This window comes from Sorex fumeus, unplaced genomic scaffold (assembly GCF_029834395.1).
Source record: "Sorex fumeus unplaced genomic scaffold, SorFum_2.1 ptg000079l, whole genome shotgun sequence".
NCBI classification, from domain to species: Eukaryota; Metazoa; Chordata; class Mammalia; order Eulipotyphla; family Soricidae; genus Sorex; species Sorex fumeus.
The window spans coordinates 8,031,725-8,083,360 of record NW_026606136.1 but is presented as its reverse complement, the minus strand read 5'-3'; the positions used below and the strand labels follow the sequence as shown (position 1 = coordinate 8,083,360).

General features: G+C 57.5%; 1 protein-coding gene across 1 annotated transcript; it reads left to right on the top strand.

The window, feature by feature from the left end:
- Positions 1-25,767: 25,767 nt before the first annotated feature.
- Positions 25,768-46,373, top strand: GALM (galactose mutarotase). The gene is made up of 7 exons (XM_056130604.1): positions 25,768-25,984; positions 33,328-33,482; positions 35,744-35,950; positions 38,056-38,137; positions 45,162-45,303; positions 45,632-45,806; positions 46,193-46,373. The coding sequence occupies exons 1-7, from the start codon at positions 25,795-25,797 to the stop codon at positions 46,268-46,270; spliced, it is 1,029 nt and encodes a 342-aa protein (XP_055986579.1). The 5' UTR covers positions 25,768-25,794; the 3' UTR covers positions 46,271-46,373.
- Positions 46,374-51,636: the final 5,263 nt, after the last annotated feature.

Sequence of the window (51,636 nt, the reverse complement as noted above, 5' to 3'; positions counted from 1 at the left end):
TGTTTCTTTATATGACCGAGACTTAAACCCGAAAGCTTTGTAACTGCTCTCATGGTGATTCAATACATAAAATTATAAAAAATGAAAAAAAAAGTAAGGTGGAGTTCATGCCCAATTCAATCAGCTAATCAGAGGCTGGATAAATAGCAGTACTCCTACATAAAAACAAAACAAACAAACAAAAAAGAGAATTTACTGTGTGGGGCTGGAGCGACGGTACGGCGGGTAGGGCCCTTGCCCTTATACGTGACCAACTCGGGTTCCGGTCCTGGCCTGCCACATGGTCCCAGGCACCACCAGGACTAAGTCCTGAGCGCAGAGCCAGGAGTAACCTCAGAGCATAGTCAGGTGTAGCCTAACCACCCCCCTCCAATTTTTTTTCTTGTACGTTTGGTTTCTGCAGAACAGTTACTAAACATATTTTGACTGCCCAGTTTTATTTCTAGAATGTGTCTGGGATTACAGCATGCAGTGTGTTTGCAGAAGACAGGGCTCGTTTCTCAAGTCATGAATGTGAGGACAAGTCCATAATGAGGTCTCCCCGTCTGAGAAATGTCCTTACGTGCTTGCTGGGAAACACGCAGAACAAAGAGAGAGAAAACTACCGCTCGGCCTGTTTGACTGGGGAAGAATAAGGCCATTGTCAGCGTTTACACAGCTGGCCTGTTCCCTGCTCCACTAGAACCGGGATTGAAACGACTTGGGGAAATCTCAAGGAGATCATTCTGAAAGCCCATCTGCGGGAGCAGCAGGAAGTGGGGGTGGGGCGGGGGAGCCCCCACCACCGCGGCAAACATCCGAGTGTGGAAAAGGCATGTTTGACCCTGACTGGGCCGGTGAAGCCTGGGGAGCTTGGAGACTGAAGATGGGAAAGAGGAAAGGTGTGACACGGCGAGCGGGGCTGCTCCCTCGGCCACTCTGGGGTGCTCCTCCGGTCTCCGCTACCCTGCTCAGCCGGGATGCTCCTCTGGTTCCGGTGACAAGGCCCTGAGGGGCTAGAGGGACAGCGAGGGTAGGGCACGCTTGCATCCCACCAAGCCGGGTCTGGTCCCCGGCATTCCATATGATCCCCCAGCCCTGTCAGAAGCGATTCCTGAGTGTAGAGCCAGAAGTAACCACTGAGCACAGCCAGACGTAGCCCCCAAAACAAAATAAGTAATAAAATCCTAAACAGAAATAAAACCAGGGGCTGGAGCGATAGCACAGTGGGTAGGGCGTTTGCCTTGCACACGGCCAACCCAGGTTCGATTCCCAGCATCCCATATGGTCCCCTGAGCACAGCCAGGGGTGAATCCTGAGTGCAGAGCCAGGAGGAACCCCTGTGCGTCGCCAGGTGTGACCCAGAAAGCAAAATAAATAAATAAAAAATAAAAAAATTAGAAATAAATAAAACCAGAAGAGGAATAAGTTCAGGGCATCTACTGCACTGTCTGTTGACTCGGGGACAGCTGGGCTGGGCAAGCCCAGTACTGAACAGCAGCACCTGGGGCTGAGAGACAGACAGCAGGGAAGGTGCGGCCTTGCAGGTGGCACTCATGTTCAATCCCTGGAGTCAACCCTGAGCACTACTGGGTGTGGCCCCAAGCCAAACCAACAAACAGAAGCCCACATCTGAGACAATGAGAACACAGCACACCGTGTACTTTGTTAAACACGGTACTGCTTAATAATTCAGCAAGCAGTGGGAGACCGTGGCTCACGGGACAAAGGGAAAGGAAGCACATTGGCAGCAGCAGGTCCAGGAACAAAACTCAGACACCAAGGCCAAGTGCCATCACCTTTCTCCAGCACAAGAAAAGTCACTTGTTTCAGACATTTTGATACTTAGAAACTCACCTTCATTTCAGAGATGCGACCCCCAGACCCGCGCCTAGTCATGAGCGTTGAAATTAAACTAAGAATGAAAGACCTGGGCTGGGGCGATAGCACAGCGGGGAGGGCGTTTGCCTTGCACGCGGCTGACCCGGGTTCGATTCCCAGCATCCCATATGGTCCCCCAGCACCGCCAGGGGTCATTCCTGAGAGCAGAGCCAGGAGCAACCCCTGAGCATCGCCGGGTGTCCGCAAAAACGAAAAAAATGAAAGTCCTGCTCACTGTGGATCAATAGCATCCTCTTAGCAAGCAGAGGACAGCGCATTCTCCTTTCTATTTTTTATCTTTTTTCTCCCTTTCCCCTTCAGCCCTCTAGAGCCTTGTTTCTGGTCAAAAATAATGCTTAGGGGCTGGAGAGATAACACAGCGAGTAGGGCGTTTGCCTTGCACGCGGCTGACCCGGGTTCGATTCCCAGCATCCCATATGGTCCCCTGAGCACCGCCAGGAGTAACCCCTGTGCATCGCCAGGTGTGACCCAAAAAGCAAAAATAAATAAAAAATAAATAATGCTTAATTTTGTCCCCTCCCTGTTTCATACTTATAACAAAGACTCTGACCATTTTTCCTGCAACTTAAATTTTTGCTTCATGTATTTGGAAGGGGCTGGAGTGATAGCACAGCGGGTAGGGCCTTGCACGTGGTCAACCCGGGTTCAATTCCTCCGTCCCTCTGGGAGAGCCCGGCAAGCTACCGAGAGTATCCCGCCGCATGGCAAAGCCTGGCAAGCTACCCATGATGTATTAGATATGCCAAAAACAGTTAACAGCAAGTCTCTCGGCGGAGACGTTACTGGTGCCCGCTCGAGCAAATCGATGAGCAATGGGAGGACAGTGCTACATATTTGGAAGATCTTTCAAAGTCAAAATAATAAGCATTTACCCCCTCCCCCAATTTCAATGGCTCTGTTGGAGTGCAAAGTGCATCTGTCCTGCGAGTGGTCGAATAAGACTCGTGCTAATTGACATTAACGTTGTTCCCAATTTTTTACCGTTATGTGTTGAGTTTTGGCCACACCCTCAGCACTCTGGGCTTATACCCGGCTCTGTGCTCAGGGCTCACAGTTGGCGACGCTTCGGCGACCGTCGGGGGTGCTGGGAAACAAAGCTGAGCCAACAGCAAGCCAGGCAACACCCTTGCACAAGGCTTAGCATTCTGTTTGGAGAGAACGGCAATGAGCACTGTTCCCCAGCCTCCCGCAGGGCACTGGCTGCAGCCAGACCTCTGTCCACATACAGCCAGCACCGCCGGGCTCAGAGGGGCAGCCTGGTGCCACCGGGGCTGCCCTTCCCGCCCTGCCGCCTCCTTCCGGGAGGGACCAACCACTCCTTTCCTGAAAGCTTCATGGAACCACAACATGTCTTTATTTCAGTTTTGCCAAAATAAATTGGGAAATCTGGGGGAGAAGCAATCATTCATTTGTCGACATGAATTTTTCTCTCTGGGCACATGGAACTAAAGGATCTGACTATCTGAAGCTTCCTAACCCTTTTCCAAAGAAACTTTTTGTGGGGGAGGAGCGGCAGAGCAATAGTACCCTGGGTCGGGTGTTTGCCTTGCATTTGATTCTCAGCATCCCAGTTGGTCCCTGAGCACCACCAGGAGTGATTCCTGAGTGCAGAGCCAGGAGTGACCCCTGAGCATCGCTGGGACCATCCTCCCCCAACCATGAAGAAAAATTAGTTTGGTGTTTGGACCACACTTTTCTATGAACAGGGGTTCCTGCTGGCTCTGCACTCAGGAATTACTCCTGGTGGTGCTCAGGGGACCATATGGGATGCTGGGAATCGAACTCGGGTCGGCTACGTGTCTGTTTGTTCGAGACTCCAGGCCATGCACCTCCAGTGATGGATCCTTCCCCATCTCCCGCACTCCCTGCCCCATCTGACACCAAGTTTTCAGTTTCAAGTGAGGTTTGGGAAAGTAGGTTCCATGTATTTCCTGCTGTTATTAGGAAACTTTCCAGGGGCTGGAGCGATAGCACAGTGGGGAGGGCGTTTGCCTTGCACGTGGCCGACCGGGGTTCGATTCCCAGCATCCCATAGGATCCCCTGAGCACCACCAGGAGTAATTCCTGAGTGCAGAGCCAGGAGGAACCCCTGAGCATCGCCGGGTGTGACCCAAAAATCCAAAAAAAAAAAAAAGAGAAAGAAAGAAAGCTTTCCAGCGTGATTGCAAGCTGGCTTTTGCTGTAATCTTAAGGTGCATGTTAAGAACAACGAGGTGACACTCCCCTGGACCCCACTTTCCTGAGGACAAGGATGAGCACGCTTCCACCTGGTCAGCTCCCCCAATCCACCGTCTGTCCTGTTCTCGCCCAGCCCGCGGTGACGGGTCCCAGTGCGTTCAGTAGAGCAGAGAAACAGGGTGCAGACAGATCCCCAGACAATAACCAACAACCTTTATTCCCACTTAGACAAACCTCATATAGGAAAGGGGAACCCCAGAGAGTGGGGGTCGGGGGCAGGCTGGGAGCCCAGGCAGGGGAACCGTGGCACAAAGAAGTTTAACACAAGCACAGGGGATTGTGAGTCTCCTTGGGGACTAGACAAGACACGGAAGCATGGCGATGGGTAAGACAAAGGGTGGCAGGAAACTCAGTGAACACAACCTCCTAGTGAAGAAAAACAGGCCTAAAGCCACGCCCAACTACTTGGAATAGAGGAGCAATGATTACAGATCATGGGGAGGCGGCACCCCTTTGGGCATTGCTCTTTGCCATTCCTGGGGTGATGCCTCTGACGCTCTCTCGCCTCTGGGAGCATCCCCTGATGTTTCATCCACAGGGTGGCATCGTCCTGATGGAAGCAGTGCCCGCGGGGGACCCGGCACTGCCCTTCCCAAACATCCATGTGGATCTTCAAAACTGATCTCCAACTTGGCTTTCCCCTTCTCTCTGTGCTTTTCCTTGAGAGCTGGAGAGACTCTGGGTTGCGTCTTGCCTTACATGGGGCTCAACAAGGTCTGATGCGGCACCGGCTCCCTGAACACCCCGAGGAGTGACCCCGGAGGTTTCCCAGTGTGTCCCCCCCCCCCAACAAACAAGCAAAAAGCTAAAGAGTCTGGGCTGGAGAAACAGGACAGTGGGCAGGGCACTTGCCTTGGCCTTGGCCAACCTGGCTTCGATCCCTAGGCTGATCCCTCAGGAGAGAGCCCTGAGCACCACCAGATATGGGCCTCAAACAGGGTTTTTGGAGGTGGGGAGGGCTTTTGATTTGAAACCCAACTCAATACCCTGTAACCTCAATCTCCAGGCAATAAAATCATCCCAAATTCCCTCCCTGCAGGAATGACCACCTGGGGGGGCACAGTAGGGGCGGGGAGCCAGTGCCACCTGGCTTCCAGAGGTTTCCTAGGAGCCGGGGAGAAAGCTGCTGCCTTGCTGAAGCCAGCTGGGCAGCTGTGCCACCTGACACATGAGCCAGGTGGGTCCTGCCCCTGGACGAGCGTCTTTAGTTGAGGGCCTTGCTGGACTGGTGCTTCTTGGCTGTGGCGCTCAGCCGGGCCTGGTCACTCACCACGTCTCACACACCACCGCCTGCAGCCCTGGGTCCCCTGCCGCTCTGACACAAATGGGCAGCCCTGGGGATCAGACTCACCCTTGGGGCTGCAAAGCCATGTCCAGGGCCCTCAATAACCTTTCAAAAAGAAATTTTTTTTTAAACAGCATTGGGGGCTGGAGTGATAGCACAGCGGGCAGGGCATTTGCCTTGCACACGGCCAACCCAGGTTCAGTCCCCCAGCGTCCCACACGGTCCCCCGAGCACCGCCAGGAGTAATTCCTGAGTGCAGAGCCAGGGGCGTTTTGGGTCACACCCCTGAGCATTACTGGGTGTGACCCGAAAAGCGAAAAAGGAAAAAGAGCATCAGCCATCCGGAAAAAGTTGTAAAAAGCAAGATGAATCTCTGAGAGATTGTTGTTTTGGAGAGCCTCGTCCATAAAGTTGCTGAGTGTCCAGATACGGCAGGGTGCCCTTTTGTCTCGCTCGGTCCTGGACCCAGCGCCAAGTTCATGGGAGCCGAGCTCGGTACTAGAATCTCGGCCCTCGTTCCGAGAGTGACCTCTCTCCCAGCGTGCGGTTTTGCTAAAGTAGTGAGTCCATCAAGATAAAGATGCAGCTCGCCAGGCTGGGCGGAAGCTGTGCTTGCAATCTGCAGCCAGACAGGCAGCCAACGCGTCTGCTGACGCTGGGCCGCATCTTATTTAAGTGACATCATGGTGAAGGAAACCACAGATTCAAAGTGTAGCATCTCCTTTCTATGGAACAGTTCAGTGAAGGAGCCGTAGAAACTTACCGGAGGAAAAACTTACTGAACGTTTCCTTGAGGGGAAAGTTCCCTGTGGGGCACCAGTGACTTTCCCCTCGTAGGGGAATTCTTATAATTGTTTTTATCATAACTAGTATCATAATTTTTTTATAGACCAAACCCTTTTTTTTCTATTGAATCACTGTGAGATAGAGCATTGCAAAATTGTTCATGGTTACATTTCAGTCATACAATGTTCCAACACCCATCCTTCCACCAGTGCCAAACCCTTTTTGAACTTCCTATTTGAGGAAGAGGGAGAGATAGAGAAAGGGAGGGAAGAGACTATGTTAAATTCAAGGAAATGACAAAGAATTAAGGAGTTAAGTCACTTGCCTTGCATGCAGCTGACCCTAGTTTGATCTCTGGCACCACAGATGGTCCCCTGAATTCTGCCTCAAGGGATGACCCCTGAGCTCGAAGCCTTGGCAAGAGTGCACCGGGTACAACCCTCCCCCCCGCCCCCGTTCTGCAACCAAGAAACAAGGTTTAAAGACATTGAACTAAAAGAGGGAATGTGATAGACTTGAGAATCCTGTCTGGCGCAGACAGAGGAACAGAGATGAATGAAGTGAAGGAAGGAAGTAGAGAAGTCTATTGGGGTACACTCCTGGACAGAGTTCCATGACCCTCTGCTGAGGCTGGGGTAGAGCCGTGCCTGGAGAGAATGAGGGGGCCTTTAGGTTGGAGAAGGGAGCAGAGATCTGTGTGACCGCTGTGCTTGGCCTGGCCTGCTCTCTGCAGGGGAGGGTGTGAGGAGCACGGGATGCAGCTGGGGGCTCCCTGTCCAGGTGGCCATGGGTCCTGTCTTCCGTGCTGGAGGCAGGGCGATCCCTGGTTCCGGGAATGTCACCGGTCAGCCACCATTCGGCCCTGAGCAAACCTCACAGTACATTGGAAAGGCAAGATGGGCTTCAAGGCAGAACGCATAACCGGAAGAAGGAGGGCCTGGGGGAGAGTCTGCAGGCTTGAAAGGCGCCTGTTTTGCTCGGAGGCTGGTTAAGTTTGTACAAACTACCTGTAGGAAGTGATTCTGCAGCCATGATTCATAGCTCATTGATCATTTATTTGTCCTTTAAAAATTTCCCCTGACACTTTATGAATCTCTCATTTAATATCAATTAAAGAGAAATAGAAAGGAATGGCTTCGGAATAAGTAATTCAGAGGGCATTTTGTTTGTTTTTGGGCCACACCTGGCAGTGTTCAAAGGTTACTCCTGCCCTGCACTCAGGAATCTCTCCAGGCGGTGCTCAGGGCACCTTGTGGGGTGCCAGGGACTTAATTTAGGTCGGCTGCGTGCAAGGCAGGTGCCTTCCCTGCTGCTCTCACTCTTCGGCCCCAGTGCGGAGCTTTTTTGGTACGACTCCACTTCAAAGACACTCTTGTCTCCAACATTCCCGATTCAGAGCCCAGGAGATAGCGCTCGCCTTGCAGGGGCCCGAACCTGGTTTGATCCCTGGGGCCCCGTAGGGTCCCCTGAGCACTTCCAGGTCTGACCCCTGAACATGTGGAAGCAAGGGCATCTGAGGGCGAGCCCGCCCCGAGACGCCTTCCAGAGACGGGAGAAGCGGGGGTTGGTCCTAACGCGGTTTGGCCGTGCATGACGGAGTGTCGTCAGCAGCCCAACTGTCCCCTGTCTGGAGCCGCCGGACCCTGCGGTGGCCGTGCAGATGGGCTGCTGCCGAGCCGGGGTGGCTGAGCAGAAGCAGAAAACCACACGGGCCGGGCCGTGCTCTCTGGGGAGAGGCCTGCACGCTCGCTGCAGTTCCTGTTTCTCAGTCTCACGGGAACCTGCTCGCTCCCCAGAAGACCCAGACATTCTGCAGGACAAAGCTCCGAGGTGACGGGGGAGACCAAGCCAGGCGCCCGAAACGGAATGATGGTGAATTGCAACAGCTTCCGGCAATTACTCTGTTCTCGAGAAAAGTGTTTACCATGGTAACCCCAGCTCCAAATCGCTCTCAGAGACCGGCAGGGCACGGAACGGGGGCGAGGAGAACGCGCCTCCCAGACGCCGGTTGTGCAGCTGTGAGGCAAAGAGGGGCCGAGAACCCAAATACGCTGCACACTGCGCCCACCCACAGCCCCTCCTGACCCTTGACCTGAGGCCGGTGACCTGGGCTCCCCTTCACAGCCCGTCACCTCTTCCATTCCCTCCCTGTGACCTGTGACCTGTGACCCCCCAGCTGCCGTTTTCTGTGACAGTGTGATCCTCACACGGACCACCCGGGACCACCCGCCGTCGCCGGGCTGTGCTCAGGATGGGGGAACCTGCTCCATTCTCGCCGTCCCCGTCCCGGAAAGTTCCCAGACAGTTTGGCTGAGAAACAAAAGACCTGCGCAATGTGGGAGAGTCCCTGTGTCCCGCCTGCTGGCATGATGGTGAGTTCTGGAGTCCCCTTCACCTGCCGTCTCTCAGGCGCCTGCCAGGCTTTGATCCCCCAGGACTGAGCCCACAGGGCGGCTGAGGAAACGCAGGAGGGAGGCAGGGCAGGGCTGCCCTCAGCACTCGCCCCCTGCCCCGCACGCTCCTTGGGAGTGAGGAAGGGACAGAGTCAGGGCCTCCACCAGCAGGCGGTGCCGCCCCCAGAAGGCAGCTGCGCCTGGTGTCCAGCACTCAGGGAAGAGCAGCACTGCCCCTCGTGGGTGCTTGTGAGCGCGGGGACCGGGCGAGCACCCGCCCCCGGGAAGGCGCCAGGAGCCTCACGTCTCACCCACTCACGCCTTCACTCTCAGCGCCACTTCCAAGTGGAAACTCAAGCTCAGGAAAACCACCTCATCTGCCCAAACCGCGCAGAGCAGGAAGTGCAGCACTGCAGAGTGAGCTCCACGTCTCAGACGCAAGGCTAAATTCTCGCTGACTTCACATTTGCAGAGAGAGCTCTGACTTACAATATAGGCTGCACGTTGAAAAATGTGCTTTTGGGGCCAGAGCCGAGCCCCGCCAGGAGCAGTTCCTGAGTGCAGAGCCAGGCGGAACCCTGAGCATCGCCAGCTATGACCCAAAAAGCCAAAAACAAAACAACAACAACAAAAAAACCAACTTTGGGGACTGGATTGATAGCACAGTGGGTAGGGCGTTTGCCTTGCACACAGCCGACCCGGGTTTAATTCCCAGCATCCCATATGGTTTCCCGAGCACCGCCAGGAGTAATTCCTGAGTGAAGAGCCAGGAGTAACCCCTGTGCATCACCGGGTGTGACCCAAAAAGCAAAATAAATAGATAAATACATAAAAATTAAAAAAATAAAAAGTTGCACCAGTACTACTGAAAAACAGGATGTGACGATGGTGCGCCGGTGACAACTGTGCAGAGAAATAGGGCAGAGATTTTCCCAAGTGGGAGAGACAGCTGAGACGGAAATTCTTGGGTCTAGAAGCAGACTGAGGCCCGTTCTGGGCAGAGAACTGACTGCGTGCTGTGCCCACGGCTTTCACAGCTCTGATGCTGTCGGGCGAGTGGGAGGAAGCCTGAGCATTTGGCCAGGAGCACCGAGTGGTTCCTGGCACATACTGACAGAACTTCCTGCCACTTTTTCCTGCCCAGAAACGCTCCTGAGGGCCCGAGCCATTGTACACTGGGGAGCGGGGGTGCCCGCCTTGCAGGCCGCGGACCTGGGTTCCATTCCCAGCACCCCTTCAAGCACCACCAGGAATCATTCCTGAGCACAGAGCTAGAAGGAACCCCGGAGCACTGCTGGGTGTGGCCCCCAAATAGAAAACAGAGGGAAAAAAGCCCAGAAATGGTACTGAGGGGCCTGTAAGATAGTACATTGAGCTGGGCCCCTGCCTTGCATATGGTCCAGCAAATTTGACACCTCATATAGTTTCCCAAGCCCGCCAGGAGTAATCTCTGAGCACAGAGCCAGGAGTGAATCCTGAGCACTGTCAGGGGTGATCCAAAAAAAAAAAAAAGAAATGATACCGAATTCAACTGAGTCTTTCCAAAAACCAAAGCTGACCTGACAACTGTTGTGCCTGGTTTGAACTGAAGTTTCCAGTACGCATGCAAAGCTGACTGTTCTCAAGAGCACTGTGGCGGGGCGCCAGCCTCACATACGCCCGCACTGGTTCCATCCCTGGCACCCCATTTGATATCGTGAGCCCCGCCAAGAGTGATCTCTGAGCACAGAGCCAGGAGTAGGCCCCGAGCACTGCTGGATGTGGCCCCAACACACACACACCCACACACACCCACACACACCCACACACAAAAGCTGACTTTGTTCAAGCTTGCTTAAGAGGAAAAGAAACTTGGTCCTTTGCAGTCACACTGAATGGGTCCCATTTGGTCGGGCAATCAAATCTTCAGGGCCAAGAGCCCGACATCCTGTGCATGACGCCTTGGGCGCCTCGGCCTGGGACCCGCCGGGAGCCCCATCTAGCCATAGCTGTGGTCTGCCTCTGTGTCGCCCGTCGCTGCAGGCACACGGCAAACCAAAAGGAAGGCAGTGAGTCTGGGTCTGAGGCCACTTTCCCATCCCAGTAAAGAAATCGCAGGGGCAGCAGAGCCAAGGCTGGAATTGAATCAGAGGCGCGGCGGCAGCTCCTGGATTTTCCAGCTCCAGAGCAATTTTTGTACTTTTGTTGGTTTGGGTTTGGTTTGGGTGCAGTGGGCAGTGGGCAGGAGTGTCTGGGGAAGTGCGAGGTCCGGCCTTCCAGCGCGAGGCTGTTGGCACTGAAGACCCTTTTGTGGGACTTCCTGTTGACTTTCCCGAAGAAAATCAGGCTCTGAAATAATCTTTGCTCAGAAAGTGCACGAGAAGGCGTCCAGCTCCCAAAACTCCTCCTCCTCCCCCTCCCCCCCTCCTCCTTTCTCCTCCTCTTCCTCCTCCCCCTCCTCCTCCTCTTCCTCCTCCCTCCTCCTGCTACTCCTCCTCCTCCCGCTCCTGCTCCTGCTCCTCCTCCTCCCCCTGCTCCTCCTCCTCCTTTTGGTTTTGGGGCCACACCCAGCATTGCATGCTTTAAGTGGGTGAATTTTACGGCGTGAAAATCATTTCAATCAAACATTTTGAAATCTCTTCCTCCAAGAGGAAACTAAAACCAGAAGCATAAAGAAATTCTGCAAGTCTCAAAGCCTGAGGGACGGTACAGGGGCTCAAGTCCCTGTCGAATCCCTAGCACCACACGGGGTCCCTCACACTCTGCCGGGAGTAACCTCTGAGCTGAGTGTGACCCCAAAACTAAAAAAGTTAAGAAAGTTAAAAAAAACAGAAGTTTAAAAGTAGGTGGAGGGAAGTGGAAGAGTGTGGGAGTGGGGGTGGGGGAGGGGAAGAGGGAGGGGAAGGGGAGGAATAAGGGTGGGGGAGGGAAGGAAGGGGTGAGTGGTGGGGAAGGGAGAAGTGGTGAGGCGGGGAGGGAGGGGAGGGGGGGTGGGGGTGGAGCCTGTGGATGGTCCAGCAGTGAGCACTGAGAGCAGCATGGCCAGCACTGCCGGGGCCTGGTGGACTGGCGTGACGCTGGTGTCCTTCCATGCGTGTCCTTCCCCGCCCCATGGAGGCGGCAGCAGGGCCGCCGGGGTAGGGCTTGCTTACAGAGACCAGCTACCCTCTTAGTCTGGAGCATGAAGGGAGTCCTTGCTGAGGGCTGGCTTGGCCTGAAGGTCCCCTGAGCACTTCTAGGAGCATTCCTGAGCACCTCTGCCTGGTTCCCCAAAAAGTTTGTTTCTTGAAAGGGAGATGGAGCGAGAGAACAGCAGAGCACTCGCCTTGCATGTCACGGACCCGGGCTCCATCCCCGGCACCCCACATGGTCCCCCGACCCACCAGGAGTGATCCCTGAGCAAAGCCAGGAGGAAGCCCTGAGCACTGCCGGGTGTCGCCAAAAAGTGAAAAATAAGATAAAATAATAATAATAATACTAAGTGTTGTCACTGGGGCCGGTACGGAAGAACTGCTGAGAAGGACGGAAAGGGCCCTTTGATCAGCGCGAACTGAGAAAAATCCACGCATCTTCCCTCTCTGGGCCTTTCCAAAGACACGAAGGGAAAGGCAAGGGCAGACGCTGCTGAGACCGTAGGGCGCTCACCAGGCATACGCCGACCCGGGTTCGATCCCCCACCCTGGTGGGTCCCCTGAGCGCACCGGGAGTGCAGAGTCAGGAGGAAACTCTGAGCACCGCAGGAGGTGTGAGGAAACAGCAAACAAACGCGACCCAAGGCCTCAGTCCCCAGCTGCTGGCAGGGCCTCACACTCTGGGGGCGAGCGCAGCAGACACGGGGCTTTCCCAAGAAGCTCCTAGAAGGGCGCGGCTTTGCTCCACAGCATCCGGCTGAAGCTTTGGGGCCTTGGCAGCACCAGCATGTTGTCAGCGACCGTTTCTACGGCGCCTGCAGATGAAGGACAAGCTTCACTCACCTGCTCACTCTGAGGTAAACACCGACAACATTCCCGAATTAGAACACCCTGTGTCCCCCCCCCCCGCCCCCACCCCCGTCTCATTGTCTCTGCTGTGAAAATGGTTCTCCTGGGGCTGGAGAGATAGCACAGAGGGGAGGGCGTTTGCCTTGCACGCGGCCGACCTGGGTTCGATTCCCAGCATCCCATAGGGTCCCCTGAGCACAGCCAGAGGTGATTCCTGAGTGCAGAGCCAGGAGCAACCCCTGTATATCGCCAGGCGTGACCCCCAAAAAAGCAAAAAAAAAAGAGGTTCTCCCTCCCTCAGATGCAAGCCACATAAAAGCCTGCGTCTTTCTTCACATTTCCTAACACAGCAAACACGCCCCCATCTTAGTCCTAGCCATTTCCTGAGGTTCTGATTCCATCCTGAGGCAGAACCTCTAGGATCCTAAAGATCTCCTACAGTTCTGTCCTCTGTTATAGTTACTGTCCTTCATCAGGGGAAATGGAGCCTCTTTCTGCCCCTCCTCAGAGAAGACAGACCCCCGTCCTGGTCCTTCCTCAAGGAAGATGGAAACCTACACTCAGACTCGGGACCCTTCCTTCGGAACATGACTGAACAGGCTTCTGGAAGAGCGGAGGAGGATTGCGACTGAATGTGGTCCAGCCCCGAGAAGACTCCAGAACTTCCGGATCAAGATCAAAGCTTACTCCAAGGTTGGCATGTGAACTAAACACATGTACGACACACACTTCACTGCTCAGCCTCCTCATCGGCTGGACTCCAGGATTCTGAAAACTCCAGTGACTTGGCGAAACTCAGACTTCCAGGTCCTCCCTCGTTGACTGGGAGTCGCCTCGAACCTGTGTTCTAAGGAAGGTCCTAGAATACTGCTCTGTGCACTGATGTTTGGAATCTCGGCCTCACTGGAAGGTCCTCCTTCTTGACTCGGTTACTCCCTGAAGAGAACATAGAGCTTGACCTGGGGCTGTGGTTTAAACAGAACACTGGTCTTTGTTTCTAATTCCTGGGACAGAGCTCCTCCAACTCTGCGACCCCTCACGAGGCAAGAGTATGCAGAATGTGCCAGAAAAGGGGTCTGTGGCGGGCGCTGATTTGCAAGCCTGGGGCCACATGCCTGCGCCACCCACATGCACCGATCCAAGTCCTGCAGTTCGTCCCGGTGGCCCATGGGCATGGTTTCTGCAGCTGTGAGCATGACCTTGGGGGTGCACAGTGACCGGGAGAGCAGGACGGGCAGGACGAGAACCAAGTGTGAGTGGTCACTGCAGGAACAAGAGCAGCACAGGAAAGGACATGGGGAAAAGAACGAGACAAAGTGAATGAGGGCTGGAGCGATAGGGCAGCGGGGAGGGCACTTGCCTTGCATTTGGCCGACCTGGGTTCAATTTCCGGCACCCCAGACGGCCCCCAAGTCCCGCCAGGAGTGATCCCTGAACAAAGAACCAGGAGTCAGCCCTAAGTACTGCTGGGTGTGGTTTAAAAAATTAAAGCCACTTGTATGTGAATTTCATGACTTCATCTTTTCTAAGAGCTACATAGTACTCCATTGTGTAGATGTACCAAAGTTTCTTTAACCAGTCATATGTTCTTGGGCACTCAGGTTTCTTCCAGGTTCTGGCTATTGTAAAGAGTGCTGCAATGAACAAACAAGTGCAGATGTCACTTCGACTATACTTTTTTTGCCTCTCTGGGATATATTCCCAGGAGTGGTATTGCTGGGTCAAATGGGAGCTCAATTTCTAATTTTTTGAGAATCGTCCATACTGTTTTCCAAAAGGGCTGAACCAGTCGGCATTCCCACCAGCAGCGAAGGAGGGTCCCTTTCTCACCACATCCACGCCAGCATCGGTTGCTTTTGTTCTTGAATGTGGCCCAGTCTCTGAGGTGTGAGATGGTATCTCATTGTGGTTTTGATCTGCATCTCCCTGATGATTAATGATGTAGAGCATTTTCTCATGTGCTTTTTGCCATTCAGATTTCTTCTTTGAGAAAGTTTCTGTTCATTTCATTGCCCATTTTTGGATGGGGTTGGGTGTTTTCTTCTTGTGAAGTTCAACCAGTATTTTGTATATCCTTGATATCAACCCCTTGTCAGATGTGTATTCGGCGAATATCCTTTCCCATTCTGTAGACTGTCTTTGTATTTTGGTCACTGTTTCTTTGAAGTCATGAAATTTACATACAAGTGGTACAACATGGAAAGTATCATGCTAAGCGAAATGAGTCAGAAAGAGAGGGATAGACATAGAAAGATTGCATTCATCTGGGGGATATAAAGTAACAAAATATGAGATTAATACCCAAGAATAGCTGAGATCAGCACCAGGAGGATAGCTTAGCGGCCAGCCGGGCATTCTAGAGGAAAGGGCAGCTCAGATAGAGAAGGGAGCACCAAATAAAGGGTGTTGGGAGGATCCTCCCAGGAGGGGAGATGCATGTCGAAAGTAGACTATGGACTGAACATGTTTGCCACTCAATGCCTCTTTTGCAGACCACAACACCCAAAAGGAGAGAGAGAACACAAGGGATTGCCCTGCCACAGAGGCAGGGGGAGATGGGGGAATGGGGGTGGAAGGGATATTATCCATGGTGGTGGAAAATGGGCACTGGTGGAGGGATGGGTATTTGAGCATTGTATAATCGAAACCCAAGCACAAAAAATTGTAAATCTACAACTGTACCTCATGGTGTTTCACTAATAAAAAAAAATGCATATAGAAATTGAGATAAGACCCAGGAGGTCTGCTCCATGGCCTGAAAGCCAGGCAGCACACGCTGGGGGAAAACGCAGCTCAGATAAATAAGGGAACACCAAGTAAAGGGTGTTTGGAGGACTTGCTCAGGATGGTAGATGCATGCTGAAAGAAGACTATAGACCTAACACGATGGCCACTCAGTACCTCTATTGCAAACCACAACACCCTAAAGAAAAGAGAGAAAAAAAAGGAAATGCCCTGCCATAGAGGTGGGGCGGGATGGGGGGTTTGGGGGTGGGTGGGAGGGTAACTGGTTTCATTGGTGGTGGAGAATGGGCACTGGTGGAGGGATGGGTACTTGATCATTATATAACTGAAACCTAAGCACAAAAGTCTGTAAGTCTACTACTGTACCCCATGGTGTCTCACTAATAAAAAAAAATGGATATAGAAAAAAAAAATTAAAGCCAAAGGAAATACCTAACACCTGGGTCTGAAGTGTAGCTCAGTGGCAGAGCGTCACGGCAGGCCCTGGGAGTCACCCCCCCCCAACCAAACCCAAACAGGGTCCAGTGATGAGGCCCTCGGGCTAATACACACGCTGGAGAGCTCCTGAGTGGACAAGCCCACGAGCACCAAGCCATTAGCCGGTAAAGAACTTCCAGCCGTGGTGTAGCCTGCCTCGAGGCGAACTAATGTAGCCTCAAGGAAAATCTGAAAATCAGGGTTGGTGGACAGACAAAGGTTGGGAATATGGGGGTCAGGGAAGAGAAGGGACCCCCGCTGGGATCCCCCCCCATCCTCAGCCTCACTCCTCCCCTCATCCAGTCTCATCCCTGTAGCACCCACAAGCCTCCCCTTCCGGCTTGGCTCCGGGCTCTGCTGGGTCAAGACTTTCAAGGACCTTTGTGTCCCCGGAGAGTCTACTCTGGCTCCGTCCCCCAAGCATCACAGGGTTTTGTGGCTCCTGGAATTCACCACCGCGTGCGTGCCGCTCGCACATTCTGCGACGGACAGGAAGCCCAAGTGCCCAGACTCTGACCATCCTAGGGAACAGACACACCCAGGGGTGTCCTGGCTACCAGCTCTGGGTCCTGCTGCCTGTGAAGGAGACTGACTGGGGACACACATGCACATACACACAGACACGGACTTACACACACACAGACACCCACAAGCATAGAGACACAAAGACACACAGACACACACAGGCACACAGCGACTGCAGGGGGGACAGGGCCCTTCCACGCTTAGGTGTGAGTGTGGGGTTGGGGTGTGTAAAGCCCCGGCTTCCTCCTGACCTACATTTGCCTTGCAGGTGAGCGGAAGTGAGGCTGTGCCCCCGGCAGCCTCCCGGAGAGGACAGAGCCGCGGCTGTGGCCCCCAGGGGCCCGGACTCCCCAGCCCACGCCCCAGCCTGGTCCAGCACGGACAGGCCGGCCAGCGGGGAGGGCGGTCGGTCGCGCTGCTGGCGGCGTGGCCTTGCGCGAGACCGCCGGCAGGGGGCAGCAGGCCCGGCTGGCCGCCTCCTCTCCTGGCCTCAGGCCTGCAGCCGCAGGGTCAGGGGCTGCTCAGGCCACCTGGAAGTGCGCTCAGGGAGCAGGTGGGCCGTGCACAAGACGAACGGGTGTCGCCCCCCACCCCCACGCCCAGCTACTCACCAGCCCCGGTGAGGTTCGCCTCGCACCTCCCAGCCTCCCTTCCAGATGGGAGGGAAGTAATGCATGCGAGGGCATGATGGGGCCCAAGGTCAGCTGCCTCTTTTTCTTCCAGTTTGGGCCACACTCCCCTTGGCCGGCTGGACTCCCGCCAGAGCCCGCAGATGCCACGGAACAGCCAGTCTGAAGAGAGCCTTGGTGCCCCAGACCCCACCGGGCAGGCTGCGGGCTGGCTGGGCCCTCCAGGTGAAGAGTTTCTCCCACACCCAAAGCCTTGAGCAGCCCAGAACGAGAGCCAGCAGTCCTTGGCTGGCTTCTTGCCGTTGGAGCTCACTGGGTGAGCCGCCCTGGCCGGGGAGGGCAGACCTGAAGGGGACTCCAGGAGGCGGGCTGTTCCCCCTGGGGAGCCCGCTCCACGGCCCGTGGCCCCTCTGCCACCCCGGGGTCGGAACAGGCGCCCGGAACCTCTCTGCTGAGGGTCAGGAAAGGCTGTGACCCAGCCCCCACGGGACAGCAGCTCGTCTGCTCTGGAGGGGTGACCCCAAAGACCTGCTCCCTAGGCGCTGTCTTCAGAAGGAAAGGAACTCGCGGAGGGCCGGTGCAATAGCTCAGCAGGGAGGGCATTTGCCTCGCAGCAGCCGGCCCGGGCTCAACTCCCAGCATCCCACATGGTCCCCCCAAGTCCCGCCGGGAGTAATTCCTGAGTGCAAGAGCCAGGAATAACCCCTGAGCATCGCCAGGTGTAAGCGCCCCCCCCCCCCCCCCCGCCAAAAAAAATAAAAGCATGCAGAGCTGAAGGGGCAGTACTGCAGGGAGGTGCTTGCCTTGGAGGTGACGACGGTGGGCGGATAGATAGGGGTTGGGGCCCACCCCAAGGCAATGGCAATGGATTTCCTGGGAAATTATAATATCAACGGACCAAGCTCTGAAGTTGCAAAAGCCAACTTTGCAGAAAACAGAAACTGAGGCCCCTTAAGACTTTCACCTGGCCTCTGCAGCCGACCCAGAGAAGGCTGGCCCCCTCGGAGAGAAGCAGGAACAAAGGCCAGGAAAGAAAGCTCAAAGAGGGCCATCGGCCTCTCCCAACTCTACCCCCCCCCCTTGGCAACCTTCCTAGCAACGGACTTTCTTACCTAGGTAGAAGCCCCACCCACGTGGGGGAAGATTGGAAAAAATACCTATAAAAGCTGCCTTGAACAAAGGAAGCGCGCGCTTACTCTCATGAGCCCGTGCACTGTTCGTGCCCACATGGCCGGACACGTGTGGCACCCGAGCACATGTGTCTCCTGCAGATCCCTCTTGACATGTGCATATTTTCCTGTCTAGTGCTGGGGTGTGTGTAAGGGCTATCGCCGCCCTTGGAGAAGCCTGTGTTCTCTCTTGAGCACATTCCTCTCTCTTTCTCTGCCGCCTTCCCCTTCCGAAAAGCCTCCTCAATAAAATCTGTTTCTGTTTTACTTCTCTGCTCGTCCACGCCTGAAATTCTTTTCTGCGAAGCAAGAAGAAGCCCAGTAACCCTGGGTCTTGGGTGGCAGAGGCAGCTCAGAAGAAAGGGAGCGTCTCTCGTCTCCGCCTCACACAAGCCACCAGTGGGGGCCACCAACTTCACTGCGGCACAGATGGTCACCTGAGCCCACCAGGAATGAACCCGGAGCACAGGGCCAGGAGTAAGCCCTGGGCGCAGCCGCGTGTGGCCCAAGGGAAAGGAAGGAAGGTGAAAGTAAGAAAGAGAGAAAGGAAGGATGAAAAACAAAAGGGAATTCAAAAAAGTAAGAGAGAAGGGAGAGAAACAGAAAAAAATTCGAATCTCTTAAACCACGGTTACTGCCACCTGTTACAGAGAGTTGAGCCTAATCTGAGCTAATCCAAGAGTAATTTTTCAAAGTTCTGCTCTGGCAAAAAACAAAGCAGAAAGCAAGCTTCTTCTAGCTTGTCCAAAATTTATCGTTTATCAGCCGTCCCAAAGCAAGAAGTGAGCGTTTCAGGAAACATTTTGATGCAGGCAGGTGGATAGGGCAAGGCCTGATGCAACAAGACTTAGGTCAACAGAACATCTGGGAGGAAAATCCTAAGCCTGATCCACCCTGTGGATACCGAAAACAGACCTGATAAGACTTTCAGCAGACCCTGAGGACGTGGGACCCCTCCCCATGAAGTTCCTCAAACCCTCAGACCTTCCCTTAATCTGCTTAAACTGTGGTCCAGCCCCGAGAAGACTCCAGAACTTCCGGATCAAGACAACTCACGAAAAGCCTATGAAAGGCACCTTGACCGAAGTAAGGGCGCGGAAATGCTGCCCGAGCCCACGTGCTGCTTGTGCCCACGCGGCCGAGCACATGTGTCACCCACTTCTCTCCTCTTGAGATGTGGACTTTCACGTCTAATGCGGGAATGTGTGTAGGGGCTCTCTCCGCCCTTGGAGACGCCAGCGTCCTCTCTTGAGTACGTTTCTCTCTCTCTCTCTCACACACACTCTCTCCCCCTCCACACCTTAAAAACCCTCCAAATAAAATCTATTTAGTTTGCTACTTGTCTACTCCTGAAATTCCTTTCTGCGAGGCCAGACAAGAACCCTGTAGCCCTGGGTCCCGGGTGGCAGAGGCGAATGGGGAGAAAGTGGCTGTCTTCCCCCCTCCCCCCTTCACCTAAGTCACAAGTCACCTGTGGAGCCCACTGACAGCAATTTGACACCCGCAACAGGTTTTCATGGGTCACGTAGGAATGAAGAGCTCAGGGTGGAGGGATGGGACAGCAGGTGAGATTGATGTCGGTGGGCCCCATGGGTGACTTATAAGTGAAGCGAGGAGGAGAAAGACGGTCACTTTCTCCCCACCCGCCTCTGCCACCCGGGACCCAGGGTTACTGGGTTCTTGTCTCGCCTCGCAGAAAGGAATTTCAGGAGTAGACAAGCAGTGAAGTAAATAGATTTTATTTGGAGGATTTTTAAGGTGGGGGGGACGAAAGAGAAAGAGAGAGAGAGAGAGAGAGAGAGAGAGAGTGTTGGGATCGGGAGTTCCCTAGCCCTGGGAGGCGCGGAGAGACCAGATAGACGCAATTCCTGCAGGAGTAAAAACGGGGTTTATTTAGACCAGCATGCTGGGGCTCCGCAGCATACCCCCAAAATGGGCAGTGGCTGAGAGCCCCGAGCTTCTTCAAAGGGGATCTTATATAGGCCTTCACTGGCCGTTACAACAAAGCCCGCGCATTTCATAGCCAACAGATTTGTAACAACATATACTTTCTTAATCAATCCATTTAAAAGTACCTCACTCCTTAGCCTATAGATTCAAAGATCAGCATTTAAGTACATCAATTGTCAGCACAAGCAAGGTTATAGTCAGAATCATTAAGCCTTAAGTAATCTCCCTTGACCATCCTCGTTTTGAGTTACCCAAGTCTGCAGGGTGCTTTAGTGAGACAATACACTCCAGGAAAGGGCAATTTCCCCCAACCACCCGCATCCTGAGTTATCCTTTACCCAAATCTGCAGGGTGCTTTACTGAGACAATACATTTCAGGAACAGTAAATACACCTGAATCCTGTCACACTTGGTTTTAGAAAGAAGTTATGCCCTGTTCACTTTCCAAGTCCCCTCTCCCCCAGGTGCAAAGCAGCCAAGCAGTTTTACAGAAAGCAATGTTGCAAGTTAGCTGAAGCACGCAAAAATTTGATGCCCTAATATGGATTCTTTCAAGAGTAACGTACTCAAGAGAGAACACAGGCTTCTCCAAGGACCGAGAGCCCCTACACACATCCTGGCATTAGACATAAAAGCATGAAAGTACACATCTCAAGAGGGGAGATGCGGGCGACACATGTGCTCGGGCACCACAAGTGCTCGGCCACGTGGGCGCAAGTAGCACATGGGCTCGGGCAGCATCTGCGTGCCCTTCCTTTGTTCAAGGTGGCCTTTATAGGGTTTCTCCAACCTGCCCCCACGTGGGGCTTCTTCCCAGGTAAAAGTCCGTTGCTAAGGAGGTTGCCAGGGAGGATGGGAGTGTGATGGTCTTCTTTGAAATTCCTTTCCTGGCCTTTTGTTCCTGCAGGAGCTTCTTTGGGTCTGTGGCTGGAGCCAGGTGAGGGTCTTATCAAGCCTTAGTTCCTGTTTGCTATTTTCTGCAGGCCTGGCTTTTGTCGTTGCCTCGGGAGGGGGCTTAGGGGGCCTTCCCTGTCTACCTGCCTACATCAAGATGGTCACCTTGTGCCCGGCCCACGAGGGTTTGGTTCCCAGAACCACATCGGGACCGGGTCCCCTTGGGCCCCCAGAGTGATCTCCCTGAACGCTGCCAGGTGTGCGCACCCCCACCCGTACAGCAGAGGATGAAACAAGCACCGTGAGGATGTGGTTACCGCTCCCACCTCTGACCCACCCACCAAGGCTGCCAGTAGTGTGAGACGCGGGTACCTTGCTGTGTCAAATAGCAAAGCGCTGCCCCCAGCGCTTCCTGGGGGGCTGTTTCTACCTTCCACCTCTCCCGCGCACAGTTCTCTCGTGAAATGTGCCCCTTCTCTTGCTTCCTGTTCCCGTGTGGTGTGTGTGTGTGTGTGTGTGTGCGCGCGCGCGCGTGTGAAGCAAAAGTTTTTATTGAACAAAATTTACTTTGAAAGATGCGAGAGGACGGGAATATGCAGATGAGAGATCGAGGGCTTCTCAGAAGTGGGAAGAACAGAAAGGGACAGGTGTGTGTGTTCAAGGAGGAACTTGGGGAGAACAGCGGTGTGTGTGGTTCTGATGTCCCTTCCCTTTGCTGGTCACCTCACCGATGGCGTCAGGGTGACGGCCCTGGTACCGGCACATCTCCAGCCAGTTGCATTCCCGGGGCTGGGGCAGGGGAGGGGTTTGCACGTGTGCTCCCAGGCGCGGCTGTCTAGCCGAGGGACACAGCGCTGATGCTGGTTCAGTTTGGGTCGACGCGATGCCCTCACGTGTGCTCGCACATCTCTGCCATTGTGGCATTATCCGGAGGTCACACCCGTTTGTGGCGCTCTCACCCCTGACAGGGGGTGGCAGAGTTATGTGGGTGACACAAATCTTTTACTTTAAAAAATATATATCGGGGCCACACATGCAAGTGCTCAGGGAGTTCCTGCCTCTGCCCAGGGAGCACTCCTGGTGGGGTTTGGGTCCCCATATGGAGTGCAGGGGAATCGAACCCAGGTCTTTTGTGTGCAGTGTAAGCGCCCTCCCCTCTGCACTACTGCTCTGGCCATAAATGATTCTTCTTATTTATTTATTTATTTTGGTCACACCCGGATGCTCGGGGGTTGCTCCTGGACCACATGAATCCCGGATTGAGCCGGGATTGGCGACGTGAAGGCAAACGCCCTCCCCACTAGACTATGGCTCAGGCCCAGCAAATGCTTCCTCTTCAAGATCACCCCCTTGCTCGTAATGAAGTAGGCAGGCAGGCTGGGAAGGCCCCACAGGGAAGGCCCCTCCCAAGGCAAACTCCTGGGAAGTAATAAGATCTGAAGAGCCCTGAAGTTGCAGGAGCCAAGTGCAGCTTCACCTGATCACCTGCCGCCAGTGGCTGACCCGGAGAAGGCCGGTCCCCTACACAGGTGGCAGACTTCAGCTGAGACAAGAACAACTATGAAAGAGTAGGAGACTCACAGGAAACGTCAAAGCTGTGTCTTTGTGAAGATATCTGATCAAACCCCACCGCCAGCAGGAAACTCCAGACCAGGGCACATGCATATAAGAACCACCTGTTCAGGCCATTCAAGGCTTCTCAGTCTTTGGGCAAGTCCTCACTCTTCTGGAGGGCAGCTCTCGTTCACACGTGCGCTCTCTCTCTGTGTGTGTGTTTCTGTCTCTCTCTCTCTGTGTCTCTTCCCCTTCAAAACCTCCAAATAAAATGTTTTACTTCACTGCTTGTCTACTCCTGAAATTCTTTTCAGTGAGCGAGACAAGAATCCCAAAAACCCTGGCCCGGGCCTGGCCTGTCCTTTCCTGCAAAGAGCAAATCCTCACTCCAGCCTGAATCCGTGGCTCCCCAAGAACTCGGGCGGCGGGGATCAACTCCCATGCCTGGCAGACCAAGCAGACTTCAGGTATGGCCTCATGGCCACCTGGTGGGGCTGGCGGGGCTCAGGCCCAGGCCGAGCAGGGGATCATCGCACACTCGGCCAGTCCCAGTCTTCCCAGCGGGACCCGGGTGGTGGCAGAGGCAGATGGGGAGAAAGTGACCGTCTTTCTCCTCCCTGCCTCACAGAAGTCCCCAGCAGGGCCCACCAACATCACTAAGATCAACTCCAATCTGGGGGCGGGAAATTAGTTTCTATAGTTTTCAGGTGTGTGAGTGTGTGCGCGGCTAGGGCTGGAACTCAGGACCTCATACAGGTTGATGCAGGTAAACAGGGAAGGGCCCCTCCCAAGGCAAAGGCAAAAGCCAGCCCTGCGGGAAACTAGGAAAAACAGGAACTAAAGCCTGATACGACCCTCACCAATCTACAGCAACAGACCCAGGGGAGCTCCTGCAGAAGCAAAAGGCCGGGGAAGGAATTTCAAAGAAGACCACCACCTTTCCGAACCCCCTGGTAACCTCCTCAGCAACGGGCCCACCTGGGGGCAGGTTGGAGAAACCCTACACAGGCCACAAAGGAAGGGGCGCAGGTGCTGCCTGAGCCCATGTGCTGCTTGTGCCCACGTGGGGGAGCACATGTGTACGAGCACTTGTGGCGCCCGCATCCCCCCTCTTGGGATGTACTTTCAAGCTTTCGTGTCTAATGCTGGGATGTGTGTAGAGGCCCTCTCCGCCCTTGGACAAGCCCGAGTTCTCTCTTGAGTACGTTCCTCTCACTCTCTCCCCCTCCACACCTTAAAAAATCCTCCAAATAAAATCCATTTACTTCACTGCTTGTCTACTCCTGAAATTCCTTCCTGCGAGCGACACAAGAACCCAGGAACCCTGGGTCCCGGGTGGCAGGGGCGGTTGGGGAGAAAGTGACCGTCTTTCTCCTCCCGGCTTCACGTAAGTCACCCGTGGGGCCCACCGACATCAATGTGAGTCAAATATTATACAGATGAGTCCCAACCCCAATTGCTTCCTGATGAGGAAGCTGGAATGTTTTGTAATAAACACCAATTACCCCACACTGGCTTAGGACAGCCTCTACCATTCAGAAGAAAATGTTAACCCACCAGAACAATGAAGCAGAGATGTTCCATATCTGTCTCCCACACCGTCCCTCTGAGGGGCTAGGAGTCATCTGTACTGTGCCCAGCAGAAGCCCCCGCCCAGTGACACTGGCCCAGTCACTCAAACGCAGGTTTTACAATTTTTTTTTTTGGTTTTGGGGTCACACTCGGCGATGCTCAGGGGTTACTCCTAGCTCTGCACTCGGGATCCTATTACCCCTGGCCTGGCGGTGCTGGGGGGGGGCATATAGGATGCTGGGAATCGAACCCGGGTCGGCCGCGTGCAAGGCAAACGTCCTCCTCACTGTGCTATTGCCCCAGGTTTTATATTTTTTAACTTAGGTCTGGGGGCCACGTGCGATTTACTCCTGGCTCCTTGCCCAGGGATCATTTCTGGCAACGCTGGGGGGCCCTATGCAGTGCCTGGGATCAAACCAGCGTCGGTGGCCTGCAGGGCAAGTGCCCCAGCGGCTGTGCTCCACCCCAGGTCCTGGGTCTGCAGGGAGAGCTGCAGCTGATAGAGGAACCCCAGGACTCGCCAAACCTCTCCAAACCCGCCTTCGAGCGGCACAGCCACCAGTGAGCAGGCCTGGGAGGCTGGGGGGGTCACAGCCCAGCTGAGGGGGAGGCAAAGCCTCAGGAGATTAGTTCGGCTTATTGCTTCTCTCCTTCCCCCAAAGCCTAAGGCAAAGTCCCCTTCTTCCTTCACCTTCAGAATCCCTGCCCCGCCCCCATTCTGGTGCATTCTGGAACCGAAGCTGAGAAGCAGAGGAGGTTCCCAGAGTGCCCAGCCGGTTCCCTCCGCCCAGGGGCAACCGGATCGTTTGCCTGGGGCCCATCCTCCCTGCAGCCAGCGCTGGGGGGACAGGAGGTCCACCTTCTCATGGACCTCTGAACTTGCAGGCAGATTCCTTCTCTCTCCCGGGCACCCCACTTTTTCTCTGGGGGGGATTTGGGACCCCCAGCAATGCTGAGGCGTTCCTCCTGCTCGGCACCCAAGGACCACACAGGATGCCGGGGATCAGGTCAACTTGTGCAAGACCCCAGCCCCTGGGCCATCTTTCCAGCGGGTCCCTGTGCTGTCCCGCGCACCGTCCGCGGCGCCCCCTGACCTTCCCGAGATGGCCCAGTGCTCATGGCCTTTGCTGGCCTCCCTTGTTCCTTGCAGCTCCTAGAGATGGAGATTGGAAACCGGTTTTCCGTTTTGTTTTTTCAGGAAAGGCATGCAAGTTTGTTCCCTCCATCCAGTCTTACAGGAGTTTCGGCTGCGCGAACAACGGCCCAGAAACACGCCAAGCCACGGGGCAGCTGGGAGGGGACAACGGGGTGGGGGTGGGAAGCAGAGGAGGGTCGCGCTGACCCCCTGCCCCTCAATCTCCGGAGAGGGCTGCGGCACGGGAGGGCGCCCGGACCCCTCCGCGCCGCCCGTTCGCGACCCCCGCATCCCCGATCCGCCGGCCGGGCCGGCCACCTCGGGGGTCACCTTGAGGCCCCTGGCCCCGGGAGGCGGGGGCTGCTGCGAGTCCGGCCAGCCCAGCGGCCCCGCACCTGCCAAGCGCCACGTGGCCGAGGCCAAGGTCCGGCCGCGGCGGGGCAGCCAGGCGGCACGTCCACGTGGGCGCGCCCTGGGGCCCGCTGACCCTCGTGGCGACGGGCCGGCCGGATCCCGGGGGCGGAGCCGGGGCCGGGCACACCCCGTCCCGGGCACTTGGGCCCCGCGCCCGGCGGAGTCGGCAGAGCCCGCGCGCCCGCCCCATGGCTTCGGTGACCAGGACCGTGTTCGGGGCCCTGCCCGACGGGGCGGGGACGGTGGAGAAGTTCCAGCTGCGGACAGGCCAGCTGCGCGTGGACGTCCTCTCCTGGGGCTGCACCATCTCGGCCCTGGAGGTCCAGGACAGGCAGGGCCGCGCCGCCGACGTGGTGCTGGGCTTCGCGGAGCTGGAAGGTGGGTGGGGGCGGGCCCCGCGCCCCCCGCGCGCCCCGCGCACAGCCCCGCGCCCCGCGCACTGCCCCGCGCACTGCCCCGCGCGCCCCCTCGCCCGCGCCCGGCCGCGCCAACCCCGTCCGGCGCCCGCACTTCCCCGCGCACCCCGCCCCGGCCCCGAGCGGGAAAGCCCGGCGGCCCGGAGAGTGGCCCGATGGCCCGAGCCGGGCCCGCGCCGTCCGGAGGGGCCGCCGCGCGCTGGCCGCACCCCCGGCCCGATCTCTGCCCCGCGCGCGCGCGCGCAGGCCGGGGAGGACCGACTGTGGCCCAGCCCCTCCTCCGGCCCCGACTTCCTCTTCCACCTGCAGCTCACTCGCCCCTCCAGGCCTGACTGCCCCAAGCACTGGAAAATCCCCACCAGCCCGGGGTGGGGGGGGGGGCCCATGCCCGCGGCCCATCGGCGGGGGCTCGCCCGGGGAGTGTCCAGCCCCCCGCCGGCTGTCCCAGAGCCAGACCAGCCAGACCTTGTCTCCTGGCCAGGATGGACGTTCATGCCCTCCCTGGAATCCTGGGGCAGTCCCCGTGTTCAAACACTGTTGATTTCATTTCTTAAAAAATAGATATACTTGTTTATTCTTCAGGGGCCGGGGTCACACCCAGCCATGCTCAGGAGTTACTCCTGGAGGTGCTAGAGGGACCGTCGCGGAGGTTGGGGATCGAACCCATGCCGGTGGCGGGCAAGACAAACGCCCTACCCGCTGTACTATCGCTCCAGCTCCCAAACACCGTTAATTTCTTTTTTCTTTTCGCTTTTTGGGTCAGACCCGGCAATGCACACGGGTTACTCCTGGCTTTGCACTCAGGAATTACTCCTGGCGGTGCTCAAGGGACTGTGCTGTCCCTCCACCCCCACTGTTGGCTTTGCAGGGATCACAAGGGAAGCTGGGGACCTCCTCAGGGTCTGGGAATGGGCCAGGTTGGCTGAAAAGACAAACCCGAGCCGGAGAGCCGTGGTTTGGGGGGGGAATGGGTTGCTGGGGCCTGGCTCGGGGTGCCCGCGGAAGCTGGACAGAGGAGATGGTGGCCAGACTGCAGCGGCAGGGGCTCGAGGCGTTCTCGGGGTGTCAAGGTTCAAGGTTCTGATTCTGTGGAGTAGTGGCCTTGGGGGTTGGGGATCTGGAGGAAACCCCCCAATTCTTTGGCAGAAGGCATTTTAAGGGTGCTAAGGACGGGGGCGGGGGCATGAGCCCCTAGATAAGGCTCTGTTTGATTCTCTGCACTACAGTTGTTTGTCTTGGGAGCACACGCAGCGATGCTCAGGGACCACTCCCGGCTCTGCGCTCAGAGGTCACTCCTGATGGTTCTTGGGGGACAATATGGGATGCAAGAGGTCGAATCCCAGCCCCCACAATTTTTTTTTTACAAAGAATATTCTGGACCACAGCAATAGTACAGCAGGTAGGGCACTTGCCTTGCATGCGGCCCAGCCATGTTAAAACCCCGTTTGGTTCTCCGAACACCCGGAATAATTCCTGAGTTCAGAGCCAGAAATAACACCTGAGCACTGAGGGGCGTGACCCAAACAAAAACAAACAAGCAAAGGATATTTTGGAAGATTCCCAGGCCTGGCTCTCTGGCTATCTTTTATTTTTTCTCCCCAAAGCCCCGGGCAGCCTGGCCCGGAGGATTATGACTCAGAGGAATTTTGTTTTGTTTTGGTGTTTGTTTGTTTTGGGGCTTCACCCGGCAGGGCTCAGAGTGCTCTGGGGACCATATGGGGTGCCGGGTATTGGGCCCAACCCTCCCCCTGTACTATGAGTCTAGCCCCTGTTTTCACGCTCTGCTCAGAGGTCGCTTCTAGCAGGACTCAGGGTGCTGGGGGTCTAACCCTTGTCAGCCGTGCGCAAGGCAAGCGCCCTCCCTGCTCTACAACTGCTTTGGCCCCTCAGAGGGATTTTTTTTTCTTTTTGGGTCACACCTGGCGATGCACAGGGGTTACTCCTGGCTCTGCACTCGGGAATTACTCCTGGTGGTGCTCAGGGGACCATATGGGATGCCAGTGATCGAACCCAGGTCAGCCTCATGCAAGGCAAACGCCCTCCCCACTGTGCTGTCGCCCCAGCCCTCAGAGTTCTTTTTTTTAATTTATTTATTTTTGCTTTTTGGGTCACACCTGGCGATGCACAGGGGTTACTCCTGGCTCTGCACTCGGGAATTACTCCTGGCGGTGCTCCGGGGACCATATGGGATGCTGGGAATCGAACCCGGGTCGGCCGCGTGCAAGGCAGACGCCCTACCCGCTGTTCTATTGCTCCAGCCCCCTCCCTCAGAGTTCTTGAGGCAGTTTGAGGAGGCTCTGGTGGCCAGGTGCAGTGGTCCGGGAGATGAGCTGCAGACCGCTCCAATGTCCCGGGTGGGCTGCAGGTTTCTGCTGTGTCGGGAGGGATGCCAGCAGGAAGAGTGTGTTTTGGCTGAGCCAGTCTGCGGCCTGACCGCTTTCTCTGTAGCGTGTGGCACCCCTCCATGGGGTGCCTGCTGAGGTCTGCCCTCTGTTGGGGCTGGGGTCAGGGGTGACCTGGCTGTACTGGTCGTGGGCGTGAGGGGCTCCGCTTCCCAGCCTGGGGGTGGGGCTTGCCCGGGCTGTGACTGTGACTAGCCCAGGGCTCGACGCTTTTAGGCTGCAGACAGACCACCTACAGCCTGGCTGTAGCGGGGCTAGAAATCGCTCGTGGCTCCGGCCTCACCAACGGGTATTGAACTGGGCGTGTGTGGTGACCCCTGGATCTGAACTCTGAACCATTCGCTTGCTAGGCAGATGCGCCAACCTCTGGGCCATCTCCCCCAGTCCCCGAGCACTCCTAAGTGGGAAAGTCACAAAGAGATTGTTGGTCGTTTTGGTTCGGAATCTCTTGGACATCAGTGTTCGGGGACTGTATGCCATGTCAGGGATCGAGCCCGGGTTTGCCACTTGCGGCGCACAAGCTTAACCCCTGCACTGCCTCTGCATCCCCAGCCCCTGAGAGGTCCTTCACGGGGGTAAAGTGCCTGGTGGAGTCAAAGGAAAACTGGGGCCCTGGCCTGGGATTTTAGGTAAAAAATTAGGGCTGATAAGCTGGAGCGCCCACTTTTTTACGGGGCCACACAGCAGTGTTCAGGGGTCACTCTCTGGGCTCCACATTCAGGATGACTCCTGGAGGTGCTCAGGGGACTTTAGGAGGTGCAGGGCCTGAAACTGGGTCAGCTGCGGGCAAGGCGAGAGCCTTACTTAACCCCTGTCCTCTCTCCAGCCCCGAAGGTGCGAGGTGTGGGAGACAGTGCCCGAGAGGTCCTGATGCCTTGACTCCTGTGGGAGTTTGTGGGGAGGAAATACTGTCCCCACATGATCATTTTTATTTATTTTTTTTTTTTTACAGATTTTGTTTATTTATTTATTTTGCTTTTTGGGTCACACCCGGCAAAGCACAGGGGTTCCTCCTGGCTCTGCACTCAGGAATTACTCCTGGCGGTGCTCAGGGGACCATATGGGATGCTGGGAATCGAACCCGGGTCGGCTGCGTTCAAGGCAAACGCCCTACCCGCTGTGCTATCGCTCCAGCCCCTTTTTTTTTTTCTCTTTTGGGTCACACCGGCGATGCACAGGAGTTACTCCTGGCTCTGCACTCAGGAATCACTCCTGGCGGTGCTCGGGGGACCATATGGGATGCTGGAGCTCGAACCTGGGTTGGCTGTGTGCAAGGCAAATGTCCTACCTGCTGTGCTATTGCTCCGTGCCGTGCCCCCCCGCCCTCCCCCCCAAGGTCTAAACAGGAGAAGGAGAGGGCTGGTATGTGTCTCTGGACTGGGGACAGGTCCGGAATCTGATCCCTTCCTTCACCTTACCTCTGCGCCTCCAGCCCTGCCTCAGCGGCCGGAGCCCGGAGCCTGGAGTGCCCAGCTGTGAAGTGGCCCCTGGGGAGGAAGGGGGTCGGCCCGCCCAGGCTGGCATCTGCTTTCAGGCCATCTCCCCGCCCTGGTTTTACAGAGTGCCTAAGTGGAAGCAGAGAAATGGAGAATATTCTAGGTCCTGGATCCATCAGGCCGAGTTTGCATTCCTCTGCTCAGTGTAGTTAATGGTTGTGGCAGGACCGAGAGTGATTTCCCAGGGCTGGAATGTAGGTCAGCAGGGCGAGTGCAGAAGGTGAGGGCCCAGTCCTGATGCCACCCGGTTTGCCCCAGGACACCCCGGAGCAAACCCCAGGCACACCACCAGGGGTTACTCAGAACCCCCCCCACCCCCGCCGTGCTGTTCCGGAGGACGAAGTCAGGCATCCTAGCGAGTTCGCTATGGTTATGACAATCGTTCCTTAAGACAGTCTTCCTTTTTATTGATTTATTTGTTTTTAAAGGGTTTCCCTAAATAGTGCCATGACAAAGAAGGCTTTGGGGTCGTTCAGGAAGCGTGATTGTCCCGTTCAGAATGGAGGCACAGGCCCCTGACATTGTTCTTGCCATCAATTTCGTTCGTTATTGGCTTGGGGGCCACATGCTGCAGGGTCGGGCTCCTGCCTCTGCCCTGGGGCCACTCACGGTGCTGCTCAGACCACGTGTGGTGCTGGCGATGGAACTGGGTCAGCCTCATGCAAGGCCAGTGCCTTCACCCCTGGACCACCTCTCCATCGGATTCTGGAGTTTAACAAGCCATGTTCAGGGACCAGGCACTAGTATGGCAGGGAGGTCTCTTGCCTTGTACGTGGCTGACCCCGGTTTGATTCCCGGTGTCCCGTATGGTCCCTCTAACACCACTAAGAGTGATTGCTGAGTGCAGTCAGGAGTAAGCCCTGAGCAGAGCTGACTGTAACCCAGTCTGTGCCCCCTCCCAGCCCCTGTTCAGGCCTGGAGGCCGTGTCCAGGCCTGGAGGCTATGTTCAATAAGCCAGGTGCAGCTTTGCAAGCAGGAGGTCCCAGATTGACCTCAGCACCACTGGGGGCTGCCCCCACGGCACCCTCAGCACTGACCAGGGAGTAGCCCCCATGCCCCACTCAGGGGATGTGTGGCCCCAAACCCAAGCCCAAAGAAACCCGAGACTGGGGACTGTGTTTGTTTTGATGGATCTTAAGCAGTGCTAGGGGGTCTGGAGGTGTTGACAGTTTGAGGTTGAGGTCCCAGTACGGGACCACCAGTTCCCCACCCAGCTGTGCCCAGAGTCCATGCAGTGCCAGGGATCAAACTCAGGTCGCTGCGCCTGAAATTCCCATGCCTATGACCACTGAGCCATCTCCCTGGCCCCCACAGTGCTTGCCTTGCACTGAGTCAGGATTGTGGGTTGTTGGTTTTCAGGGACTGAAGGAAACCCAGCTTTCCTTACTTGTTCTTTTTTTTGGGGGGGTAGCAGGGGTCACACCTGGTGATGCACAGGGGTTACTCCTGGCTCTGCACTCAGGCGTTGCTCCTGGCCTGGTGGTGTTCAGGGGACCATCTGGGGTGCTGGGAATCCAGCAACCCAGGTCGGCTGCGTGCAAGGCAAACGCCCTACCCACTGTACTATAGCTCCAGCCCCATTACTTGTCCTTTTCTAATGCTTGAATAGCAGAATGCTATCAAAACAAATTACAGGCCATAGTTTGACAAGACAGCAAGATCCGAGTGCAGACAATTACAGGCAACACGAACCTTTTGTGCTGCGGTCCCATGTGAACCGGGTCCGGTTCCCAGGTTTCATAAACTCCCTGGCTCCGGGCCATGACCAGAGGTCAGAGCGTTCCTTTCTCTGGAAAGCTGAGCTTTTTCTGCCTTGGAATTCTATAGTGCTGACTCACACCATCTTCAGTTCCAGACTGGAGAGTCCTCATACTTTCTGCAAAAATGTTCTTACCTCTTTTTTTTAAGGTTTTCAACCTGCACTTAGCACCTACAGTCGCTAGCTCTGCTCTCAACCGCAGTAGACTTTGCTGCGAGGTGTAAACCATCTTCCTCCCTGTCCCCCACGAGCACCGATGCCCCCCCCCCCAGTGCTGCCGTGGCAGAACAGAAAGCGAAGAACAGTGGGGATATGAGGCCAGCAAACCTCGCCTGGTCTCAATCCTGGGTTCAATCCCTGGTACTGCGAAAAAGAAAATAGAAGTTTTCAGCTATAAAACTAAGGCTGGAGCTTCTGGAAAATCTGCCTTCCTGGGGGTAGCTCTGGTGTCCTGCCCCGCCCCCCTTTTATTTATTTATTTATTTATTTATTTATATTTTGCTCTTTGGGTCACACCCGGCGATGCACAGGGGTCACTCCTGGCTCATGCGCTCAGGAATTACCCCTGGTGGTGCTCGGGACGATATGGGATGCTGGGACTCGAACCCGGGTTGGCCGTGTGCAAGGCAAACACCCCACCCACTTTGCTATTGCTCCAGCCCCTCCCCCCACCACCACCACCCCCCCCCCCCCCGCCGCCCCTTTTAAACCCAGTCACTGGAGGACTCTGGTCCAGGCCTCAGCTTTGTTCCTTCAGGTCCCGGGACTGAGTAAATCCAAGCCTCCAAGCCGCGTCCTGCACTGTGGTTGAGGCTGACGCCATTTCCAGCTTCTTCCTTGGAACCCCTGAGGTTGTTGATTCCACTTGGAATAACCCTGTGGCACGGGAGGAGTCCAGGGCAAGTCGGGCACCAGCGGATTAAACAGAACAAGAACCCTACACTGATATCCTGGTGCCAGGAGATAAGCTCTGGGGTCAAAGGTCCCCTTCACCTGCAAGTGGAACCAAGTCCTCCCCCCGTACCCCAGCACCTCTGGGTAGAACCCTGAGCTCGGTGGCTCTGGCTGTCTTGCAGGCTCGCTGCAAGCACCCCTGAAGTCCCCTTGTGCCATGTTGTGTCAACTATAACTTAGTGTTTTAAGTCCAGGAGTGGAAATGCCCCCGAACGGCCCCCATGCACCTATTTCCGCTCCCTGGGGGTCGCAGGGAGAGGGGCTGGAGCTGAGCGGGCTTCCCTTTGGTCTGCGGTGTCTGTGTTTCATCTTGGGGGCCACACCCGAGGGTGCTCCGGGGCTACTCCTGCCTCTGTGCTCACAGGTTGCTCTTGGCGGTGCTCAGGAACCATGTGATTCTGGGGATCACACCAGGGGTTCACACGAGCAGAGCACTTGCCTGACCCCTGGAGCGAGCTCTCTGGCCCCGAACTATCTTTTTCCTGTTATTTTGGGGTCACGCCCGGCAATGCTCAGGGGTTCCTCCTGGCTGCGCACTCAGGAATTAGCCCTGGCGGTGCTCGGGGGACCTTCCGTGTGGGATGCAGGGGATTGAACCCAGGTCAGCCACATGCAAGGCAAACGCCCTCCCCACTGTGCTATCGCTCCGGCCCCTGGATGGAAGTCTTTGAGACCCCCCCCCCTTGCTTGCAGGGTACCTCCAGAAGCAGCCCTACTTCGGAGCGGTGGTGGGCAGAGTCGCCAACAGGATTGCCAAAGGCCGCTTCGAGCTGGACGGGAAGGAGTACCAGCTGCCCATCAACCGGGAGCCCAACAGCTTACACGGCGGCTTCCGGGGTTTTGACAAGGTGAGACCGCGCCTGGCCCCCCCAGTGAACCCCTCCCGCTTACCTGGGGGTGCCAGCAGATCGTGGCCCCCTTCTGTTCTGGCCTGGGAGGGGCAGAGGCCAGGGAGGGGTAAAGGGCAAGTGGATTAAAATCCATCAGGGGCTGGAGCGATAGCACAGCAGGGAGGGCATTTGCCTTGCACACGGTGGATCCGGGTTCGATTCCCAGCATCCCGTAGGGTCCCCTGAGCATCACTGGGTGTGACCACCCCCCAAAAAAAATAAATAAAGTAACATAAAATAAAATCCACTACCAGGGGCTGGAGCAGTAGCCCCACAGGTAGGGTCAATCCGGTATTGAGCCCTGGGGTTGGACCCTATAGTCCCCACCCCGAGATTTCCGCTGTGAGGTTGGAGAGAAAGTACAGGGGTCAAGGACTTGCCTCCGACAGGGAAGACCCTGGTCGGTCCCCGGTACCACAGTTGGCTGGGACCCACCAGGAGGGACCCCCGGGGGACTGGGAGTCCCCAGCACTTCTCGGGAGGAGCCCAAACGTTCCCTGGGTGCCCCAAATCTTTCCATTCTTTCCTTTTCCCGAAGGAAAGAATATTATTTCAAATATGTTTTTGCTAAACTTTTCCATTGGGGGGATTCTTCCCCCCTTGTCTTAATCGCACATATGCCAAGCTTTGTATTTTAAGTATCTTGAGAGATCAACATTTCTGGGAGATAATTAGGGTATAAAATTAATTTCTGACTAAGATCAGCGCGTTGGTTTCAAATGCCAACAGCTTTCCCTGTTGGGAAGGCCGGCACCCTGTTCTTGTCCGGGAGAGGCAGGCGGGTGGGGTGGGGTGGGGGTGGGTCGGGGGCTCAGGGGGCCCACCCCACCCACCTTCCTGTCCACTTCGCTCCTGAGCGGGCAGCAGAGACGTGAACAGAGATGTCCAAGAGAGGTGACATGGCCCGGCTGGGCCTGCGTTGGGGGGTGCTTGGCCACACCCGGTGGTGCTCGGGGGTCTTCTGGCTGTGCCCAGCGGTGCCCCTGGCGGTGTTCAGGGGACTGGCAGCAGCTGCAGAGATGAAGGCCAGTGTCTTCTCCCCAGGGCTGCGTCCAACCCCCTAGGGGGACTTTTGACAAGATTTTCCCATCATAAATAGGGAGGAAGCGGGCTGGAGGGATAGTACAGGGGGAGGGCATTTGCCTTGCACGTGACTGACCCGGGTTCGAGTCCCAGCTAGCTTCCCATATGGTCCTCTGAGCACCGCCAGGAGTAATTCCTGAGTGCAAAGCTAGGAGGAACCCCTGAGCATAGCCGGGTGTGACCCCAAAAGCAAAAAAAAAAAAAGAGGGAGGGGTTCGTGCACGTTGGCATGGGAGGGTCGCACGTGGACAGGTCCCAGCCTTTGAAAAATGGGCAGTGACATTAGCTGGCCCACGCACGACTGACTGGTCGGCAGCTACAGGAGTGACCTTGTTTGATGAAACCAAATCCTCCCCTCAGAATGATCTAGTCTTGGTATTTTCGGGGGGCTGGCTGCGGGCTCTGTGTCTGGGGGACCACGGCTGCTTGTGGAGCTACTCTGAGCCCGGCCCCTGTGTCCAGCACGTGTCCAGCACTTCACGTCGTCTCCTTGGCCCCAAGCAATGGTTTATCCAGGAGACGGCTCTCAGAGGCCACCTGCGTCGCAGTGCAGAGCCCCAAGTTCCGTCCCGCCGTGTCCTTCCCCTCTAAGGAAAGAGCCATCGGGCAGAGGGGAGGCCGCTTGCCCTGCACAGGGCCGACCCTGGTTTGATCCCAGCACCCCATATGGCACCCTGAGCACAGAGTCAGGAGTAAACCCTGAGCACTGCCAGGTGTGTCCCCAAAACAAACAAAAAATGGTGACTGAAGTGAGGATTCAGCTCAGGACGGCCCAGGACATGCGCACACACAGTCTCATGGTCACAACAGGTCCGTTGCCCAGGCATCGAGGGGGGCTGGGGTCACCCCATTCCTGATCGGGCAGGATGGGGCAGCCGCGCGGGCTCAGTGCTCCTGAGCATTGCAGGGTGTGGCCCCAAGACAAATAAAACCTTAGAAAGCTTCTCTTATGGCCGGGAGACAGACCCAAGGATGCAGGGGGCCCAGGTTTGACCCCCAATGCCGTGTACCAAGTGTCCCGCAAGCAGTGAGCCAAGAGTGGCCCCTGGGCACACCTGGGAGTGGCGGAAGGGAGGAGAAAGGGAGAGGGAGACACGTTACGCTTGGACAGCTCCCAAATCTGAAACCTCCGCCAGGTGCTCTGGTCCCCGAAGGTGCTGCCCAATGGCGTCCAGTTCTCACGGGTCAGTGCGGATGGGGAGGAAGGCTACCCCGGCGAGCTGAAGGTCTGGGTGACCTACACGGTGGATGGTGGTGAGCTCACAATCAACTACCGAGCGCAGACCAGCCGGCCCACCCCAGTCAACCTCACCAACCATTCCTACTTCAACCTGGCAGGCCAGGTAAGTGCGTGCGTGCGTGCGTGTGTGTGTGTGTGTGTGTGTGTGCGTGTCAGGGGTGAGGGGTGGGGAGGGTCCTTCCGGAATGGCAGGGCGTGCTGCCTGCCTAAGATACTCTGACATACGGAGGGTCGGGTGGCAGAGCGACCCCCAAATGCCACCCTCTGGCAGGAAGTCGTCCCTCACCGAGATGCAGAGTGCCTGAAGAGCAGCTGGTACATAGTAGGTGCTCAATAAATGACAGTTCTGGGCCAAGACGGGGGCTGACTGTCTGCCAAGTGGCTCGGTTTCCCATATGCTCGATGACTAACTCGCTATTTCCGAACTCGTCTCCCCCTGCGTCCCAGGACAGTTATGTAATGACACGATGGAGCTGGCATCTGCGCCCTGTGCCCACACTCGCCCACCCCCACCATGTCCCAGTAGACGCTTTCCAACGAGGTCTTTCTTTGGAAATGTGGACGCCCCGCCCCTTCTGGTGCTGTCACCGGTGGTCTCCGCACCTGGCGGTCTCCTCACCTGGCCGTCTCTGCGCCAGGCTCCCCGCCCCGCCTTGCCCATCACGCCCACCCCTGGGACTCAGGCCGGAGCGGCCATCTGGGAACCCCCGCATCTGAGGGTCCCGCACGAGGGCAGTGACACCAAAGGGAAGGAAGGCAGCAGAATGACGCTCCTGGAGCAGACACACCCCACAGGCTCTCGGGGAAGGAGGCCTGTTTCACACGGGAGCTGCCTGCCCGGACCACGCTGTCAGACTCGGTGGAGTGACCGACGGACACCGGAAGCTTCGCAGCCACCTGGCGCTAGATGGGCCCAAAGCAGGAGTCCCAGCAGCCCCCCGCTCCTCCCGCCTGCACGGAGGCTTCGGGCTGCGTTGGGCCCTCAGCACCGTCCGGGAGCCTCCCGGCCTGGTTTCCTACTGCCCATTGGAAGTTGTTCCTTTTGGGAGACAAGAGGGCCCCCTCTCTCCAGAAATTTCCCCAGTCTCAAAATCCTACAGAAGAAACGAGGGCCCAAGAATGCCCCAGGGCACCACATGAGCACTCCTGAAGAGCCCATTTTCATTTGCTTATTTATTTTGGTATGGGGTAGCCCTGGGGGTGCTCAGGGCTTACTCCCGGCTCTGTGCTCAGAGATCACTCCTGGCAGTGCTCCGTGAACCGTATGAGGTGCCAGGGATTGAAGCTTGGGCAAAGCAAATGCCATCCCCACCGTACTCTTGCTCTGGCCCAAGTGCTCACTTTCATAAGTAAGTTCAGGGCTGGAATCCTAAGACAGTGGGGAAGGCATTTGCTTGCCTGTGTCCGACCAGGGTTCGATCCCTGGCACCCCGTATGGTTCCCTGAGTCCTGCCAGAGGTGATTCCTGGGTGCAGAGTGGGGGGGAGTAAGTCCTGGGCACCACTGGGTGTGGCCCAATAACAGAAGAGGAAAAGAAAGGAGGAGCTGGAGAGAGCAGCGCGGGGGGCCCTTGCCTTGCTGGGGTGGTCCCGGGCCTGGTGCTGACTCCTGCAGGAGTGAGCGCCCCCCGAGCCGGGTGGTGGCCAACAGCAGAAACGTGTCTGGGGGCTTGTCGCACAGCGTCGCCTCGCACCCTTGCACCTGTCCCGGCCCAGGAGCGCGAGCAGGAAACGGAGCTGCCGAGGGGTGCCGTGTGCTTCCGCCTGGCCTTGCCACTCTGTGCGTCCACTTGGGTGCTGTGACCCCGCGGTGGCGTGTGGGCCCCGGAGCGCAGCGTTCCTGCGCCCTGGTCCTTGCTCCTGGCCGTGCTCGTAGCGGGCTGCAGCGTGAGCCCTCGTGGTGCCCAGTCGAGCCCCGCTGGCGGCCTGTCTCCATGGCCCGGTTCTACCCAGCTGGAGGCAGTGTGCGGCAGGTGGCCAGGTGGGGTGTGTCCAGTGCCCTCTCCACCCTGTACTGCTTGCAGCTCCCAGTCACATGCTGTGGGAGGCCGTCGGGACACGCCCGGGGTCTCACCTGACAGTGCACAGTTTCCTGGCTGCCGTATGGAGGTCCCACCCCCCTGCACCCACGTGAACCTCCTAACCATCTCCCTCCCCCGCGCTCCCCGGTTCCACAGTGCCTGAACGCTCCTGTCCCTCTCCCCTGCAGGGGTCCCCTGATGTATACGACCACGAAGTCACCATCGCGGCCGATGCCTTCCTGCCAGTGGACGCCAACCTGATCCCTACAGGTCGGTGAGCGGAGTGTCTGGGCAGGCGCCGTGGGGGCCTGATTCCTGGCGGGCTTTGCATCCCTGTGTCACTGTGTACATGATCTACTTTGGTTGAGCTTCTGCCGCAGAGTTGAACTTCCCAAGCAGGACAGCGTACAGTGTACTGAGGGGCAGGGCCATAGCACAGCGGGAGGGCACTGGCCTGGCCCATGGCCGACTGGGTTTGGTCACCAGCATCCTTATGGTTCCCCGAGCACTGCTAGGAGTGATACTTGAGCACAGAGCTAGGAGTATTCCCTGAGCATCGCTGGGCGTGGCCCCCCAAAACAAACGAATTCCACTGGACCCCACACAGAGGGGACAGGGACGGGGTGGTACACTTAGTGTGGAACACTACGAATTCAGCCAGGGCTGCAGGTACCAAGCCGGGCCAAATGCCACCCAGCCCACACTCCAGGATGCCTGCTGGCCAAGACTCAAGCCACCCGTCTGTGGGACACACCAGACAGGACACGTAGGGTCCGAGAGGACGGCAGGCAGAGGCCACCCCTGAGACACGTGTGTGTACGCATAGTGTGTCTGTGCTCATGGTGCGTGCCAGTGCTCGGTTGTGTGAGTGCCTATGTAGTGTGTGATGTGTTGCACATACGTGTGCATGGTGCTTACATGTGTATGTGTGTGTACATGGTTGTAGAGTGCCTGTGTATATGTGTGGGGTGTGTGCATGGTGTTGTTGTGTGTGTGTGTGTGTGTGTGTGTGTATGCACAGTTGTGTGACCACCTGGGTATATGTATCTGTGTGTGTGGTGCCGACATGCGTGTGCATGTATGTGTGTGTGATTGTGGGGTACTGGAGAGTGTGGTGCTGGCTGACTTGGCTCACAGTGGTGTGCCAGGACTTGCCTTGCTTTCACCCTCATGGCTGAGCTCAGGAAAGCCAGGTTCTCCCTCCTGGGCCCCAGCATCCCCTCCTGAGGGTGGAGAAACGGGGTTTCTTCCTCCTTTCCCGAAATGCTTATAAACCTACTGGTCACACGATTCCTTTGGCGGCGGACGATGCCCGCCAAAGCATGCCGGGACCACAGTCCCAGTGCTGCACTCTGACCAGAGCCCGGGAGCGGGTCTGAGTGTGGGGATCTGGCCATTTGGGAATGCCCCTCCCCGCAGCACTGTGGCCCCCGCTCTGCCTCCAGCCCAGAGGAAGCAGAATACAGGGTCAGGCCAGCCCCCGCTGACTCCCCCAGGCTCTGGGGTCATTTCCCCAGACTCTCGGGTTCCTGAACTGTCAACATCCGGCTGGTCAGAACTGGGCTGGACCCCAAGCCCACTTCCTGGTGGGGGTGAGGTGGACTTGAAGAGGCTGAGAGCCGCTGCTGTGGCATGAGGCCTTAGCCTGTAGTCGGTGCTCTCAGTTCCTTATCGAAGAGGAAGAATTGGAGTCACTCCCGGAAGATTCCTCAGGGAACAGGAGGTAGTGCTCTGGGGTTCAGACTTGGCTGAACGGCTGTAAACATCAGTGGCTTGGTGGGGTCTGAGGCAGAGCACAGTGGGCAGGCACTGGCCATGCAGGTGGCTGACCTGGGTTCCCCCCAACAAGTGTGTCCCTTGAGCCCCATGAGGAGTGACCCTGAGTGTGCAGGCGTGAACTGGGCCCAGCCCTGAGGAGATCTCATGCCACGGGTGCTTCTGATTGCCCCATGATTTTGAAATCATGGGGAATGAATTAAAAAACAAATTTGGGGCTGGAGTGATAGTCCAGTGGGTTGTGCATCTGTGCTGACCTGGGTTCGATCCCTGGCATCCCATAGGGTCCCCTCAGCACTGCCAGGGGTAGTTCCTGAGTGCAGAGCTAGGAGGAACCTCTGAGCACCACTGGGTGTGGCCCAGAAAGACAAAAAAATACCCCCCAAAAAAGCCCCAAATAAGGGGTAGTGGACATGCTGTGGCTCTGCCTTTCAGAAACCGTCTTTCTAGCTGCAGAGACTCCTGGCGTGGCAGGAAGGCACCCAGCACTGCTCAGGGGCTATTCTTGGCTCGAGCCAGAGTGAGGCCGAGGCATTGTCTGCAGTGCTGGGGGCCCAGCCTGGCTGGCTGCGGCTTGCTGGTGACAGCGTGTGGCCCAGGGCTCTGTCCCCCACCTGCTCTCTGTGTCTGAAGCGATAAGGATCAGCCACTGACCACAGGGCTGCGGAGGGAGGTCAAGGGGGCTGCGCTCTGCTCTGGCCAGGGGTTGCTCCTCCCTCCAGGCTCTGAGAAGCCTGAGACGTGGCTCATGGTGCTCTCACGGTGCTCCCACAGTGCTCGCTGGCTCAGCGCCCATTCCGCCCCGAGCACAGTGAAAGTAAGACGCGTTTGATTTCCTGTCTGCTGTTTCCTGCCGGAATTCCTTCCTGCCTTCTCCAGGACTCCAGTGTTGACTGTTATCCTGGCCTCCATCACTGCTTCATTTTCCGTTTCCTCCTGCCCCCGTCCCCTTAGTCATCAGGTCCTGCTGGGTTTTCACTTGAAAAACAACAACAACAAAGTCCTTTTTCGGGCGGGGACAGAGCCGCACGGCAGAGCATGTGCCTTGCCTGGGGTCAGGCTCCATCCACACACTTCCCGGGAGAAGCCCTGAGCACCTTCGGGTGTCCCCCCACAGCCCCCACTTGGGAGGCAGGCCCAGACGGGCTCCCTGCATCACCCGCCCCCATGTGCATCTGTTAGAAAGTGACTGTGTCACTTCCGCCCCACGCCCAGAGCTGACAGGAGGGTCCCTCGGCTGGCGTGTGGGACTCAGCGTGCTCCCCCCACAGCCCCTTGGGTCAGGCTGGGGGGCTCCCCTGCCTCAGGTCCTGTCCCCTGCTGAGGGTGTGACTGTTGCTGTGAGCTGTCTGCGGGACACTGACCCCAAGGCAACCCATAATCCGACTTTCTCCAAGCACAGCCCCCGTGTGTCGTGTCCAGCTGATTGTGGGCCGTGGCAGGGCTTCTCCTGCTGCGCCCCTGTCTACTGTCGACACTGGGTGGGAGGCCCGGTGTCCAGGCCCCATCCCCAGTGGACACCGGTGCTGCTCTGGGGCCTCCAGCTGACGGAGGATGAGGTGGGAGCACCCCGAAGGCCATGCTGACATGACTCCGCTCTCCCCAAGGGTGCTCCAACGTGTTCTTTATGTCTTGTTTCTAGTGAAATAAGTTCGTGTATTTTTGGCGGAGGCCATACCCAGTGCTGCTCAGGGCTTACTCCTGGCCCTGTGTCAGGGGTCACTCCTGATGGTGCTCGGGGGGCCCTGCTGTGGGATGCCGGATCGATCCCACATCCCCTGCACGCCAGGCAAGTGCCCTACCTGCTGTGCTCTCTCCAGCCCCAGCCAAATAGTTTAATCGAAGAAATTTGCTTAAAGAAAAGTGAGGAAAGGGCTGGAGGGATAATTCAGTGGGCAGGACGCTCTTCTTGCTTGTGGCCGACCCTGGCACCCATTATGGTCCCCTGAGGCCACCAGGAGTGACCCCTGACACAGCAGGGTGTGGCTTACCCCTCCCCAACCCGCTGGGTCCCCTCGCCCCAAAAGAAATGTGAGGGGACTGGAGCGATAGCACAGCCTGTATGGCGTTTGCCTTGCACGTGGCTGGCCCGGGTTCGATTCCCAGCATCCCATATGGTTCCCTGAACACCGCCAGGAGTAATTCCTAAGCACCGAACCAGGAGTAACCCCTGAGCATTGCAGGGTCTGGCCCAAAGAGGAAAAAAAAGAAATGTGAGGGAAAGAAACAGAGAGAGAGAGAGAGAAAGAGCACGGCCTCCCAGAGTGGACGGAAGCCCAGAGCTCACTTCTCAGGTGGACGTGAGTCCAGTGTCCAGGGCAGACAGTGAGCCACTAAGTCAGAGAAAGTGCACGTCTCGCTGGACGTGGCCACAGCCGCGAGTGTGACAGGAAGAGGCTCCCCAGCGCCTGGCCGGGGACTCTGCGTGCAGAAACCCTGGTGTGGGCTGGCGGGGAGGCTGGGGCTGGTGTCTGCATCTTTGCTGCCCACCCCCCGTGGTTGGGGTTCTAGGTCAGAGGGGACTTCCCAGGCTGTGAAAAAGTGGGTTTGGGGTCACCCCCCTCCTACTCCTGATCCATGCCCATTCCCCAGCTTCTCCATCTTCAGGGACCCCCAAGGCCACTCAGGGCCCAGGGCCCCGCCTGGACAGCAATGTGGGACCCACCAGACGGTGGGACTCAGACCCTGTTCTCGGAGGGGCCTCTGAGCACCCTGACGCGAGCGCCTTGGGGAGCCCTGTCGGCAGACAGCCAGAGGCCCTCCTGAGCCGACCTGTGTGCCGGTCCGGCTTCTGAGTCCCGGTGCTGAGTCCCCGAGTGCTAGGCCTCATGCAGAGTCCCTGGGTGCTGAGTCCCCAGGTGCTGAGTCCCCTGTGCGGAGTTCCTGGGTACTGAGCCCCATGCAGAGTCACCGGGTACTGAGTCCCCTGTGCTGAGTGCCTGTGTGGAGTAGGACAGGTGCCAGTCTGGTGCCTTGGAACTTGCCCAGCGTCCCTGTGCCTCTTGGTGTCCCTGACTGAGGTGGTCAAGTCTGACGACACAGAGCCCCTCAGGGCAGGGTTGCCCCCTGTGAGAATGTCGGAACACTGCAGGGGCCATCCCCAGACATGGGGGGCCAAGGCCAAGGGTGACCCAGGAGGAGGGCGTGAGTGGGCACGGCCTTCGCTCTGGCGGGCACTGGGTCCAGCGGGCGAGAGCTTGCGGCAAGGCTGGCCTGTGGGCACCAGGGGCACCCCCGGGCCACCGCTCTCCCTGCTCCCTGACACCCCGGCCCCACGCTCCTTGGGACCTGACCCCTGACCTTGGAGCATCTCCACACCACTAGGGCCCAGCTGCCCCCTGAGTGCCCTTGGCACCGTCCCCGCCCACAACCACCTTGTGCAGAGTGACCCCCTCCCCCTCCTGTTCCCAACAGCAGGTCAGGGGAGCAGAAATGCCCCCCAGGGCCCCTGTGTTCCTTGGCCTTGAGCCCACCCCCTTGGGAACACCCCCTCCCGACTGCCTGGGACCCCCAGCTGCAGGGATCTGTCCCAGGCCACTTTGGGGACACTCAGCTTTCCGGTGCCCCAGCCCAGCCCTGGGAAGCCCCTATTCTTAGTCCCTTTCCCAGTGCTGCAAACAGCAAGGTGCTCGCGGGTGTGGGTGGGGTCTGGTCTGCAGGGCGGCCTCTCCCCTAGGCTGTCTGCATCTCTGCCTCATCTGCTGCCCTGCCTAGTACTGGTGAAGGGCCTTTCTAGAGCTTTCTTTCTGACTTGGCCTCGGGAAACAGGCGCTTCACAGCTGCCCGCCCCCACCCTGGCTTGCCAACCTGGGAAACAGCTTCCTGCCAGGAGCTCCCGGCATGGGCCCTGGGCAGGCCTGAGGGTTAGGGGGCAGTGTACTCGAACTGCGTGGGAGCCGGGAGGTGTCCCAGCCCTTCAGGGTGGGGGTCAGTCTTTCCAGGGGCACGGGGGCACTTGAGAACCTTCCCCAAGTGGGCTTGGCCAGTCTGGACCGGGTCAGGGCACAGGGAGGACATTGCAGTTACACGGGAAGGAAGCAGAGATGGGGTCCCCGCGGCCCTTCCCCACCGCACCTCCCCTGGGCCTTGACTGTGGGGGAGCGTCTGGAACCTTCCTTCCCTCCGGCCTCAGTGAGCCCTCTGTGCCTCTGCACCGTCTCTCTTCCCTGGTGGGTTTGGTCTGGGGCCAACAGGCCCGGCCTGGAGCCAGATCCCACCGTCTCTCAGCTTCCTGCCCCTGCTCTGTGAGGGCCGTTTCCTGACATTCAGCCTGTTTGAATATCCCGAACATGTTAGCAGCCACTGAGCAGCAGTCCCCCAGCAGTCCCCGCTGCCCCTCGAGGCGAGCGCAGTCTTTAAAGAGGAAAACACTAATGCAAACAGTTTCCGCCTGAGGGGCTCTGGGCCCTGCCTGCAGGGACAGCCCCGACTCCTCCCTTAAAACCAATAGAAACGGGCCGGGACACAGCACAGTGCGCTGAGCACTGGCTTCGCGTGCAGGGGCCCAGGGGCGATGCCCAGCACCACCGGGTCCTCTGGGCACTGCTCCCTGTGGCCCCCAAACAAACAAAAATCAAGAAAAGTGATAATCAGGGACTGGAGCCATGGCACAGCAGGTAGGGCGTTTGCCTTGTATGTGACCGACCCGGGTTCGATTCGCAGCATCCCATGTGGTCCCCTGAGCACTGCCAGGAGTAATTCCTGAGTGAATGAGCCAGGAGTAGCCCCTGTGCATCGCCAGGTGTGACCAAAAAAGGAAAAACAGAGCATATCATTTTGAGACGGGCCAAAAAGACAATCTAGGCGTGAAGGCACTTGCCTTGCAGTCAGGAACCCCACCCAACACCCCTCAATGCCCCTAAGCACTGGGTGATCCTGAACTCAGAGCCAGGGTAGACTCTTAGCAATCCTGGCTGCGGCCCCCAAGAAATTGCTTTTAATTTTGGTAAACGGGGCCTGGAGGATGGCTAAGGGGATGAGCCCATGCTCTGCTGTGGGAACCCCAGGTTTGGTCCCGGGCACTGCTGGCCCCAGTGACAGACCCGCGTTCCAGCTGGCTGATCCAGGCTCCCTCGGGCTAACGGTTCCGCAGAATTGGCCCCACGGGGCTTGAGAATCTCCATCTAGGGGCACATTTAGGGTCTGGGGAGTAAGTCTTGGGTGTCACATGACAGCAGGTTCCAGTTCATGCGCGTGTGCATGGGGGTGGGGTGGGGAGGTTTTGGGGGCAGTGTTCCAGCTTACTCCTCAGTCTACACTCAGGGCTCCGAGAGACCGAGGGAGGTCGGCCACGGTCACCGCCCCCTCTCACCGTCCTGAGCTCCGGGTCGCCCGACACTGAAGCTGTTGGATGTTGAAGATGTTGGATGTTGGGGAGGGGCCTCCGTCCCCCACTGAGCTGGGGCGCAGTTGGGTAATTCAGAGTCTCCGGCGTCTGCAGCTCCCGGACAGTCGGGGCCAACCGGGCGGTCAGGAGACCTGGATCAGACGCTGACCCCCTCTCGCTGTCCCTCCCCAGGAGAAGTGGCCCCGGTGCAGGGCACGGCCTTCGACCTGAGGAGCCCGGTGCAGCTCGGAAAGCGCCTGCAGGAGCTCGGCCTGCCTGGCTTCGACCACAACTTCTGCCTGGACAGATCTGGACAGAGGCGGTTCTGTGCCCGGTGGGCGCCTGGGTGGGGGGTCTGGGGCAGCTCTGGGTGCTGGTGGGCACCAGGAAGGAGGGCCCTGCTCCCCTGGGACCCCCGCACTGAGCTGCCAGACTGAGCACTGCTGGGGGAGCCGCGGCCCGGCCCTGCTGGGGGGTCCCCATAAAGGCACACAGGGGGCTGCGAGCCTGGGGCATATGCCGGCCTTTCCTCCTGTGGGGACCACCGCTCAGTGCTGAGGGGGTGCCTTCCCCAGTCAGCTGCAAGACCCCAGTGGGGACACGCTCGCCGCCTCCTGTCTCCCGGCACCCGGGGACCCTCCTTTGACAAGCTCTGTCCCCAGGGTGCGCCATGCTGCCAGTGGGCGGGTGCTCGAGGTGTCCACCACCCAGCCCGGCGTCCAGTTCTACACGGGCAACTTCCTGGACGGCACGCTCCGGGGCAAGGGCGGCAGCACCTACCCCAAGCACTCTGGCCTCTGCCTCGAGACGCAAAGCTGGCCTGACGCTGTCAACCAGGTAAAGCTTGTCCTGACCCTGCGTCCAGGGAAGTCCACTGCCGGAGTCCAGCGCCCAAGAGGCACTGATGGACAGACACCCTCAGCAGCCCATGCTCCCTGGCATCGCCTGGGTTTCGGGGACCCTTCCTGTCCACGTGTCCCCCAGACTTTCTCTTCCTGGTTCAGCCCACATGCCGTGGTGCCCCTCGGGCCAGCAGGACTGTGGGCCACTCAGCCACTGGCTCAGGCTGGTCCGAGCGTGCGAGGAGGGAACCCGGGGTGGTCCTGAGCGTGGCTTAGGCAGTCCCCAGGTGGTTGAGTGTGGTGGGAGGGCGCAGGGGGTCCCCGGCCTGTCACCAGGTGGTCACACATGGCAGGGTCTTAACCAGACTGCGCCCCCCACAGCCCCACTTTCCCCCCGTGGTGCTGAGGCCCGGCGAGGAGTACAACCACACCACATGGCTCACCTTCTCCGTGGCCTGAGGAAGGAGCCGAGACCTGAGAAAGAGATTCCTGCGTGATGGCTTCCCCGCCCGGCGCTGACGCCCATTTCCTGCCCCCCAACTCTCCCCATGGAGTAAACCGGTCCCCGACCTAGCAGAGGTGTTTGCGGTCCGGTTGCTCTGTGCGTGGTTCGCTCAGGACTTGGAGTGCAGCGGCCCCTGCTGGTGGTGGTATGAACTGCAATGTGGGGTCGGCCTTGCCCAGGGAAAGGGAGGCTGGCTGGAGAAAGTTCTGGAAGAAGTGGATACAGACCTGCGTGGCCACGAACCAGCTGAGGCTCTGAGCCTCCCTTCCAGCTGCCTTCTCCCCCCACTGGCCAGGCAGGGGCAGCTGTCGGTGTGGCTGTATATTGGAAGCCCAGGGGAGGTCTCGACTACCGGGCCCAGGTCTGGAGCCACAGTGCAGCGGGGAGGGCCTTGCCCACGGCCCTCTGCCTGTGTCCATCCTCAGCACCCACTACAGTCCCCCCCCCAGCTGCCAGGAGTAAGCTCTGAGCACCGCCAGGTGTGGCAAAAACCAAAACCCCCTCTTCATGCCCAGACTTCCTTCACACTCCAGCAGTTTCTGCCAGTTTCTGGCATGTTTTTCTGGATGTCCTAACAAGACGCGTTTCCCAGGATCGTCCTCAAGCTGCCCATTATCCTGAAAAGGTTCGGACAAGCTGGGCGCAAGTTTGGCCCCTCGCCTCCACCCAACTCTTGGCTCCGTGCACACTTCCTTAAGAGGGGGCCTCACACCCTTGGTCTTTCAGGGCAAAAGTGCATCTTCTCAGGCTCTGGCCAAGCTGCCGAGAAAATCTTGCAAGAAAGTTATTTCAAAGATTGTAAACAGGAGGGAGGGTGACTCAAAGGGCTTCGCTTAGGGGCACCCCAGGTTTGACCCTGGATGTCGGGTCCCTGGACACCACCTGGAGAAGCCCTAGTGCCATGTTGGGGGTAGCTGACCCAGGTGTGAGCCCTAGCACCCCATGTGGTCCCTGCCAGGCGAGATCCTGGGGTGCAGATGCAGGAACAAAACCCTGCGCACGACCAGCTATGGCCCAGAACAAAAACAAGCACATCAAAAGATTATAAACGGACGAAGAGAAATGTCTGAGGACATTTAACGTGAGGCTGGACTGAGGCACACGCCTTGCACACCATCTAGCCGGACCTGCACCCCGAATGATCTCCCTGCACACAGCGGGCATGTCCAAAAACAAAGCAAATAGATGCTTGCCTTGTATATGGCTGACCCTGTAGGGTCCCCACAGTACCCCGGAGTACTGCAGAGTGTCACCACGAAACCCACAATAAAATAAGGCCTGGGTAGAGAGGGGAGGGCACTTGCCACGCATGTGGCTGACCTGGGTTCAATCCCCAGCGTCCCTTATGGTCCCCTGAATAATTCCTGAGTGTGGAGCCAGGAATTACCCTGTGTGTGGCCCAAACTAAGTCAGTCCTGGAAGGGCCAGAGAGCACGGAGGCACACACCTCACCTATGTGTGTTGGAGCCTGGCACCTCTTGAGCACAGAGCCGAGAGTCACATCCTGAGCACCGCTGGGCATGGCCTAAGGACACACACATGTTTGGTTTTCTGAACAGAGGCCCCAGCTCCACTGGAAGCTGGGAAATGGGTGCAATGCCCTGACTCCGGGACTCCGGAGGAGCTGAGGAGCTGACGGGCCTTGACTTAACGCTCCTGCTGTTTTCTGTTGTTTTTCAGCTGAGCCCTTAAGAATCTCTTGGGGGGCGGCACCCAGACTGCAGGTTCCGGGAACCACACCATGCCTAGGTCAAGCGTGCTCTTGGCCCTTCCAGCTCTCTCCTCAGCTTTTCCTGGGGGGAGGGGAGGGTGCCGGGGATGGAACCCAGGCCAGCCGTGTGCAAGGCAAGCCCCCTCCCTGCTGGATTATTACTCTGATCCCCCCACCCTGATTTCTTTCCCTTCCTTTTCCCCCTTTAGCGGGGAGTGGGGTTTGGTAACGCCTAGGGGCCTTCAGGCAGCTGTTCCTGGTTCTGTGCTCAGGAATCACTCCTGGCAGTGCTGAAGGGGCCGGGAGAGCAGGGCTGGAACCCAGGCCTCCTGCGCGCCCAGCCTGTGCCCAGCCACCGCCAGTGGGCTGCGTCCATCTGTCTACTGGAGAGCCAAGTCTCCAGGAGAAATGGGGGACCTCTTTAGGTCCCCAGGTCCTGTCGCGTCCCACTCGGCCCCGCCCTCCCACCCTGAGCCTGAGCCCCTTCTCAGACACCTCTAAAGCACCCACTTCCGTCGGCTCTCATCCCCCCTCACACTGACCCCGGGGGGTCTGCAGAGCTTCACCTTCCAGGGCTGCCCTTGAAGGGGTCCAGGGAACGGCTGCGTGTCCACGGAGTCCAGAGCGGGAGCACCAGTGCCAGCCCACCTTCGCGGAAGGCCCCTGGTGTGTCTGCGACAGCTCCCTGAGAACTGCGTCGGGGGCAGGGCTGGAGCAAGCGCGCAGGAATGGGGGTGCCTTGCCGCGTGTCCCCACACGGCCCACCCTGAGGTCTTGTCGTTTGGTGTCTGAGCCACAGCCGGTAGGGCTCGAGGCTGACTTCTGGCTCCGGGCGCAGGGGGAACCAACCAGGATGAGCTGTGTGCGGACCAAGGGCCTGAGCCTGCCGCGCTCTCCAGCCTGGAAGTCTCTTCGTTGCAGGCACATGCGTTACAAGCACCCTCGTCAGCCAGAGCGACAGCCCTAGCACAGCAGGGAGGGCGTCTGCCTTGCACGTGGCCGACCTGGGTTTTGCTCCGCTGCATCCCATAAGGTCCCCCAGCACCACCTGGAGTGATTCCTGAGTGCAGAGCCAGGAGTGACTCCCGAGCATTGCGGGGTGTGGCCCCAAAACTTAGAAGTATCCTCGTGAGTGATAGCACACACCTGTGGGCTGGAGCGATAGCACAGCGGTAGGGCGTCTGCCTTGCACGCAGCCAACATGGCCGACCCGAGTTCGACTCCTCCGCCCCTCTCGGAGAGCCCGGCAAGCTACCGAGAGTATCTCGCCCGCACGGCAGAGCCTGGCAAATGTATTTTTGCCAGTGACGTATTCGATATGCCAAGCACAGTAACAAGTATCACATCACAATGGAGCCGTTACTGGGCCCGCTCGGGCAAATTGATGAACAACTGCATCCTGGTGAGCATCTCTTCCTTATTCAGCTCCGGAAGGAAAACAGCCCAGGGCAAGATGACAGCCCAGGCTGCAGCCTGGGAGTAAGCCCTAAGCATGCCCCTGTGGCCCCAAACCCTCCCTTTAAAAAGGGGGTGAGGGGGAAATAGCCAAGTTGGACCAGAGAGCTAGCCCGTCACTAGCACACAGTGGGCCCTGGTCCGTCCCTGAGCACAGAGCCAGTGTGACCCAAACACCCAAAGGAGAAGCCGAACTGCTAACATGGATCTGACTGGCACCCGCGATATGGCTTCACACAGAAACACGGGCCTTGCCCGCCTGAAACCTGGGTTCGATCCCCAACCTAGAAACACAACGGGGCCACAGTGGGCAAGTAACATGGACCATCTTTTCTGAGATATTCTGATGCTTCCTGTCTTTTTAATTTGCTTTTTGGGTCACACCCAGCGATGCTCAGGGGTTCCTCCTGGCTCTGCACTCAGGAATTACTCCTGGCAGTGCTCAGGGGACCATGTGGGAAGCTGGGAATCGAACCTGGCCGCGTGCAAGGCCCCACCCGCTGTGCTATTGCTCCAGCCCCCTTCCTTTCTTTTTCAAGGTTAGCCCTGTTAACACCGTCCTCCCGTTCTTCATCGATTTGCTCGAGCGGGCACCAGTAGCATTTCCATTGTGAGACTTGTTACGTTTTTGGCGTATCGAATACTCCACAGGGAGCTTGCCAGGCTCTGCCATGCAGGCGGATACCCTCAGTAGCTTGCCAGGCTCTCTGAGAGGGATGGAGGAATCGAACCCGGGTCAATCGCAGGCAAGGCTATGCTATCGCTCCAGTCCAAAGGTTAGTAAGGTACTCTTTATTCCAAAACTGAAGCCTCTAAGAGCCAGGGGATAGCACAAGGCTAAGGCACTAGCCTTGCGTGCGGTCAAGTTCGACTGCCGGGGAACTGTCAGAAGGGGCCCTGAGCAGAGCCAGGAGTGAGCCTCAAGGAAAGCCCAGGCTTTCAAGGCCGCAGTCTGGGAATGAAGACACCACCTTAGGGGCTGGAGCAATAGCACAGCGGGTAGGGCGTTTGCCTTGCATGCAGCCGGCCCAGGTTCGATTCCCAGCATCCCATAGGGTCCCCCAAGCACCGCCAGGAGTGATTCCTGAGTGCAGAGCCAGGAGTAACCCCTGAGCAAGGCTTGGTGTGACCCAAAAGAAAAGCAAAAAAAAAAAAAGGACACCACCTTAGCCCGTGGCCAGGCCCGGGTCCACCCCCGAGCACCCCTCCCCTAAAAGAGGACTAGGCCGAGGATTCTTCATCCCTCCTGCCCAGTGGCTAACCGCAGAGGCAGTCTGAGCGAGCTTCCTGCTCTGTGGAGTGTGGGTCATACCGGCTTGTTCCGGGATTAAGCAACATTCCTGGATAATCTTACAACAGTTGTTTTTTTGTTTGGGGGCAGACACCTGATTGTCCTCAGGGCTGACCCCTGGAGGGGCTTGGGGGAACACGGAGGGCGCTGGCCACCAAGCAAGGCCCGACCCTCCCCGCTGTACAGTCGCCGACATTTTCTTCCAGTGTTTGGCACAGCCAGCTGTGCTGGAGGGCTGGTTAAGGGACGGCTCCGGTCTGTCTGGTCCTCACCAGTGCGCAAGACCACACGTGCAAGGCAAGTGCCCTGCCAGAGGCACGAACCCGGCCCGGGAACCGGCATTCACGCTGCCCGCTGGTGCCTCCTGAGGAGCCACACCCCTCCTGTCAGGACACGGCCAAGTGGCCGCTGGCTTGTCGCCAAGACAACAGCAATCTCCAGACCTGCCCGAGGGCTGTCTTCTGTCCCTGCCCGTCTGTCAGCTCTGCATGTCTTCCAGATCACATGGCACTCCCCTGCATCCCCAGAGGCAACCGACCGGGTGCTACCGACCTTCTTGGTGGTTTGAGCTCAGTTTTGCTTTCTGGCCACACCCCACGATACTCAGGGGTCTTCGTGGCTCTGCACTTTTTCTTAGACCGAGTCACAGTGAGATAAACAGTTGTCCGTGACTGGATTTTGGTCAGTGTTCCAACACCTGTTCCTTCACCATTTTTGTTTCACCAAAAAAACAAGGGAAACGGGTTGTCGGAAAACGAATCTGGGTCGGCTGCATGCAAGGCAAATGCTTTACCCACTGAACTCTCTCTCCCGTCTGGCTCTGCACTCCTGACAGTACTCAGGAACCATATGGGATGCCAGGG

Excerpts from the sequence above, each read along its gene's own strand:
- GALM (XM_056130604.1), top strand. The coding sequence starts at position 25,795 with ATGGCTTCGGTGACCAGGACCGTGTTCGGGGCCCTGCCCGACGGGGCG. Across the intron at positions 33,483-35,743 it reads GCTTCCGGGGTTTTGACAAG|GTGCTCTGGTCCCCGAAGGT; the intron begins GTGAGACCGCGC and ends AACCTCCGCCAG. Across the intron at positions 38,138-45,161 it reads CGCCAACCTGATCCCTACAG|GAGAAGTGGCCCCGGTGCAG; the intron begins GTCGGTGAGCGG and ends GTCCCTCCCCAG.